At 42.1% G+C, this 72,089-nt stretch overlaps 1 protein-coding gene, 1 non-coding gene and 2 pseudogenes across 3 annotated transcripts; 1 reads left to right on the forward strand and 3 right to left on the reverse strand.

Moving 5' to 3' along the window:
- Window positions 1–5,264: 5,264 nt before the first annotated feature.
- On the reverse strand, window positions 5,265–12,846 carry LOC144380620 (melanoma-associated antigen D4-like). 2 transcript variants are annotated; one of them, XM_078065415.1, is made up of 13 exons: window positions 12,704–12,846; window positions 11,517–11,727; window positions 10,400–11,233; window positions 9,851–10,054; window positions 9,682–9,745; window positions 9,376–9,455; window positions 8,895–8,986; window positions 8,173–8,252; window positions 8,046–8,088; window positions 7,548–7,610; window positions 6,462–6,576; window positions 5,691–6,121; window positions 5,265–5,483 (listed from the first exon to the last, which is right to left on the reverse strand). In XM_078065415.1, the coding sequence occupies exons 2-13, from the start codon at window positions 11,724–11,726 to the stop codon at window positions 5,474–5,476; spliced, it is 2,226 nt and encodes a 741-aa protein (XP_077921541.1). In that variant the 5' UTR covers window position 11,727; window positions 12,704–12,846; the 3' UTR covers window positions 5,265–5,473. The 2 variants fall into 2 exon arrangements, with proteins under 2 accessions (XP_077921541.1, XP_077921542.1); XM_078065416.1 differs by having other exon boundaries at window positions 11,517–11,757.
- Window positions 6,836–6,966, reverse strand: LOC118521721 (small nucleolar RNA SNORA11). Its single transcript, XR_004910263.1, has one exon. It is a non-coding gene; the product is annotated as a small nucleolar RNA SNORA11 (small nucleolar RNA).
- Window positions 12,847–20,133: 7,287 nt separating the features above from the next.
- LOC118521720 (DNA repair protein RAD51 homolog 3 pseudogene) lies at window positions 20,134–32,083 on the forward strand (annotated as a pseudogene).
- Window positions 32,084–36,658: 4,575 nt separating this feature from the next.
- On the reverse strand, window positions 36,659–38,053 carry LOC118521718 (elongation factor 1-alpha 1 pseudogene; annotated as a pseudogene).
- Between the last annotated feature and the right edge of the window lie 34,036 nt (window positions 38,054–72,089).

The raw sequence follows: 72,089 nt of genomic DNA on the forward strand, positions 1-72,089 counted from the left end.
ATATTCTAATCTATGACCATGGTATGTTCCTCCATTTATTTAGGTCTTCTTTTGTTTGGTTTTCCAGCGTTTCGCTGTCTTTAGTATATAAATACCCGGCATCACTTGTTAGATTCACATCCAAGAATTGACTTTCTTTTTTGAGTGGTAAATTTCTTTGTCCAACACTTCTTTGCTAGTGTATAGAAATGTGGTTGACTTTTTTGTGTTTTAGTCTTGTATCCTGCACTCTAGATGAATGGCTTTATTAGTTCTAGGACGTTTTTGTATATCTGTACGATTTTAACAGAGACAATCAGGTTGTGAATAGGGGCCATTTTGATTTATTTTATTTATTTATTTTTTTAAAGATCTTATTTACTGACTTGAGATAGCGAGAGCTAGGGAGAGGAGGAGCGGGGTGGGGGTGGGGTGGGCGGAGAGGGGCAGAGGGAGAGGGAAAAAGAGACTCCCTGCTGAGCACAGAGCCCTGACCTGGGGTCTATCCCAGGACCCTGAGATCATGGGCTGAGCCGAAGGCACGTGCTTAGCCAACTGAGCCTCCCAGGTGCCCGCCGTTTTGATTTAATCTCCTGATGCGTGCCACCCCGTGGATGAATATCCAAAGCATTGAAGCAGAGAAATAGAAGGCAGGCCGACACGGAAGATTACATACTGCATGTTTATGTGTGTAACGGACTCTAGGGGAGAGAATTCTAATCCACGGTGGTAATAGAGAGAAGGTCAGTGGTGGCCTAAGGCTGGATGTGGATGGTAGGAATTCACTGGGAAGGGGTGCAAGGGAACACCACTAGATGGTGAACCTGTTCTTTGTCTTGATTAGGGTGGGAGTGACATGGATGGTAGCATTTGTCAAAGTCCATGGAACTGTCCACCTAAACGGGCATTATTTTGCTTGTAAATTAAACCTCAGTAAAGCGGATAAAGAGAACCCTGTTGTTAGGTTGGTTTGGAGGAGCTCAGGTGGCTAAACGGCCAAACAGACACCTGTGATAATGGAAGCGTTCAGGGCCTTTCACCCCTGTTCAGAGGTTGTACTTGTGGGCACCAAGCAGAAGGCTCTAGCCAGGCTCTCCTCCCCACCCACCCCCGCCACCGCACAGATGAACAAGGCGCGCTTCAGAACCAGAATTTGAAACTACACTGGTTGGACTCCATCTCCTGGGAAACGTCCTTCTGCATTGATTTTTGCCCTTACCTTTGACCCCACTGCATTCCAACCTTGTGCCTTGTGCCCCTTTTTCAGGTGGAGGGGGAAAAAAGCAAGAGGAGGAGATTTGAGAGGGTGGCCTGATCGTAGGGGTCCTCCACGGTGTCCCCGTTCCAGTGGCTAGGACCCCAAAGTTTCCTAGACAGCTTCAGAGACAGGCTAAAGCCTAGTGGGCAACTGCAGCTCTTCCGCAAGGCACATGTTTATCCAGCTCTCAGGCATCTCAGATTCCTGGCTAAAGGCAATGGGCTAGTGGTAGTAGAGCTCCACCTTTCCGTTTCCTCCCTCTCTGCTTTCAGAAGGCTCACTTTCACCTAGAACCTGTCTCTGACAGCCCCTCCCTCGAGGCAGCGTGAGGTAGCAACATGCTTGTAATTCTCTAATGTTTCTCCAAGGCCATGTACAAATTCAGACTTCCACGGACACTGTAGGGGAGTTGCTTTGTTCCGTATCCTCCTCAACTCTAGCCCCACTGTCTTTGTAATTTTCTTCTTTCCTGTGGTCATTGGGTATGCACGCTGCTTTTCCTTTCTGCAGTTCTGCAACCCGTAGACATGTCAACTACCACAAAATAAAATTGCATGTATTGGCTGAACCACAGACCAAGGCAGGAAGCCTGGCAAGGGACTGTTGTGTCACCTTCAGGTGTGACAGCCCATTTCTGACGTGGGTGCTGAAGTGCTGGCATCTTGGGAAACTGTGAGGCTGTGAGGGGAGCGTTCAAAGTCATATTTGAAGCGTACGATGTCCTGCAGGTTTGTATCATTTCTACGACGTTGGTTTCCAAATAAAGGGCACTTGTAATATGGAGTCATCCCAAGTTGAAACGCGGGGAACTTGAGAACTCGACATTGGTCAAGTCATTTCCTCTGCCTGGTCCTCAGTCTCCTCACTGGAAAAGGGGATGGGGTTTGGGGTGCTACTAGATTTCCGATAACTTCCAATCTCTACTGCTCGGTACTGTCTTTGGGACCGTGAGGCAAGCAGTGTAAGTAACCCTAACTGCACAGATGAGGGGATGGAGGCTCTGAGAGGTGAAGTGACCTGCCCGAGGTCACGGGGCTCAGAGGGTCAGGGAGGGGTGTCAACCTCAGGTGCTTTCCAGAGGACCCCCACCTCAGACACGCATAGAGTGGGGGAGGGGCACATGCACCTGTCATTCTCCCACTGCTTTACCCACTTCCTACCTTCTTTCATGCGCAGGCCACGCCAGCTGCGCCCAGCCGCCCTGGGGGCTGGGCCAGGCAGTGCTGGGTACATGCTCTTACCCCTGTTACTCAGCGAGGAACCTTGAGGCCCAGAGAGATGCTGTGACTGGGAAAGCAGACTCACAGGGACCTCAGAGCTGGGGCACCTTCAGAGTATATCTATCTAGCCCAATCCTGTGCTGTGACAGGTGGGCACTCTGAGGGCCAGAGGGAGAAAAGGCTGGGCCAAGGTCACTTGCCCAGGTGGTGGCAGAGCTAGGACAGAGACCTCAGGCAAGTCACTTCCCTTCTCCGGGTCTATTTTGTCACGTGTGCCATGGGGAACAGTAGCCCCCGCAGAGTATCAGCGAGGATGGAATGAGGTCTTGCACCCAGAGAACCGGGCCCCAGGGCCTGACAAAGAGGAGGAGGAGGAGGAGCGGGATGGATGCCCAGGACACCGCCAAACCTGATGTCTCAGGAGGCTGGGAGGGTGGTGGGAGTCTTGAAAGCCCAGGATGAGCCTTGGGGGCAGGGAAGCCATGAGGGGTTTGGATCTGGCCCAGTGAAGGGAGATGGGAAGTGGTAAGGGCAGCCTGGCTGGGGGAGGGTGGCTATTGTTGGAGAGTGGTGAGAGATGGGGGTGTCGCTCTCACGACACTGTGAGCCCCTCCGAGGCAGTGGGAGCCGGCTGCAGTGGGCAGAGCATGCATTTAGCCTTGAAGGGTCTTGGGTTGGGGTCCCAGGAAGGACACCTGCCTTGGTGTCACGTTTGCCCTGTGAGGGAGCAGGCGGGCAGCCTCCCAGGTGACCTGCCTGCCAGTCAGTCTGTCAGCATTCCCCTGGGCGCTCCTTCCTCCCTGTCCCAGAGGCCACCCCACTGCTTTCTTCCTCCCCGCCCACCCTGCTCTCAACTACCCGTTGAGTAGTGCAGAGTGCGGTTCCGACTCTGGGGAAGCCCGCCACCCCCACCCCCCCATCCCCCATCCCCCCATCCCCCCACCCCCCACCTGGATAGGCCAGCCAGGGGAAAGGAGGATGGAAGAGGGGAGTGTTGCAAGCCCACAGGCCTGGGGAGGTAGCACCCTCACCAGCACCCTGTCTGTCTCGGAGAGCTGCTTTCTCCTCCTTTCCAGATGAGAGGCCGTGTCTCAGGTGTCCTCTGCACCCAGTGCTCAAACTCCTGCCCGTGGCCTTGGGTGAGTGGCTGCACCCTCATCCATGGAAAGGCCTGTGCCTGCTGTGTGCACCAGCAGGGGCCTGGGAGGTTCCCAGGCTGAGAGGACCAGAAAAGTCTCGAATCATTCGTCACCCCAGGACTGGGCTCCCAGGCATCCTTCATCCCTCTCACATCCCAGACCATGCGTCAGTAAAGCCAAAGTGAAGGGGACTCAAATTCTGTCGGAATCACAGTGTCCTCGTGGCCAAGCAGGGACCCAGCCGCCGGGCAGGCAGAAACCACAGCAGTGGCCAGCAAGGCAGAAACCCACCTGAAGCCCGACTTTAGGCGGAGGAAACCTTACACGGTTAGCTTCCTGGGGGTGTGACCTATGCAGCCCCACAGGACCCTGTGCGCGGAGGGGCTGCACACCTAGTTCAAGCCCAAGCCGTGGCTCTCTCGGAATTCTTCATCATTTTTGAGTAAGGGGGCCCACGTTTTTCATTCTTCACTGGGCCTGTGAAATCATGGGCCTGGATCTGGGTCAGGAGCCCAGTCTGGGGGAGAGAAGGGAACCTCTTCTCGGGGAAAAGAGGCAATGGGGTGCAGGGGCCCTTACCCGATTCACTCCTACTTCTTTTTTATTTTATTTTATTTTATTTTATTTATTTATTTATTTATTTAAAGATTTTATTTATTTATTTGACAGAGAGAGAGATAGCTAGAGCAGGAACACAAGCAGGGGGAGTGGGAGAGGGAGAGGCAGGCTTCCCGCCGAGCAGGGAGCCCGATGTGGGACTCGATCCCAGGACCCCGGGATCATGACCTGAGCCGAAGGCAGACGCTTAACGACTGAGCCACCCAGGCGCCCCTTCACTCCTACTTCTTAACCTGGGGCCTCGTCCTCCCAAGCGTGGACATCACTGAGGGAGCCGACAGAGCTCCGGACACTGTCCCAGCCTGCCACTGAGCCCTTCCCAGGCGTCTCTGCTCTCACTGCCGTCCGCTGGAGGAATTGCAGTCCCAGCCCCACTCCTGCAGGGACCACCCAGCCCTTGAAGACACCAGGACATAGGCCCGGGCCTTGGCTTCACGGGGAGGGCCCTGTTCCCAGTGAAGAAGAGCTCCGGAGCCCACCAACAGGCCTCGGGTCAGGGTCACAGGCTGTCGAGGTCTGTTTTCATTGAACCTACTCTGTGGGCAATAATGGCTCCTCCTTCAACCTGCTGGAGGGGTGAGAATGTCGCCGAGGCCTATCTCATTGTCCTTGAGGCTCCATCTGAGGGAGGGATGAGGTGCTGAAGTTGTGTGGAGGAGGAGGGAAGGGTTCCAAGATGGCACCTCCAAAGATGGGTGGAGGAGGTGGGTCTTGGTGGATGTCTGTGGACCCTGTTCCTTGGTGGGAGGGACAGTGGCACCAACCCACAGCCTTCCACGCCATCCCTTTTCCTGCCACCGCCCCCACCACTGGCGTCTTAACTGGGGTCGTACCGTGGAGGAAATCATGTCACTATGTGGACAGGAGCCTCTCGCAACTCATGGCCTGGACACTCAGCTGACACCTCTCCACATCTGCTCGGCACCCTCCCCCCACCTGCTGCCTTCCAGGCAGAGGCGGGCAGTGTCTATGTCGGAGCCCCCAGCCACGTGCCGCTCAGAGCACCACGTGCACAGGTACGTGCGCAAATAAAGGAGGAAACGTCCCAAGTAATTTTGCAACTTTACTGTAACACTGATACCAAAAACATGAAAACACGACAAAAGCGCACAACAAAAGCACACAACAAAAGCAGGAAGGGCAAAGAGAGCTTCATCTTGCATGCCATCTTGGATGGGCAGGTAGAAGCTGCCTAGAGTGCTGTGTGAAGGAGGGATCCGAGGAGGCACTCCGGCTTGGTGAGGGACGGCCGCGGTTCATCAGCGTTGTCTGTAACACAAGACACAAAAGCAGAACTATCAGTAGACATGAGACGGGGGGGGGGGGGGGGGGGGAGGGGACACGAAGAAACAAACAAGTGTCTCTCACAACTCCTTGTTCCCCCACTGCACCACCCAGGCCTGCCCCCGACTTGACTTCTCACAGCCCCTTCCCACCCCCTCCCTCGGAGTTTCAGGTGTCCACTGCAAATCTCACTGGATCCAGGAGAAGAAGTTGGCACTCGTTCTGGCGGCATTTCGGGTCCGGATGGTGGAGCTGGTGCTGGGCCCATCTAGAATGCTGGTGCTGGCCCCACCGTTGGTGCCACTGCTGACGCCAGCTCTCCACGTGGCCCTCCGGTTGGCACGGTTGCTATTCAGAATGTACTGATGGTATCTGGCCCAGAAAGCGAAGGGGATCCTGGCCCAGGCGTCGCCAAAATCTCCATCCTCATCCCAGGTCAGGAGCTCCACCTGTATGTCATCCCAGCTCCAGCGTCCAATCAGAGCTTCATCCCCGATGTTCATCTGGGCTCTCATCTGGACCCTGGCATGTTCCTCAGCCATATCCACATCCATCGTCTTGAAAGCATCATCCACAGCCTCCAAGAAATGAGCCTTCCACTCCCGGGGGTCTCGGTTCTGATTCTGCAGTGGGGTAACAGACACCATGCGCACAGCTACCCCACGTTCGCTGAGCACCTGCTTCCTGCCGTACACCCTCCCGCGGGCTGGGCGTGGTCACGAGGCAAGTCGAGGCCACTGGAATCCGACTCTCCTATGACTCCGTGCCAGCCCCGGGGCCTCACCCCATCCCTCACACTTACTGCACCTGTGAACTGGGGTAAGTGACCTACTTAGGAACCTGTCCGGATCCTCACTGGACCAACAGCCTGAGGGGGAGGCCGTAGCCAAGAAACAGAGAGGGTATGGCAAGCACCAAACTCACACCCCACCGCCTGGCCCCAAACAGAGGCTCCCCTGTTACCTGGGCGATGAATCTCAGCACCCTCATCTTGCTGGTCTCGTGGCGGGCTCGCAGGCCCCAGAGGAATTCATACTCGGGTGGGCTGCTATTGGGGATCTTCTTGTATTCCAGGTACCTCAGTGCAAGAGGAAGAGAAACGTTTGCTTCCAGCCAGGCAGACCCGTCGTCGCACCAAGGGCTCCCGGGTAGGCCCTTCCCAGCCCCGATACTGCAGCCCAGCTCCTGCGGGAGGACTGTCCCGGCCCTCCGGCCCTCCGGCCCATGCCTCACTCCCACGCTCACTCCCAGGGTTTCTGCCTCCAGGACTGAGGCCTACAAAGCCTCAGGCCGCTGGTCCTGCCCAGAAGAAGCCACGTGGAGGTGCGGGGTGGGACACGTGTCGGGTATCTGTTCGTAGGAAGGCCACAAGTTTCACGCCCCTTGTCACAATGAACCCAGATCCCCCTTGGATTGTGGTGTAAACCCAGGAGCCATTGCTTCAGGCCCCCTGCTATGAGCACACTCCATCGCAGGCTCCCGTCCACCGCCTGGCGGAACCCTGGGACAGTCCGCCAAGAAGCGGATCGGAAAGGGGAGAACAGCGGCACACTCCGTGCGTACTCCCCACTTTGCGTGTGCGCGCATGCGCGTGTCTGGGCCAGTCTGTTGTGCCTGTGTGAGCGCACGCGTGTGTTCTCCGAGGACCGAGGACAGGCTGGGCCTGACCGGAAAGTTAGGAGGGCTGAGCTCCGGGACCAAATGGGCCCCTTACCAGCCGGGGCCGTACTCAAGACTTCTACTCTCTGAGCCCCAGGTTCCCGGGATGTAAAGCGGGAGACATTCTCCAGCCGCCTACAGGGCAGGTACCAAATGGCACGGTGGTTCCAATACACCCTGCGCCGTGTCCTCTGCCGACTTCGACTCCCTTTCCCCAAGGCTGCGCTGGAATTCTACTCCCCGCCAACACTCACGTACCCCGCCCACCCCCACACCAGAGACACCTATCCCTCTGGCTCTAAGATCTGGCATCGGGAATGGCTTGCTCAGCCACATCAGCCCACGAGGAGTGCACGAGTGTGAGACGAAGTTAACTTGGCCACTACTTACTTCTGCTTCACGAAGTCCTCCGTAATGAGCTTCCTCAGATCTCCAAGGAATGGGTGCCTCACCCTGAGGGCCAGGAAAGGAATCCATGACTACACACAGGGGCGGTGCCCGGAGGTGGGCAGGAGCACTCCCTAGCAGGATGGACAGCTTCCCAGACTGTGTGTGTGTGTGTGTGGGAGGGGGCATCCCCATGGAGGCCTGGGGTGGCAGCAGGGGCCACAGGGCCACATGTCAGGGATGCCCTAGGCAAGGGTGTGATCGGAACCCCTAATTCTGATGGGTTCTCTTGGGTCCCATCTGGGGACAGAGAGGGGACATGGAGCAGAGAGGGGCTGAGAGTTCAGGATCATTTCCCCATGCACCCCGGTGGGACCCTCTGCGCTCTACCCAGGCCAGGAGCTCCACTCCCCTGCACTAGGCCCCCAGGCTAATCCCACCCCGGGGCCACCGGTGCCCAAGGACAACACCGAGGGGCGGGAGCCGAGAGCCCAATCATACCCAGGGCGCAGTCCCATCTTGCGTAGTGCCTCCCAGAGGACAGCTGTGAGGGGAGAAGAGCCACAAGAATTTAGCACACGAAGCTGGGACTGTGGGCAACCCCCCAGCTGCGGGTCCAGCCACTCACCCTCGCTGGCACGGTTGCCATTCATGAAAATGACTCCCAGAATCACCAAGAGGAGGCTCAGCCTGGGAGTGTCCTTGGTCCTGAAGGTGTAGGAAGAGGGATCCTGTCCAGCAGCCATTTGCCCGAGGGACTAGGGCTGGCTCACCCAACTAGCTCTTCCCGGATGGCTGGGCTACCGGGCGGTTCTTCCCACTCTACATCTGGCTTGCTCTCTCATCCAGACCATTCATTCCTCTGTCTGAGACTGAATCGCTTCACGCCTCAAATGTGGATGCGAACACTCCCTCCCAGAGTTCCAGCCAGGATGGGGTCAGACGGGGAGCCACCACTTGGCAACAGTGTGTCCGGAGGCACATCCAGACCTTCCCTGCCCTTTGAGCGTCGGGAGTTACACTGGATGGGAAGCTTCCTTCCCCCAGGATCACTCTGCCAAGCCCAGGCCAGGCGCGTAGCAGGAGGAGGCAGGCAACAAGGAGCCTGCTTTCCTAGGAAGATGGGGCGGGGAGGTGGCAGTGGGGGAAGGGGGGGTGGACGTGGGGGTCCTGAGAGCAGCAAGGCTTCACCCCAGGCCACTTCCCCTTTCATCCCCTAATCACTGGGCACCACTACCTGTGGGTGGGAGCCGTTGCCAGGCACCAAAGCCCTGTTTTCCCGTATCTCTGAGGGGACGGGGAGGGGGAGGCACCAGTGAGGAAGGCCACAACCCTCCTGCCCTTTCTTACTTTCCCAGGAGGCGAGCTGAGGAATCCCGTGTGCACACGAGAATGTACAGGTGTTCTTCCTTGTCAATTTCCTTCAGATGGATCCCAAACTTCTACGTGGGGGAGGAGACAACATGAGAGCAGGAACCCACACTGCCTGTCCTGCAGGCAGTCCCTCAGTTCCCCGTTAGAACTTTCCCTCAGCAGGGACGCCGAAGTTATGGGGAAGGCTCGAGAAGAGAGGCTGCAGAGGGACTGCCCTGTGGGAGCTCTGGCACTGGCCAAAGCAGTAGGACCCACTTCAGGAGACCAGGGACACTGAAGGAATCTGAGGGAGAGGAACCCTCCGGGGAAGCAAGTACGCAGTGGACGCTCCCAGGAGGAGAAGCTAGGGAAGCCTTCCCAGAGCAGGTAGTACCGAAAGGGGGCCTCAAGGGGCTGCAGGGCTCAAGGCTTCCCTGCAGCTCTTGTACCACAGTGAGCTGCCCGGGCACTTGCCCACCTTCTCCAGAGTGTATGTTGCTCGTTCAATGATCTCAGGGAAATGTTCGTCGTATTCCCGGATGACGTCCTTCATCATGTCTGCAAGAGGCGAGAGGTGGAGAGAGCACCTGGGCTGAGCAGGGGCCAAAGAGCTGCAGCAGCCCCTCGGTCAGCCCTGCTGAGGGGAGCACCGTCGGGACCCCCCCCACCCCCCCACCCATACTGTGCAAATGGAGCGATCAGCTGGGCGTGCTCGGTGGAGACATCTGATGCCGGACGGGACAGTGGAAGGGCAGAGCTCGGGGAGGGGGCCCAGGTTGCCCACCTGAGCGCTTGATGGGGATCTTCTTGTAGTCCTTAATCATCAGATATTTCACCAACTTATTCGCCTGGAGAAGGAGGAGCACACAGGGAGATCAAGGCATGGGTGACCTCCAAGAACTGGCCCACAGGAGAGGAGAGGAGGGAGATGGGGGGAAAGGCAGGTTTCTTACCCTCTCTTGCAGAAGGGTCACGTTGCGCGGTGGCAAGCACAGTACGTGTCTTGAGGGCACCTGGGACCTCAGGGCCATTGGGGGCCGGGGAGCCACCTGAGCCCGCACCATCAATGGGGGCTGCGATGCTCTCCAGGTCGGTGGGACCGCAGGAGGCTCTCTCTCCTCCTCGCTGCTCTCATATTCGTCATCCAGGTGCTTGGACTATAGCGTGAGAGAGAGGAGAGACCCAGGGCTACCAGGCTGGCCGAGCAAAAGTGCCCTGCACACATCTTAACCAGAGCAGGTACTTGGAAATCAAGTAGTACAAACAGCAGATGACGTGTGCTGAGTGCTTACTACGTGCCCGGCACTGAGCCAACCTCTTCTCCCTCCAGGCTTGAGGACAGAGGCTTCGTGCAGTCAGAGCACGCTACCGCACTGTGTTGGACAAACACGCACAAGCTGAGACAAGGGGGGAGAGGGGAAGGGAGGGGAGGGGGCAGAGGAGAGGACTGAGCAGAGAACGGAGGGGAGCAAGGGGGGCTGGAGATAGCAGGGAGGTCTCACCTTCTTGGTCCTCTTGCCTCCCATCCTGACCCAGGGCTCAGCACTGTGCTGAGCGGTGGCAGCTGCACCCTCGGGCTCAGGGATGCTCGGGGCCATCTTGGCCTTGGTGGCAGGGGCTGCCACAACATTCTGAGGCTCCACCCACCGAGTCTTGGCCAGAGCCTTTCCGGACTTGGTGGTCTTGGGCCGGGTGGCTGCCCCCTCCCTGGCAGGTGCTGCCGGGGGCACCCCCGAGGAGGCGGCACTGGGGCCCTCTGGGGCAGCCTCCTGGGCTGGGGCGGGTCTCTTGGGGCGTGGGAAGGCCATGCCACTGACACCTGCCGGCTGGGTGAAATCAAAGACATCGTTCTGACCCAGGAAGGCTGTCTTGGGCCGGGTGGCATCCATCTCACTAGCACAGGGAGCCTGAGCGAAAGCACAGGCGGTACTGGGGCCCTCGGTAGCGGCCTCCTGCGCCTGGGAGGCCGTCTGGGGCTGTGTGGACGTTGCCGGAGCCCCCGGGGCGGCCACCTCACTGTTGACTAGCATCTGGGAGACGTGCGGAGCAGCTCGGGTTGTCTCGGGGGCGGCTGCCTGAGCCTGGGCCGCACAGGTCACGGGCTGGGTATCTTCTCCTGCAGCCGGGTCTGTGGCCACCGGGCGCTGAGCGACCACCTGATTATAGGTGGCACGGGCGGCGGCGGCGGCGGCCCTAGCAGCACGGTTGGAGGCGGCCGCGCGGGCTACGTTGGCGGCACGGGCGGCAGCCTCATTGGCAAGTGTTTCTGGATCCAGCTGAAATGCCTCCATCAGGGTCCTAGCCAGCATAGGGTTTTCCAGTTCCCAAGGCTCATTCTGTAAGGCCAGAGAGAAGGGTAGGGGAAGGCAGACAGCTCTCCGTGCTCCCAGCATGCTTCCCTGTGCTGGCCAGCCTCCTCCCTGCAGCCAGCTCCCACCACCCCCCAGACCTTCCCAAGCCCCCTTTCTCGGAGCAGGAGAGGGAAGGCTGGGGAAGCTGGGCAGTCCTTCCCCACTCAACCCTCCCTTTCATCCACCGCCCCACCCCCCTCCCCAGCAGCTTGGGCGGGGGGAGGGGGAGAAGGCCCAGGGCCAGCAGGTGGCCCACCAGGGTCCTCACCGATAAGATGCGAAGGCCTGGACCCAAGCTCCCAAAGGCTCTGAGGATACGGATGTCAAAGCTGGTGAGGGTGCCGTAGCCTCCAAAAGCACCGAATTCTTCATAGTCGTTTCCTTCAACCATCTCCTCCTCCCCGACTTCATCACTACCCTCGTCCATGTCTTCAACGTTGTAGGTTTCCGATTCCATGCGGTAGCTTCCCTCAGCCATGCTGGGGGTCCCAAGGAGAAGAGAGCTCAGCCTGGGAGGGAGGGTGAGGCCTCTTCAGGGGGAGGGGGCGGGAGCCAGTGGGATCTCTCTGGAGGTGGGGGGGGGCGGCAATCATCAGGTTACTAGGCAGTACGAGGCGGTGGAGGGGGCGGGGGGAACACGGCGGGGAGGGGGTATCAGTTGGGTTAGATTCTGTCAGAGAATCTAACAGAGCTCTAGGAGAGGGAGACAGGTGGTCGGAGGAGACCCCGCACTTAAGGGGGAGTTTAGGATGGGCAGGCTCCCCATCTCAGCGGCTAGATTTGAATAGGGGGTGGACTGGCGGGCTTGGGTCTGAGGAGTCCCACAGGGGATGTGCACTGAGACAGGGAGAAACAAAGGGCTTTGATTTAACGATGAAAGGGGAGCAGATGACATGAGAGGGCTTAGACAACAGGAGCCCCGGAAAGCTTATGCGAAACTGAATCCAGAGACCCTCTGGCTAGGTCCGGGCGGGGGAGTTCAGCTGATTCAGGTCTGGGTTGGGCTCATACAGGAGGAGCTCCAGGGGTGGGGCGGTGGGGGCTCGGACTAGGTGAGGCATGGATTGGAGCGCTAGAGGTCTCAACCCCCAGGATGGCAACTCCAAGAAGGGGGCAACGGGGTCAGCTGGTTGGGACTGATCTAGGAGTGGTTGGGGTGGGGGTAGGGCCTCCGCTCTAAGGAAGCTCAGCAGGGAGCACACGGGTCTGCTACAGGGGTTCGGATCGCGGGCTCCGGTATCAGTAGGGCTCGGATCAGAGAGCCCTGCGTCTCCTGGCGGGAGAGGGCGGCGGGGGGGTGGGGGTGGGGGAGGGTCCTACCTAGACCGTGGGTCTAATAGGGCTCGGGTTCTGAGTGCCTGGGCTTTGTTCAGATCCGGGTGTGGGGGTGGGGAGGGCGCAGCGTGCCGGGTTCCACTCGCCCTCTCCCGGTCCGGTCTGAGGCTGGGTCCTTACCTTCCCTGGGGCTCCAATGGCGTCCGTCCTCAGCACCAGGAACCCCGCAGCCGCGCCCTCGCCTACTGCTGCCAGCACAGCAGCTCCGACCACCCCGCCCCTTTTCTCCGCGCACCCCCCGCGGCTGGGCAGCCTGCGCATGCGCGGACCCCTCCAGCCCGCCCGCTTTCCCAACAAAAGCCCTCTCCACCAGGTCCCCAGTGCGCATGCGATTCCGCGAGTGGGTGGGCGGGGTGGGGGGCTTTTTCTCCTTCCCGCCAGATACCCCTCACCCCTCCTCTAACCCGAGGCGCGCGCACTCACAGCCTGTGGTGCACTTGGACCACCCAATCATCTACCCTCGATCCCCGCACTTTTGCACAAATGCTTCTCTTCCCTGCCCTCCCCGTTCCCGCTAAGCTCCTCCAGTGTGGTCTGGAATACACTATGCCTGGCTTCCCCAGCATGACCCCTAGGTCACAAACACAGAGGTCTCTAGCTGGGTGTCTAACTGTATGTAACAAGGGGAATGGAAATGGCCAGAGGATGCCACTTGCCTTTGTGTTCCCCAGCACCATCCATCTCTAAGGCCCCCAGACACAATGGGAACATCTGCTTCCCCAGCTACTCTTTATGCAGCTTGGGCATCACAGCACTATCTGCGCTGGGGCTGGTCTTCCTCTCACGGCAGCCCTGGGAGGTGGATGTCAGCATGCCCATTTTACAGATCAGAAAACTGAAGCACAGACACACCGCATGAATAGACAAGGCCACAGAACCAGTCAACAGAAAATGCAATATGTGGTCCTGAATCTTCCTGACTCCAAACCCCATGTCCCAGTAGTGCTGGCCTGGGGACTGAGGCAGGCTCCCCTCTCCAGTTTGAGCGACAGATCCACTCCCCCCCCGCACCGCCCCCCCCCCACACACACCTCTCCTGCCCTGCCAACACCTGTCCCAAACAAGCAAAGTTTGTGCTGTCTGAGACCTAAGCTCAAGCTCTGCATCCAGGACACAGGTAGAGACACCCCCCCCCCCCCGTCTCCACCCCTTGCCTACTCTAGGTGGGTCCATCCAGCTGGGGGAATTGCTCCTTAGGGTCCACTCCCTGCCCCAACTGTCAGGCCTCTTCGCTGTGAGTGGCACGAACACGCTGCCCCTGAGGCCTTCCTGGTGCCCGCTGGAGCAGCCAGGACAATCAGGCACTTGTGTGTCTGAGCCATGGCAAGCCCCGATTCAGAGTAAATGTTTGCCCGGGTTCCTTCCAGGGCAGGGGCCTGGGGCAGCTGTGGTCTTGTGGAAAGAAGCTGGGCTGGTCTTCAGAATTCCAGGGATGGAGTTATGGGCCAGTCTGTTGCTAGCTGTGTGAGCCTGCTCAGGTCACTGGACATCTCTGAGCCTGGTTTCTCAATATGCAAAATGGGAAGCGCAGGAAGCACTTACCCAACCCAACACATGCTGCTATGCTTCCAGAATGACTGGAGGAACTGCTTTGGAGGGAGAAGATGCTATGTTTCCAACTCAAATCGAACCTGTGCTTTTTACAAAATCCATGGTGGACTTTTATATTTGTTTTTAATGTCAGCCTCTCCGGGACGCCTGTGCATGAATGGAAGCTATTGCTAGGACCACAGCTTTTACTCTCCAGTGACCAATGTCAATTCTGGCTGGTTGGATGGCTTTCCTCAGCTGTTGCATAGCAACCTCCGCTGTCAGCAGCCTGTGTCTCTTCAGCCCTTTCTGTGTAACACGTTTCTGTGGGAGGTGACCAGACCCTAGAAATGAAAGCCTTGACAAACTGCTCAGTGCTAATAGAAAATACTAGGTTCCCATCTCAAACTGAACCTGTGCTTTTTACAAAAACCATAGTGGACTCTTATATTCGTTTCGTTTGTTTGCTTTATTATTTAAAATTTTTTTTCCTTTCTTCCGCCTTTTTAAAATTGAGATATAATTGACATATAACCTTATGTTAGTTTCAGGTGTACAACATAATGATTCAAATTTTTTATATATTGCGAGGTGACCACCACAGTAAGTCTAGTTAACATCCATCACCATACATAGCTATGTCTTTTTTCTTATGATGTGGGCTTTAGTTACGTTTGTTTTTATATCAGCCTCTCTCTCTCTCAATGCTATATAACTATTTATGCTAATAACTCCAAAATCTACAGCCCCAGTTTGAACTTCAACTTTGAGATCCAAATCCATATATTCATTCTCCTACATGACATCTCCGCTTGGATGTCTCGAGGGCTCTTCATAGTGAGTCTGTCTAGAACCAGTCCCTTGGTAAACCTACTCCTCCCACACACTCACACTCCCTGTCTCTCTTGTCTTTAAAATTCCCATCTTCACCATCTCAATAAGTGGCACCATTATCCTCACAACTACTCACTGCAGAAAATGGAAGTCCGCTACCACCACTCCCCCTTGCTCATACACTGCACCCTGATGGGAAACCTGCGCAGCTCTCCGGAACTACCTCTCCGTGTGACTCTCCTCTCCCTTACTTCCAGCAAATTCTAGTCACGTTGGCCTCTCGGAATTCTCAACTCTGTCTCCTTCGCTCAGGTTCTCCACTGGGCTCTGTTTGTGTTCAATCTCTCCCGTGCTGTAGCCTGCAAACTCTATCCAGGCAAGAAGTTGGGGGAGTTGGGCAATCTGAGGGCTCACCATGTTAGTTTCCCTTCTCTCAGGGATCACTGTCCTGTGTTGTTGCCTGTGGTGCCATGAGGTAAAGCTTTATAATTGTTTTGGTTTACCAGATATTTCGGTGGGAGAGTAAATCGGGTTCCTGTAAATCCATCATGGCTAGAGGCATGATGGTATAAAATTTTTTTTAAATCTGAGTTTTTTTCACTGAGCCATATGGTTTTAAGATGTGTTTGCTTTGCTATGCATGCACTGAAGATCTACCAAAGTGACTATGCACAGACATTGCATGGTGTGTATTCATGACATTCTTCCAATCTGCTCCCCCTCACTCCTAAGAAAGTGGGAAACCAGAAAAAATACAGAACCATTCAGGACCAGAGGTAAGAATTACAGAGAACTTCTCATCAGAAACAATGCAAGTTATAAGAAAGTGGCATACCATCTTTATAATAGTGAAATAATTAATAACTATCAACTCAGAATTTTGTACTCAATGCATATCTTTCTAAAGTGAAGTTGGGGGGCGCCTGGGTGGCTCAGTCGGTTGAGCTTCTGCCTTCAGCTCAGGTCGCCATCCCAAGGGTCCTGGGATCGAGCCCTGCCCCGCGTTGGGCTCCCTGCTCAGCGGGGAGTCTGCTTCTCCCTCTGCCCCTCCCCCTGCTCATGCTCTTGTGCTCTCGCTCTCTCTCTCTCTCAAATAAATAAATAAAATCTTTTAAAGAAAAGTGAAGTTGAATTAAAAGTTTTTTCATACTTACCAGAGTTGAAATAATTCATCATCACTGGGTACGCACTACAAGAAATATTAAAGGATGCCTTTCAGGTACAAGAAAAATGGCAGTACATGTAAATATGTTCTTTAGAAATGAATAATCAATACTAGAGATGCTAAATATGATGATATTAATAGAATATTTACTTTTTATTTTTAAAAAAATTCCTTATGAATTAATTAAGAGTGTAGCCAGAAATTCATAACAATGCATTGTGGAGTATAAATTATGTGGAATTATTAATTTCTTGAACAATAATAGCACAGGGACTGGGGGGAATAGAAGTATATTGTTGTAAGATTCTAATTCTACATGTGAAGTAGTACAATATTACTTGACGGTAGACTGTGGCAAGTTAAAGAAGCGTCAAATATAAACCCAAATATACCTATCCAAAAAATTATGGCTAATAAGCCTACGCGGGAGATAAATGGTATCATGAAATGCTCACTTTATTATTCATTCATTCACTCATTCATTCATTCATTCATTCATCCTGAGAGAGAGAGCATATGTGGGAAGGGGGAGGGGCAGAGAGAGAGGGAGAGAGAGAATCTTAAGCAGGCTCCACACTCAGCATGGAGCCTCACACAGGGCTGGATCTCATGACCCTGAGATCATGACCCGAGCCGAAATCAAGAGTTGGATGCTTAACGGACTGAACCACCCAAGCATCCCCTCACTTAATTTAAAATAAGTCCTAAAATGGGGAAAAAATAAGACAATAGATGAGCAAGTAGAAAACAGGTAGCACGATAGCTTTAAATCCAACCATATCGATAACAGTATTAAATACAAATGGTCTAATTCACCAATTAAAATGTAGAGATTGACAATTTGGAGTCCTTTTTCTTAAATAGACTTTATTTTTTAGAGCACTTTTAAGTTCATAGCAAAATTGAGCAGAAAGTACAGAGCCATCCCATAAACCTCTTGCCCAAAACGGACACAGCCTCCCCCACTACCAACCTCCTGCACCAGACTGGCATACTTCTTACAATCAATGAATCTATATCGACACATCATTATCACCCAAAGTCCACAATTTGCATCAGTGTTTACTGTTGGTTTTGTGCATTCTATAGGTTTGGACAAATATATAATGACACGTATCCACCATTAAAGTATCACACAGAATTGTTTCACTGCCCACCCCCCCCCAATCCTCTGTGCCCAACATACAAACTCCTCTCTCTCTCTCCTGACCACAGGTGACTGCTGATTTTTTTTCTTGGTACTGTTTCCATAGTTTTGCCTTTTCCGGAACGTCATATAGTTGGAATCATGCAGTATGTAGCCGTTTCAGACAGGCTTCTTTCGGCGAGTCGTATGCATTTAAGTAAGGTTCCTACATGTCTTTTCACGGCTTGATAGCTCATTTCTTTTTCATGCTGAATACTATTCCATTGCCTGGATGTGTCACAGTTTATTTATTCATTCACCTACTGAAGGACATCTTGGTTGTTTCCAAGTTTTAGCAATTATGAATGAAGCTGCTATAAACATACATGTGAGATTTTTGTGTGGACGTACATTTTCAGCTCATTTGGGTAAATACCAAAGAACGATCCACATAGCTGGATTGTATGGTCAGGGTAGTTTTAGTTTTGTAAGAAACTGTCAAACTGTCTTCCAAAGTGGTTGTACAATTTTGCATTCCCACCAGCAGTGAAGGAGAATTCCTGTTGCTCCACATCCCCGCCAGCATTTGGTATTGCCACCGTTCTGGATTGGGGCCATTTTCATAGGCGTGCAGGGGCATCTCACTGTCTTAGTTTTCATTTTCCCAATGACATATGGCATGGATTTTATTTTATTTTTTTAAAGATTTTATTTATTTGAGAGAGAGAGCGGGAGGGTGCGCACAAGCAGGCAGAGGGGCAGAGGGAGAGGAAGAAACGGACTCACTGCTGAACAGGGAGCCTGATGCGGGACCTGATCCCAGGACCCTGGGATCACCACCCGAGCCGAAGGCAGACGCTTAACCGACTGAGCCACCCAGGAGCCCCTATGACATGGATTTTAAAAATAAGATCCAGCTATATGCTGTGTACACGAATCCCACTTTAAATATAAAGGTACATAGAGGTTAAAAGTAAAAGGATGGGAAAAGATAGATCATGCTAGCAGTAAAAAAACAAGTTGTGATGGATATATTAATATCAGACAAAGCAGATTCCAGAACAAAATATATTACCAGGGATAGAGAGGATCTTATGTAAGAGGATCTTTTATATTGATAATCGGCTAAAACGGCCAATTCATCAAGTGGGCGTAAAAATTCTAAATGTTTATACACCTATAAACAGAGTTTGGAAATACATGAAAGAGAGAAAAATTCACAATTAGGGTCAGAGATTTTAAGTCTTTCCTCCCAACAATTGAACAATTGACAAAAAAAAAAAAATCAGTAAGTGTATAGACTGAAAAACACTATCACCCAAATTAATCTAATTAACATCTTAGAACTCTCCCCCCAACAACAAAAAACACACACTATTTTCATATGTACCTGAAAATTGACCAAGATAGACAATATATTCCGGGCCACAAATAAGTCTTACCAAATTTGACAGGATTAGCATCACCCAAAGGATTTTCCTAGAGGACACTGGGATTAAATTAGAAGTAGATAACACAAATGTATCTGTAATATTTCAAAAATACTTGGAAAGTATGTAATACATTCTTCAGTAACAGATGGGTGAAAGAGGAAATCAAAAAGAAATTTAGAAAGTAATTTGAACTGAATGAAAATTAAAGTACAACTTGCTAAAATTAGTAGGCTGCATCTGAAGCAGTCATTAGAAACAAATTTATAGAACAAAAATGCCTATATATAAAAACAGGAATTCAAACCAATGGCCTTAACTTCAGTACTTAGAAACAAAAATGCAGAAACAATGAAGACCAAAATAGCAGAAGAAAGGAAATAAGGGAAAGTGAAGAAGTCACTGAACTAGACAATAGAGAAAATAAAAGACTTTAAATCTGATCTTTAAGAATATCAATACACTTGGGGTGCCTGGGTAGCTCAGTCAGTTAAGCATCTGCCTTTGGCCCAGGTCATGATCCTGGGAGTCCCGGGATAGAGCCCCAGCCCGGTGGGGGGGCTCCCTGCTCAGCAGGGAATCTGTTTCTCCCTCTCCCTCTGCTCCTTCTGCTCCTGTTTCTCCCTCTCCCTCTGCTCCCCCTGCTCCTTCTCTCTCTCTCTCTCAAATAAATAAATAAAATCTTAAAAAAAGGTATCAATACAATTGATAAGCCATTATCTAGAATGATCAGGGGAATAAAAGAGAGAAGACACGAGTTACCAATGTCAGGGATGAGAGAATTGTCATCAAGGATCTTTCATTAAAAGTTTATAAGTGCATATTATCCATAACTTTATTGTAATCAATGGAATTTTATATAACAAAAATAAGTAATCAAGACAACGAAATTTAAAATACCATTTGCAATAGCAAAAATACCATTTACAATAGCCTAAAATTATGAATTGTTTAGGTATAGATCTGACAAAACACGTGCAACATTTTACCTGAAAACATTAAAATATTGCTGAAAACAATTAAAGAAGACCTAAATAAATGCAGAGATATACTATGTTCATGACATCACGAACCAGATATTGTTAAAGAGTTAATTCTCTGTAAATTCATCAATAGACTCAGCACAATCTCCGTTAAGAATCCCATCAGGGTTTTGGTAGGAATTGACAAACGGATTCTAAAATTTATAAGGAAATGAGGAACACCTAGAATAGCTAAAACAATTTTGGAAAAGAAAAATCAATTTGAAAGATTTATACTGTCAGATTTCAACATTTTTTTTTTTTAAGGTGATCTGGATTAAGGAGTGCACTTGTTGTGATGAGCACCGGGAGTTGTATGGAAGTGTTGAAACCCTATATTGTACACCTGCAACAAATACTGCCCTGTATTTTACCTAACTGGAATTTAAATAAAAACTTAAAAAAGAAAAATACCAACACTTACTATGAAGTTTGCTGTCGACATGAAGATCGACAATAGAACAATGGAGCATGATAGTGATTCCAGATACAAATACACACAAGTATATAGTCATTGCTTTTTCAAAAAGGTGCCAAGGATATTCAATGGGGAAAAAATAATCTTTTCAAATCATGGTGGTGGAAAAAATGAAATAGCCATATGGGAAAAAAAAGAAAAAAGAAAAAAGAAAAGAAAAGAAAGAAAGAGAGAGAGAGAGAGAAAGAAAGAAGAAAAGAAAAAGAAAGAAAGAAAGAAAGAAAGAAAGAAAGAAAGAAAGAAAGAAAGAAAGAAAAAGAAAGAAACCTCTACTGCAACTTGACACCATAAGCAAAAACAAACTTGAAATGGAGGGAAAAGCTAAATGTGAGTTAAAATTCTAAAATTTCTCCAAGGAAAAATAGGAAATTATGACCTTCATAGTGTGCTTGATTTGGGTAAAGTTTTTCAAATTAGGATGTCTAAAGCACAAACTATACAAGAAAAAATTTAGTAAATTTGACCTCACCAAATTAAAAAAAAAATTTGCTCTTCAAGTGTCACTATTTTGAAAATGAAAGGGAAAGTCAGGCAAACAATGAATCATGGAACACTACATCAAAAACTAATGATGTACTGTATGGTGACTAATAACATAATAAAATTTAAAGAAAGAAAAGAAAGAAGAAAGAAAGAAAGAGAAAGAAAGAAAGAAAGAAAGAAAGAAAGAAAGAAAGAAAGAAAGAAAGAAAGAGAAAGAAAGAAAGAAAGGAAGAAAGAAAGAAAGAAAGAAAGAAAGAAAGAAAGAAAGAAAGAAAAAGAAAGAAAGAAAGAAAGAAAGAAAGAAAGAAAGAAAGGAAGAAAGAAAGAAAGAAAAAGAAAGTCACAGGCTGGAATGAAGTACTTAGAAAAAATATATATCCAACTCAGGACACTTTTCAACTATATAAAGAACTCTTACAATTCAATCATAAGAAAATAAATACCCAACTAAAAAACTAAAAACATGGACAAAATATTTCAACAGACTACTTCAATAAAGAAGTAATACAAATGGCAAGTAGACACATGAAAACATGCTCACCATCATTTATTATTAGGGAAATGCAGATTAAAATCACAATTAAAAACTGTGTGGACACCTTAGCATGACTAAAATAAAATAGCTGACCATAACAAATGGTATGGAGCAACTAGAATACTCATACACTGGTGGTGGAAATGTAAAATAATGCAAACACTTTGGAAAATAGTTTGGTAGTTATCTAGTTAAATATACATGGCCCATACAACCCAGTCATTCCACACCAAGGTATACACAGAGAAAAGGAAAACCTATTTCTACAAAAAGTGTATTTATGAATGTTCCTTGCAATTTTATTTGTAATAGACAAAACCCCGGAGACAAACCAAATGTCCATCAACAGGGGCATGATCTAATTGTGGTATATCCATACAATGTCATAAACCATTAAAAAGGAATGAATTATTGATACATACAGCAACATGAATAAATCTGAAAATATAATACTTGAAAGAAGCCAGAACATCCCCCGGCCCAAAAAAAGAACACAGGTGGTATAATTACACTTATTAAGGCTAGACAATGAACATTAATCTATAGTGACAGAAATCAGTTCAATGGTTGCCTGGTGATGAGGGCATGAGGAGGGCCGGATGGATTTCAAAAGCACACAAGGGTATTTTTGGTTGTTATATATATATTATATATATATATATATATATTCATTATCTTGACTATGATGATTGGTTCACAAGTACATATATCAAAATTCATCAGACTGTACACTTTACCTTTTTTATTTTTTTAATTTAATTTAATTTTATTATGTTATGTTAGTCACCATACAATACATCATCAGTTTTTGATGTGGTGATCCACGATCCATTGTTTTCGTATAACACCCAGTGCTCCATGCAGTACGTGCCCTCCTTAATACCCATCACCAGGCTAACTCATCCCTCCAACCCCCTCCCCTCTAAAACCCTGTTTGTTTCTCAGAGTCCATAGTCTCTCATGGTTCGTCTCCCCCTCCGATTTCCCCCCCTTCATTTTTCCCTTCCTTCTCCTAATGTCCTCAATGCTATTCCTTATGTTCCACAAATAAGTGAAACCATATGATAATTGACTTTCTCTGCTTGACTTATTTCACTTAGCATAATCTCCTCCAGTCCCATCCATGTTGATGTAAAAGTTGGGTATTCATCCTTTCTGATGGCTGAGTAATATTCCATCCATTGTACACTTTACTTTTTGAAAGATTTATATTTATTTATTTTAGAGAGAGGGGGAGGGAGGGGGTGTGTGCCCCAGAGTAGGGGGAGGGGCAGAGAGAGAGAATCTTCAAGCAGACTCCCTGCTGAGTGTGGAGCCCAACGCGGGGCTCAATCCCCTAATCCATGAGATCACCACCTGAGCCAAAACCAAGAGTCGGGTGCTCAACTGACTGAGCCACCCAGGTGTTCCCAGACTGTGCACTTTAATTAAGTCTGTTGGGTCTCCCGTGTGTCAGTTTTAACTCAACACAGCCACACACACACAAAAGACAGAGGATGAGGATATATATTACAAATTTTACAAATTTATAAAATGTAAATACCAAGTACTATGTACACCAAGAACACATGTCTCACTGTATGCATTTTTCAGTTGCATAAAGAAAATGATATATATTAAACACACTAGAATTTCTTGTCTCTGTGAGAGGCATAGAGTGGGAGTGGAAAAAGCAAACAAAGAGTATCAAATAAATGAATGACAAGTGAGGGGCCTGGCCTGAAAGAATCACGAGAATAGTGATATGAGCTGGAAATAAGATTTTGTCAACCTCTGACCCTAAAGTATCCCCACTGTCCCTTTGCTTGAACTATTCTGACCTTCTCTTAGGCCTGTGAGAATCATACTTGTGACTGCCTTAGGGACTTTAGAGTGCTGCCCCTGGGGACCCTGAAGTGGTAACCCATTTTCCTCTCCTGTTCATCTGCCTACCTCATGCTTATTTTTGAGGTCTCAACTTAAATAACACTTTCTCATGAAGGCCTTTTCTGGCCACCCAATTATTTATCCCCAATTTAAATTACTCATCCTCTTTTCCTTTCTCTTAGTACCCTGAAAACTTCCTCCATTTCGGTATTTGTCATAAAAGTATATATTCGTTAGAGAGATCCTTTCTGAAACATCTGTCTCCCCATTCCAGCCCAAGCCCCATGGTGAAAGTTGCCATTGTCTGGTTTGTTCTCCACTGCATGTCCCGAGGGCCTCTTCCAATGCCTGCTACATAATAGACTCTCAAATATGTCTGTGGAAGGAATAAATGAATAAATGAATGAATTGGAAAACTGAATGGAAAGGATGGAAGAATCAGTAGAGGGATTGGTATATGAGTGTATATATTCAGTCTCCCTGCAGATGTGGCTCCATGTGGCCCTGACAGTGGGGAAACAGACAGGGATATGGGAGGGAGAGCAAAGGGATGAAAGGTACCCAGATATGGAATATAGGGGGAAAGGATGGAATGGAGAAGGAGAGACTAAGCAGAAAAAACAGTTGGAGGACTGAAAAGACTTAGGAAGGAGGGAGAGAGAAGTAGCAGCAAAGAGAGAGGGAGAGGGAGAGGTGGGGGGGGGAGAGGGACAGGAAGTAGGACTGCAGGGTGACAAGCAGAAAGCCAGGGGCAGGAGGAAAGTGAAGGAGCACCTCTCCCCAGTGACACACCTTACTGGGTGGTGATCAAAATAATGAATTCCAGGGCGCCTGGGTGGCTCAGTTGGTTAAGCGACTGCCTTCGGCTCAGGTCATGATCCTGGAGTCCCGGGATCGAGTCCCACATCAGGCTCCCTGCTCAGCAGGGAGTCTGCTTCTCCCTCTGACCCTCCTCCCTCTCATGCTCTCTGTCTCTCATTCTCTCTCTCGCAAATAAATAAAATCTTAAAAAAAAAAAATGATTTCCAGAAGTTCCCCCTTTTCTTTCTATCACTATTATCTCTCAACATTGGCCACGAAAAAATTAGAGCTGTCTGTAAACACCAAGACAGCAAAGGTCCCGCCTCACTCACTGCTTTTGGTGAAAAGCTGGTAGCTGAGATCTCACCAGGGATAAGGCTACAAGGAAAAAACACGAACAAGAACACACTCCTCATTCTCAAGCCAGCTGCATTCAGGTGGTTACGTGGGAAGCTCATACTGTGGAGGTAATAGACTGATGTATGCACTGTATTTGTAGAAAGAAAAAAAAGGAAATATTTTATCAAGTCTTTCATGTAATATGCCATGGAGAATTTCCCCATCGTGGGGCACTGGGAAGGAACTGAATCTTCTCAGGGACAACACAAGGAATTCCAGATAGAAGTTGCCCTGCTGCTGGTATTGGGAATTCATTATGTCAAACCTCTAAACTGGAATAGAGAATTTAATATCCCAAAGCCATGAAAAGGTTTGTAAACATGATCATTTGATCCCAAGCACATTTTTGCAGGTGGTGTTAGACTAAGGACACTCAATGAGAAGAAACGGCCACATTTTAGCATTTAGCATTTACATGCCCATATGAAACCCTAACATCCTGATCTTAGTTTTGCCATTAGATCTTCCCCTCCCATCTCCTGAGACATGAGGGAGGTAAAAATTTACAATGATCCTATTTTGGGTACCTTTGAGTAATGGTGTGTGCAGTGTGTGTGTGTGTGTGTGTGTGTGTGTGTGTGTGTGTGTGTGCCTGCCCTCACAGTGGATTTTATTTGGGGAGGACAAGGAAAGCAAACATGACGAGGGCTTATGAGAGTGAAACATTGGCTTTCCGATGGTAAACGATGGTAAACGGCAGCCCTGGCGTGGTTAACACAGGCCTAACCGAGAGGCTGATTAACTAACATACTTGTGAGGCTTATTCAGAGAGTGGTCATCAAGGAAAAGTTATTCTCAGATCCCTTTTATCATCAGATCCTTCTTTTGGGGGGGAGGGGGTGGTGAGGAGGGCCATTATTGGCTAGGTACAGTAAGAAATGTGCTAAGTATTATCAATATACAACTTAATGGTAGCCAAAAGGTATTTCTCAAAAAGGCAGTAAGGATATGTGTTGTCCATTTGCAGATAACTGTAAAATGTGAGGTACATAAAATAACATCGTGTGTAGAGTAAATGGATAATTATTTACATATGTGGGAGTAGTTACTAAATATGACCTGAAGTGGCCAATTCTATCTGAAAAACATCAGAAGCCAGTAACTCAACCATGGGACGTGTTGCCAGTTTGGACAGTCTAAATGTCAAGGACGAAGTGCTGAGAGATAAAATGAGACCTAAATGAGGACAACCTGCTTACGTGGGACCAGTTTAAGATTAAGAACACTGATTTCATGGTACCAGATGCTAGTGCATGAGTCCCTGATGGAAAAGCAGGTGTGAGGGAATGACTGAAAATTCAGGGGGCCTTAACCAGACATTTACCTTATCTTCTCATGGGTTGAGTCCGCCAACCATGCCTGCAAACACCAAGTGCTGGTCTCTGGATGAGATTATGGCAACACCTGAGGCCATGTCTATTCGAATGGGTACATGTGACATTTCTTTTTTTTTTTATTTGAAAGGTTTTTTAATTTTATTTTTATTATGTTATGTTAGTCACCATACAGTACATCATTAGTTTTTGATGTAGTGTTCCATGATTCATTGTTTGCATATAACACCCAGTTCTCCATGCGATATGTGCCCTCCTTAATACCCATCACTGGGCTAACCCATCCCCCCCCCCCCCACCGCCCTCCCCTCTAAAACCCTCAGTTTGTTTCTCAGAGTCCATAGTCTCTCATGGTTCGTCTCCCCCTGACATTTCAAAGTGGGTCATGGCATTTGGGTATGTGTGTTTCCCCATCTGCAGTAGGGTGAGAGGCAGGTGAAAGTGTGGAGTTATAGGTAAGAATCGGACAGTATGGGACTAGTATTTGTCCAGAGGACAAGACAACATCTTCCTCCTTTCCGACACTGCCACTCTTCCCTCTCGCGAGGCTTCTCTAAATGAGGCACAGGCACAAGGGCTTGGAATATTGTTCACTGGGATAGTTCCCCATCCCTCTCCATTTAGAGCCTTCTGGTCAAGTTGGGTTGAAGCACAGGCGTGGGCTCAAGAATGAAGCAGAATTCCTTTGACTCATTCTGCATCTTACCACCACTGACCCCTAAAGTGCCAGGATGAGGACTCAGCCCCAAATCTCCAGTGAGAAGAAAGGAAGAGAGAGTGATGTGGCAGCACCCAGCCTTCACAGGTGGGCACTGGCTCAGCTTACCGCTTAGTATTGTAAGAGAGAACATGGGTGTGTCCTACATGCATACGTGTCACCTCTCAGTGTGCAGTGGTACTGCGCTCAGTACTCCAGAATCTGGCCCATCACACGAGTCTTCCCTCTGAGGGAGGGGTGAGGAAGGGGCTTGGGATCAGGGCCTTTCCCTGGACTGAGAGTGGAAAGAGAAGCCTGACCCTATTCCCTGTGAGCTAGAGCCACGGATAGAAACTGATCTGGTCATAGAACAAGGAGGTCATGTGTAAAAACTGGTTTTGCTGTTACAACCTCAAATGTACCAGTTCTGGAAACTGTTAAAATGTGGGCCTGTTGATAAAAACAAATGGGAATTCACAAAAGTGAATTTTCACTAGAAAATGAAGAAGCAATAAAATCTAGCATGTAATTGCTGATGATTTTAAAACTTTTAATCATGGTGGAAATCAGTCACATGCTTTAGTTGACAACATACAACTCTATAAATGGAGCACTGGGTGTTATACGCAAACAATGAATCATGGGACACTACATCAAAAACTAATGATGTAATGTATGGTGATTAACATAATAAAATAAATAAAATAAAATATAACAGGGTGAGGATTATATAAATTATAAAGCAAAGGATATTTATTATAACATGTTAATTATCTTTAAAAAATCAAGCACTATAAGAAAATATGAAGGTGGATACAATAAAATATATGAAATTGCAAAGTTCAGAATTACTGGTTCAAAATCATTGCATACAAACATCTATGTTTTCACTTGTGACAGAAACTGATAGGCTAGCAGGTGGAGAGCAAGAAAGGTAGATAAATTTACAGAAATGATTATTACACCTATCAGCTTCTTTTTAAAAAATTTTATTATGTTATGTTAGTCACCATACAATACATCATTAGTTTTTAATGTAGTGATCCACAATTTATTTTTTTTTTGTAAAAGACCCAGGGCTCCATGCAGTATGTGCCCTCCTTAACACCCATCACCAGGCTAACCCATCCCCACACCCCCTCCCCTCTAAAACCCTCAGTTTGTTTTTCAGAGTCCATAGTCTCTCATGCTTCATCTCCTCCTCCTTCATTTTTCTCTTCCTTCTCCTAATGTCCTCCCTGCTATTCCTCATGTTCCACAAATAAGTGAAACCATATGATAATTGACTTTCTCTGCTTGACTTATTTCACTTGGCATAATTTCCTCCGGTCTCATCCATGTTGATGTAAAAGTTGGGTATTCATCCTTTCTGATGGCTGAGTAATATTCCATTGTATATATGGACCACATCTTCTTTATCCATTCATCTGTTGAAGGGCATCTCGGCTCTTGCCACAGTTTGGCTTTTGCGGACATTGCTGCTATGAACATTGGGGAGCATATGGCCCTCCTTTTCACTACATCTGTGTCTTTAGGATAAATACCCAGTAGTGCAGTTGCTGGGCAGGGTAGCTCTATTTTTAATTTTTTGAGGCACCTCCACACTGTTTTCCAAAGTGGCCGTACCAACTTGCATTCCCACCAACAGTGTAAGAGGGTTCCCCTTTCTCCACAACCTCTCCAACATTTGTTGTTTCTTGCCTTGTCAATTTTTGCCATTCTAACTGGTGTAAGGTGGTATCTCAGTGTGGTTTTGATTTGAATTTCCCTGATGGCTAATGATGATGAACATTTTTTCATGTGTCTGGTAGCCATTTGTATGTCTTCTTTGGAGAAGTGTCTGTTCATGTTTTCTGCCCATTTTTTGACTTGATTATTTGTTTTTTGGGTGTTGAGTTTGAGAAGTTCTTTATAGATCTTGGAAATCAGTGCTTTGTTTGTAGTGTCATTTGCAAATTCTTCTCCCATTCTGTGGGTTGCCTCTTTGTTTTGTGGACTGTTTCCTTTGCTGTGCAGAAGCTTTTTATCTTGATGAAGTCCCAAGAGTTCATTTTTGCTTTTGTTTCACTAACCTTTGGAGATGTATCTTGAGAGAAGTTGCTGTGGCCGATGTCAAAGAGGTTACTGCCTATGTTCTCCTCTAGGGTTTTGATGGATTCCTGTCTCACACTGAGGTCTTTAATCCGTTTTGAGTTTATCTTTGTGTATGGTGCTAGAGAATGGTTGAGTTTCATTCTTCTGCATGTGGCTGTCCAATTTTCCCAGCACCATCAATTGAAGAGACTGTCTTTTCTCCACTGCATATTTTTTCCTGCTTTGTCGAAGATTATTTGACCATAGAATTGAGGGTCCATATCTGGGCTCTCTATTCTGTTCCATTGGTCTGTATGTCTGTTTTTGTGCCAGTACCCTGCTGTCTTGGTGATCACTGCTTTGTAATATAGCTTGAAATCCGGCAACGTGATGCCCCCAGCTTTGTTTTGTTTTTCAACATTTCCTTGGCGATTCAGGGTCTTTTCTGATTCCATACAAATTTTAGGATTGTTTGTTCCAGCACTTTGAAAAATGTCATTGGAATTTTGATCGGAATGGCGTTGAAGGTATAGATTGCTCTGGGTAGCACAGACATTTTAACAATATTTATTCTTCTGATCCATGAGCATGGAATGTTTTTCCATCTTTCTGTGTCTTCTTCAATCTCTTTCATGAGTGTTCTGTAGTTCCTAGAGTATAGATCCTTTACCTCTTTGGTTAGGTTTATTCCGAGGTATCTTATGGGTTTTGGTGCTATTGTAAATGGAATCATTTCTCTAATTTCTCTTTCTACAGTTGCATTGTTAGTGTATAAGAAAGCAACTGATTTCTGTGCATTGATTTTGTATCCTGCCACATTACTGAATTGCTGGATGAGTTCTAGTAGTTTGGGGGTGGAGTCTTTTAGATTTTCCACAAAAAGTACCATGTCATCTGTGAAGAGAGAGAGTTTGACTTTTTCTTTGCCAATTTGAATACCTTTTATTTCTTTTTGTTGTCTGACTGCTGTTGCTAGGACTTCTAGTACTATGTTGAACAATAATGGCAAGAGTGGGCATCCTTGTCATGTTCCTGATCTTAAGGGAAAGGCTCTCAGCTTTTCCCCATTGAGGATGATATTCGCTGTGGGGTTTTCATAGATGGATTTTATGAACTTGAGGAATGTTTCCTCTATCCCTATACTCTAAAGAGTTTTAATCAGGAAAGGATGCTGTATTTTGTCAAATGCTTTTTCTGCATCAATTGAGAGGACTATATGCTTCTTCTCTCTCCTCTTTATCAATGTGTTCTATCACATTGATTGATTTGCGAATGTCGAACCCCCCTTGCATCCCGGGGATAAATCCCACTTGGTCGTGGTGGATGATCCTTATAATGTATTGTACAACGATCAGCTTTTAACACATGTGCTATCCAAATAACAAGTATTAGATTTTATTTTATTATTCTATGATAAAATAAAGGGCAGGAAACAAGAAAGAGGTAAATCTTTGGTAATGATTTCTTTACCCCAAGAGGTATTAGTTTCTGGAAGATTACTCCAAGGTTACGGAAGAATAATTCTGGAAACCAATAAAATGTGGATCTATTGAGAAAAATTAATGTGAATTCACACACAGAAAATTACCCTTGAAACTAATATTACACTGTATCTTAACTAACTAGAATTTAAATAAAAACTCAGAAAAAAGGCAACAAAATCTAACATATAGATGCTGAGGATTTTAAGGTTTTCAATGGTGGGTATAAATTGAACACATGGTTTAATTAACAACATGTAGCTACATTTACAAAATGTAGCAGGGTGAGGTATATATCTATTTAAAAATATAGGAGTGTGATTTCTTCAATATATTATAATATATTGCTTGTTAATAAAAGAAATCAAAGACTATGAGGAAAAATAAGTGCAAAACAATAAATTATCCCAATTTTAACATCCAGAATTATCTAGTTCTAACACTGGCTCAAAATCACTTCAGATACCTTATCATTCACCTATGAAATAAAAGAATAGGTTGGTAGGTGGAAAGCAAGAAAGACGGATAACTTGAAAGAAATGAATATCACAGAAATTGGCTTATACCACACATGCCATTCAAGATAAAAATATACTAAGTTTTGTTTTATTGGTATGCTAAAATAAAGAGAAAGGGAACAAGAAAGAGATGAATCTTGGTTTGGGATATATGTTTCTGGAAGATTCCTCCAAAATTAAGAAAATAGATTCTCAGTAACATTATATATTTGGGAACTTTATTATTTTCATGGCTCATTTAAATTTTGTTGGGCTCAGGAAAGTCCCTGCCTTGGAAGATAACATACGAAGAGGATAGTTCCTTTGCACTTTGTACCACGACAACCCCCCCATCTCCCATTTTTTTCGAGTACACTTATTTATTAAAGTATAAATTACAAAAATTATACAAATCATAATTGTGTTGCTCCAGGAAACTTCACAAAGTGAACACACCACACCTATGCAATCCCCCACTCAATTCGAAATGTAGAATATCACGTAGCTCCCTACAAGGCCCTCTTGGGCCCCTTGCCACTTACCCCCATCCTTCATCTGCAAAGTAACCACAATCCTCACCTCTGGCAGCATGGTCTAGTTTTGTCTGATTTTAAATTTATGTAAATGGAACACGGCGCGCGCGCGGGCATGTGGAGTTGAGACTGGGGTTTAGCTACTCTGTGTAGGCGTCGGGCTTTGAAATGCAGTGGGACTTAGTGAGTTTCCCACTGTCCCCAGCGTGCGGGTGAAGCTGGTGTCTGCAGGTTTCCAGACGGCTGAGGAACTCCTAGAGATGAAACCATCCGAGCTCAGCAAAGAAGTTGGGATATCTAAAGAGGAAGCTTTGGAAACTGCAAATTATAAGAAGAGAATGTCTCACAAGTAAACCAAGATATGCTGCTACAGCTGAGTCAGGCAAGAAGTGTACAGCACTGGAACTTCTTGAGCAGGAGCATACCCAGAGCTTCATAACTACCTTCTGTTCAGCACTAGATAATATTTTGGGGGTGGAATACCCTTAACCAAAACAACAGAAATTTGTGGTGTACCAGGTATTGGAAAAACACAATTATGTATGCAGTTGGCAGTAGATGTGCAGATACCAGAATGTTTTGGAGGAGTGGAAGGTGAAGCAATTTTTATTGGTATTGAAGGAAGTTTTATGGTTGATAGAGTGGTAGACCTTGCTACTGCGTGCATTCAGCACCTTCACCTTATAGCAGGAACACATATGGGAGAGGAGTACCCAAAAGCTTTGGAGGATTTCACTCTTGAAAATATTCTTTCCCATATTTACTATTTTCGTTGTTGTGACTACACAGAGCTATTGGCACAAGTTTATCTCCTTCCAGACTTCCTTTCAGAACACTCAAAGGTACTTTTAACTAATCAGATGACAACAAAGATTGATAGAAATTGGGCCTTGCTGGTTCCTGTGTTGGGTGGGGGAGAGTTGGGGACATGCTGCTACAATACGGCTAATCTTTCATTGGGACCAAAAGCAAAGGTTGGCAACATTGTACAAATCACCAAGCCAGAAGGAATCTACAGTACTGTTTCAAATCACACCTCAGGGATTTAGAGATGCTGTTGTTGCTACTGCATCTTCTTTGCAAACAGAAGGTTCGTTGAATTCCTGGAAACGGTCACGAGAATCAGAGGAAGAACAGGAATCCAAAGACTAGTCTTAAAGTATACATATATGTGGATGCTGTGAGATGTAATACATACAAGCAGTAGACTCTTTACTTTAAAATATAAACACACACTATGGCATATATGAATCAAGAGCATATGAAGTGAATGTGAAAAACACTAAATGAGTATGATTCTCTGAATTTTTCTAAAGCAGTTCTACAATTATATTTTGCCTGTTTTCATTTTTAGTAACAGTCAACAGAGATGATACAGATATTGTATTTTTGCAAATGTGGAAAGCTGATCTCGTGTGGCCAATCTGAATTTACCATTCAGGCTGTTTTTTCCTCTTTTCTTTGTTAATTGCCTAGAAAATCCTAGGAAGAAAAGAGTTTGGTTTTTTTTTTTTCACATTCCTATTGGGTTCTCCTCTTTATTTATTTATTTTTTTTTTTAAAGATTTTATTTATTTATTTGACAGAGAGAGACACAGCGAGAGAGGGAACACAAGCAGGGGGAGTGGGAGAAGGAGAAGCAGGCTTCCCGCGGAGCAGAGAGCCCGATGTGGGGCTTGATCCCAGGACGCTGGGATCATGACCTGAGCCGAAGGCAGACGCTTAACGACTGAGCCACCCAGGCGCCCCTGGGTTCTCCTCTTTAAATGTAGTTTTGATAATTCTTAAGAATGACTTGTTTTTGAGCCATCTCTTGCTTGGCATCATGGCTGCCCTCAGACCTCTGTTGAAGCCCAGTACCATTAAAAAGAGAATCAAGAAGTTCATCCAGCACCAGTCAGACCCATATGTCAAAATTAAGCACAACTGGTGGAAACCCAGACTCATGGACAATAGGGTGCACAGAAGATTCAAGGGCTAGATCTTGATGCCCAAAACTGTTACAGGAGCAACAAGAAAACAAAACACATGCTGCCCTGTGGCTTCTGAAGTTCCTAGTCCACAATGTCAAGGAGCTTGAAGTGCTCCTGATGTGCAACAAATCTTACTGTGCAGAGATTGCTCACAATGTCTCCTCCAAGAACCACAAAGCCACTGGAAAGACCAACCCAGCTGGCCATCTGAGTTACCAGTCCCAATGCTATGCTGCGCAGCCAAGAAAATGAATAGACTGCTCATGTGCACGTCGTATTTGTGTTAATAAAACTGTAAAACTACAAAAAGATAAATTTATGTAAATGGAATCATACGGTATAGAGTCTTTTGTGTTTAGCTTCTTTTCACTCAACATCATTTTCCTGTATTTTATCCATGCTCTTGGTTCTGGTAGTTACTCAATATCTTATTGTTACATTATATTCTGTCATGTGAATGTGTATAATTTATTCATTAATTTTACTTGTTATGAATATTTGGGTAGTTTTTTGTCTGGGATAGTACATATTTTGCTATATGAACAATATTGTACAGACTTTAGTGATAATTGTACTTATATATGTGAATTTGTGTAGTTATCTAGGAGCTGAACAGCTAGGTGATAGGACATTGCCTACACTCAGCTTTATTAAATAGTACCAAAGAAATCTCCAAAATGATCATACCATTTAAAAAAATGTGTGGTAAAATGTAAACAACATAATATTTATCATTTTAACCATCCATAAGTATAAAATTCGTGGTATTAAATACATTTACAATGTACTCATTACCATCACCACTAACTATACCTAAAAAGTTTGTCATCATCCCTAACATAAACCTATTAAAGAATAACTCCCCATTTCTTCCTCCCACCAGCCCCTAGCAATCTCTATTCTATTTTTTGCCTGTATGAGTGAATTTGCCTATCCTAGGTAACCCATGTAAGTGGAATACATTATATGGTATAAACACAAATATAGTATTTGTTTTACTGTGTCTGGCTTATTTTAGTTAGCATAATGTTTTCAAGGTCCGTCCATGTTGAGACATATATCAAAATTTCATTTTTTATATCTGATCAATATTCCATTGAATGAGTATACCACATTTTGTTTATCCATTCATCAGTTGATGGACACATGGCTGTTTACACCTTTTGGCTACTGTCAATAATGCTGCTATGAACATGGGTATACAAATTTCTGTTTGAGTTCTTGCTCTCAAATTTTCTAGATATATACCTACAAGTAAAATTGCTAGGTCATGTGATAGTTCTGTGTTTAACTTTCTGAGAAGATGCCAGCACCTCAGCCATGAAAAGCTGTGATCAACAATCAGAACCTAGAACCTCAATATTTAGAGAACAAAGTCCTTATTGCCCACGCGGGCTCCAGCAAGCCACCCCAGCTGCCTGCCTGCATTTTCTTCTGAGAGCTTTATTATTTTACATTTCTTACTTAGGTGTGAAATACAGCTCAAATGGATTATTTCACATTTTGTGAAGATGGGGGAATATTCCTTTTTTCCCCCTGTAGAGATATATAATTGATACTGCACAAGTTATTAAAAAGACCATCTTTTCCCCACCTCATTGCAATGGCATTTACATCATCAGTGACCATATATGCACATGTGTGTTTCTGGACTCTTTAGTCTATTCCATCTGTCTGTTTATCCTTGCACCAGTAATACAATGTCTTCATTATAACTTTCTATTAACTCTTTTTACAGAGCCCTTCAGCTATGCTTCTTCAAGATTAATTGGCTCTTTCTCTCCATTTACATTTCCATATACATTTTAGAATGAACTTGTCAATTTCCAAAAATCCTGCTGTTTTTTAAAATGTAATTATATTTTAATTTTAATTCCAGTATAGTTAATATATAGTGTTATATTAGTTTCAAGAATACAATATAGTAGGTTCAATAGACAATAGATTCAACAACTCCATACATCACCCAGTGCTCATCACAGCAAGTGCACTCCTTAATCCGCATCACCTATTTCACCCATCCCATCCCCCACCTCCCATTTGATAACCATCAGTTTGTTCTCTATAGTTAGAATCTCTTTCTTGGCTTCTCTCTCTTTCCCTCTTTCTTTCTTTTACTCTTTTGTTGCTGTTGTATCTTAAATTCCACATATAAGTGAAATCATATGGTATTTGTCTTTCTCTGAATGACTTATTTCACTTAGTATTATACTCTCCAGCCCCATCTATGCCATTGCAAATGGCAAGATTTCTTTCTTTTTATGGCTGCATAATATTCCATTGTGTATATATACCACATCCTCTTTATCCATTAATCTATTGATGGATGCTTGAGCTGCTTCCATAATTTGGCTATTGTAAATAATGCTGCTATAAACATAGGGGTGCATATATCCCTTTGAATTAGTGTTTTTGTATTATTTGAGTAAATAACCAGTAGTGTGATTACTGGATCATAGGGTAGTTCTATTTTCTAACGTTCTAAGGAAACTCCATACTGTCTTCCACAGTGGCTGTGCAAGTTTACATTCCCACCAACAATGCAATAGGGTTCCTCCTTCTCCACAACCTCACCAACACCTATTGTTTTTTGTGTTGTTGATTTCAGTGATTCTGACAGGTGTGAGGTGATATCTCATTGTAGTTTTGATTTGCATTTCCCTGATGATTAGTGATGTTGAGCATCTTTTCATGTGTCTGTTGGCCATCTGGATGTCTTCTTTGGAGAAATGTCTGTTCATATCTTCTGCACATTTCTTAACTGCATTATTTATTTTGGGGGGTTGAGCTTAATAAGTTCTTTATAGATTTTAGATATTAACCCTTTATCAGATATATCATTTGGAAATACCTTCTCCTATTCAGTAGGTTGCCTTTTAGGTTTTTTTAAAAAAAGATTTAGGGAGAGTGGGGCGAGGGGCAGAGGGCAGAGGGAGAGAGAATCTTGAGCAGACTCCCCACTGACCATGGAGCCTGATGTGGGCTCAATCTCAAGATCCTGAGATCATGACCTGAGCTGAAATCAAGAGTCAGATGCTTAACCACCTGAGCCACCCAGGCACCCAGGTTGCCTTTTAGCTTTGTTGATTGTTTCCTTCGATGTGCAAAAGCTTTTTATTTTGATGAAGTCCCAATAGCTTATTACAGGTTTTGTTTCCCTTGCCTCAGTAGACATATCTAGTAAGAAGCTGCTACAGCTGATGTCAAAGAGGGTATTGCCTATGTTCTCCTCTAGGATTTTGATAGTTTCCTGTCTCACATTTAGGTCTTTCATCCATTTTGAAGTTATTTTTGCATATGGAGTAATAAAGGGGTCCCTTTCATTCTTCTGCATGTTGCTGTCCGGTTTTCCCAACACCATTTGTGGAAGAGACTGTCTTTGTTTTCACAGGATGTGCTTTCCTGCTTTGCCGAATATTAGTTGACCATATAGTTGTGGGTCCATTTGTGGGCGTTCTATTCCATTCCACTGATCTATGTGTCTGTTTTTGTGCCAGTACCACACGGTCTTGATGACTACAGCTTTTTTTTTCCTCATTAAATTTATGTTTTAATGGGTCTCAAAATTCTGTGACAGATTTTTGGTCAAGTTGTTTCCATTAAAAAGTACTGATTTTAAAAACCAATAACTTAAAACTACCACACACAGGAAAAAACAAATGGTCCACAAAACATTTTCCTTTCCTTCTGATGGTTTTACGGTGCATTGTTATCATTAACCAGTCTTTTACTATTAAACTTAAATGGCCAATTAACACAAACAGTTCTGACACCATTCTTCCACCACTGATTAAGCCTGGGGTGGCAGTGGATATTGGGGATAATATTCATTTAGCCTTCTGAGCTTTCTGGGCAGACTTGGTGACCTTGCCAGCTCCAGCTGCCTTCTTGTCCATTGCTTTGATGATACCCACGGCAATCATCGGTCTCATGTCACGAACAGCAAAACAGCCCAGAGAAGGATAGTCAGAGAAGCTCTCAACACACATAGGCTTGCCAGGAACCATATCAACAATGGCAGCATTGCCAGATTTCAAGAACTTGGGACCATCTTCCAGCTTTTTTCCAGAACAACAATCTATCGTCTCTTCAGCTCAGCAAACTTGCAAGCAATGTGAGCTGTGTGACAATCCAGCACAGGTGCATATCCAGCACGGATTTGGCCTGGATGGTTCAGGATAATCACCTGAGCCGTGAAGCCAGCTGCTTCCATTGGTGGATCATTTTTGCTGTCACCAGCCACATTGCCACAACAAACATCTTTGACAGATATGTTCTTCACATTGAAGCCCACATTGTCCCCAGCAAGAGCCTTGCTCAAAGCTTCATGGTGCATTTCAACAGACTTTACTTCAGTTATAAGATTGACTAGAGCAAAGGTGACCACCATGCCAAATTTAAGAACACCAGTCTCCACTCTGCCCACAGGGACAGCACTGATACCACCAATTTTGTAGACATCTTGGAAGGGTAGATGCAAGGGCTTGACAGTTGGATGAGTTGGTGGCAGACGGTAATCCAGAGCTTCAAGCAGTGTGGTTCCACTGGCATTCCCATCTTTATGGGTGACTTTCCATCCCTTGAACCAAGACATGTTAGCACTTGGTTCCAGCATGTTTTCACTATTCCAACCAGAAATTGGCACAAATGTTACTGTGTAGGGGTTGTAGCCGATCTTCTTAATGTAGGTGCTGCCCACCTTAATGATTTCCTCATATCTCTTCTGGCTATAGGGTGGCTCAGTGGAATCCATTTTGTTAACACCAAAAATTAGTTGTTTTACACCCAGTGTGTAGGCCAGAAGGGCATGCTCATGGGTCTGCCCATTCTTGGAGACACCTACTTCAAATTCACCAACACCAGCAGCAACAATCAGGACAACACAGTCAGCCTGAGATGTGCCTGTAATCATGTTTTTGATAAAGTCTCTGTGTCCTGGGGCATCAATGATGGTCACATACTTGCTGGTCTCAAATTTCCACAGGGAGATATCAATGGTGATACCACGTTCACGTTCAGCTTTCAGTTTATCCAAGACCCAGGCATACTTGAAGGAGCCCTTTCCCATCCCAGCAGCCTCCTTCTCAAATTTTTCGATAGTTCTTTTGTCGATCCCATCACATTTGTAGGTCAAATGACCAGGAGTTGGTAGACTTGCCCAAATCTACGTGTCCCATGATGATGAGATTGATGTGAGTTTTTTCCTTCCCCATTTTGGTTTAGGTCTAGTGGTGGTTTTCATGACACCTGTGTTCTGGCAGCAAACCCATTGCAAAAAAGCTACAGCTTTTTAATATAGCTTGAAGTCAGGCATTGTGATGCCTCCCACTTTGCTTCTCTTTTTCAAGATTGCTTTGCCTCTTAGGGGTCTTTAGTGGTTCCATACAAATTTTTGGATTGTTTGTTCTAGCTTTGTGGAAAATGCTGGTGGTATTTTGATAAGGATTTCATTGAATGTGTAGATTGCTTTGGATAGCATAGACATTTTAACAATGTTCTTCCAATCCATGAGCATGGAATGTTTTTCCATTTCTTTGTGTCCTTTCAATTTCTTTCATAAGTGTTCTACAGTTTTCATAGTACAGATCTTTTACCTCTTTGCTTAGGTTTATTCCTAGGTATCTTATGTTTTTTGCTGCAATTGTAAATGGGATCAATTCCTTGATTTCTTTTTCTGCTGTTTCATTATTTGTGTATAGAAATGCAACAAATTTCTGTACATTGATTTTATATCCCTGACTTTGTGAATTCATATATCAGTTCTAGTAATTTTCTGGTGGGGTCTTTTGGGTCTTCTACATAGGGTATCATGTTGTCTGCAAATAGTGAAAGTTTGACTTCTTCCTTGCTTATTTGGATGCCTTGTATTTCTTTTTGTGGTCTGATTGCTAGGACCTCCAGTACTATGTTAAATAACAATGTTGAGAATGAACATCCTTGTCTTGTTCCTGACCTTAGGGGAAAAGCTTTCAGATTTTTCCCATTGAGGGCCATTTTAGCTGTGGGTCTTATGTATATGGCCTTTATTATCTTGAGGTATTTTCCATCTACTCTACTTTGTTGAGGGTTTTTATCAAGAATAGATGCTGTATTTTGTCAAATGCTTTTTCTGCATCTATTGAAAGGATCATATAGTCTTATACTTTCTTTTATTAATGCGGTGTATCACATTGATTGATTTGCAAATATTGATCCACCCCTGCAGCCCAGGAGTAAATCCCACTTCATCATGGTGAATAAGTTTTTTTAAAGATTTTATTTATTCATCAGAGAGAGAGAGAGAGCGCAAGCAGGGGGAACGATAGGCAAAGGGAGAAGCAGGCTCCCCGCTAAGCAAGGAGCCCAATGCAGGACTCGATCCCAGGACCCCAGGATCATGATCTGAGCCAAAGACAGACGCTTAACCAACTGAGCCACCCAGGCGTCCCAGTGAATAAGTTTTTAAATGTATTTTTGGATTCGGTTTGCTAGTAGCTTGTTGAGAATTTTTGCTTCCATGTTCATCAGAGATAGTGGCTTGAAATTCTCCTTTTAGTGGAGTCTTTGTCTGGCTTTGGAATCAAGGTAATTCTGGACTTGTTGAATGAGTTTTGAAGTTTTCCTTCCATTTCTATTTTTTGAAACAGTTTGAGAAGAATAGATATTAACTCTTCTTTAAATGTTTGGTAGAATTCCCCTGGGAAGCTATTTGGCCCTGAACTTTTGTTTGTTGGGAGATTTTTGATTACTGATTCAATTTTTTGTTGCTTATGGGTCTGTTCAAATTTTCTATTTCTTCTTCTTTCAGTTTTGGTAGTTTGTATATTTTTAGGAATTTATCCAATTCTTCCAGTTCTGTGGCATATAATCTTTCATTATATTCTCTTAGTGTTGTTTGTATTTCTGTCGTGTGGGTTGTGATCTCTCCTCTTTCATTTGTGATTTTATCTATTTGGGTCCTTTCTTTTCTTTTTGATATGTCTGAGTAAGTGTTTATCAATTTTATTATTTCTTTCAAAGAACCAACTCCCAGTTTCATTGATCTGTTCTGAGTTTTTGTTTGTTTGTTTGTTTCTATATAATTTATTTCTGCTCTAATCTTTATTATTCCTCTTCTTCTGATGTCTTTAGGCTTTATTTGCTATTCCTTTCTAGCTCCGTTAGGTGTATGTTAGGTTGTGTATTTGAGTCTTTTCTTACTTCTTGAGGTAGGCTTGTATTGCTATATACTTCCCTCTTATGACTGCCTTTGCTGCATCCCAAGATACACAAATTTCTGATTGAGAAACAGAGAGTGATCTGATCATATTTCTGTCATGTTTGAGGGTAGTTTTAAAATATGCTATGTATATATTATAATTAAATCAATATAGTAATATCTGAAATATATTATGCATGATGTGTTAGTGAAGCTATTGATGGCCTTCCAAATTTCAAGCTTGTTGCTAGCCATCGAGGAACCAAAGGCAACTAAAACAGAATCACTGGTTAGTAGTCCTGTCTTGTCCATAAGAGGAGAGACACCTTTACACACAGAAGAAGAGATATTCAGAAATCAGGTCAAGAAGGCCTTTAAAGGCCTAACTAAATAAAATGTGGACTTTATCCTAAGGAAGCCATTAATAATTGGTATTTAGTCAGAGTAGTGATGTGGCCACATTTGTGTGCATCATAAAGACCATTTTTTTGTAGGACAGATGATATATTGGAAGGGTGTCAGTGAGAATGCTGTTCTAGTGGTCCAGGGGGACACTGAAATAAGACAGTGGCCATTGGGTTGCTAAAGAGGGAATGGACTACAGAAAAACAGTTGAGGTTGGCCAGAAAAGTCTTGGTGAGGGAATATGTGGGGAATCCAAGGTTGACTCCAGATTGCCTTGTGGTTTGGGTGACTGGGAGGTGCTGATGCCTTTCAGTAAGCTGGAAAATAGGAGAGCAGGGGCTTTGAGAGAGAGGAGTTTGTGTTGGACCATGAATGTATGAAACAAGGGAAGGGTTGGTTAATGGGGGTTTTATATCTGACTGTGTGCATGTGTGTACATGTGACTATATGAATAGTCACCAGTGATGTGTGAGTGAATGTGTGACAATGGATGGGCAATGGTGACACCAGAATGGGTATGCATCATATAAAACTATAACAAACGTTCATTATCAGATTTCATATTTTCTCATTCTATTGTCTCAAAATCTCATTTAGACACTAGCCAAACACAAATGTCTCACGTATTTATTCAAATGTCAAAATAACAATTTATACCCAAATTTTGATATAAAATTGACTTATTCATTGATTTCTGCTTTCATTTCAAAATGTAGAAAGCAAGAGAATATTTTTACCATCATTATGGCAAGAAAAAAGCTGGATGGACTGCAAATTAATTTTCTTAAACTCCTCAGAAAACAGAGCAAAAAGCCAAACTCAAAATTTTGACACAGAATGGAACCCTCAGCTATAAGCACTATTTTGGTGTCTGTTTACTTGAGACATATGCCACCAGATACCATATAAGGTGGCAGGAAGATTAAATTAGAAATAATTTAATAAATTGCTAAAGGCCTAGCATGGACAAGCCTAAGAATGTGAAACACTGTGGGCCACAGGCATAAAAGTTTCCCACACTCTTGGCAGGTTTTTCCTTAGGAGACCCCACCAAGCTTTCACAGGGAGAATTAGCAAGTAATCAGAGAAAACTTTCTCTTTGATGCTGTCTGAGGGGAAGGCAACAACAACCACTACCAAATCCACCCTGCCCATAGACTCTGTCTATATTATAGAAAAAATTAATCTTTAAGGGAAAATTCATCAAAACCTGCATCCTGAGGGCACTGATGGAATTCCATTACAACTGGGACAGGGCACAACGCTCACCACCAAAACTCTGCCCAGACCCATCTCCCCTATCTTTCCCAAGTAAGAAAAGCCTCAATACAAAAGAGGAGGGGGCATCACAACATTAATTTGAGGACACTGCTGGAAAGCCACTGTACATAGGGTAAGGGAACAGGGGGGAAAACAAGGCTCTTCCTCTGGAGGAGGGAAAGGAATTCTTGTTAAGCCCATCATTGTATCTGGAGGAGAGGCAGGAAGACTTGGGTAATCCACGTGCTTAAGACTCGGGTATACAGTGCCTGCCTAACACTGAGACTAAATCAAAAGATCAAATACATTCATCAGGCTTATTCCTCACACAAACCTAACAAGTATACAACAAATATAACAGTGAAATACAACTGGTAGAACCACAAGAGACAGAGTCACTCTGGGGAGAAGCACAAGTGGTGAGAGAGAAAATAAATTACTGGAAGAATATTAAGGTTCAAGTGGTGAGAGAGAAAATAAATTACTGGAAGAATATTAAGGTTCTCGTACCCATAGCAACAATAACAAAAAAAAAAATTCCCCTTTAATCTGGTAACCAAAGCAACAGTAATCTTCAATTCTGGTAACCATAGCAACAACAAATTTCAGCTGCAGTGCATGTTCCAGACCACATTAAAACACACCTCCGCAGTAAAGGCCTAGAAGAGGGAAAAACTGGCTCATATCCAAGCATTAAAAATATTTATCTCAGTGTCTGCTATCCTATACATGTCCAGCTTGCAACAAAAAACTACAAGGCATAAAGAGAGGCAAGAAAAACACAGTCTGAAAAGACAAAGTAATCATTAAAATTAGACTCAGATATGACACAGGTGTTGGAAATATCAGGCAGAGAATTTAAAATAATTATAACTAATGTTAAAGGCTCTACTGGAAGAGGTAGAGAACATGCAAGATTAGATAAGTAATTTAAGAAAAGAGATAAAAGCTGTAAGAAAGATTCAAAATGCTAGAAATAAAAGAAACACCGACAGAAATGAATAATGCCTTCAACAGGCTCATCAATATTCTTTTTTAAAATTTTATTTTGTTATGTTGTCACCAATGTTCTCAAAACAGCTATGAAAAATCTGAATTTGAAGATAGGTCAATAGAAATTATCCAAATTCAAATACAAAGAGAAAAATACAGTAAAAAAAAAAAAAGAACATCCAAGAGCTGTGGGACAATATCAAACAGTGTAACATATGTGTAATTGAAATTCCATAATGAAAAGAAAGAAAGAGCAGGCCAGACTTAATACTTGAAAAAATAATGGTCATGAATTAACCAAAATTAATGACAGACAACAAGCCATAGAACCATGAAGTTTAAAGAATACCAAGCAAGATAAATACCAGCACACACACACACACACACACACACACACACACACACGGACACACAGGCATATGACATTTAAACTGCTGAAAACCAAAGAAAATCTTGAAAGCAGCTATAGAAAAAAGATACATTGCCCAAAAGAATAAGATAAATTTTATAGCAGAATTCTCAAACAGGAAGATAACTGAGTGACATCTTTAATGCATTAAATGAAAAAAATCAAAAACATAAAACCAATATTCTGTACTCACTGTGAGTCATGAGTACCCTTCAAAAATGAAGGTTAGACTTCCAGTTTAAGCTCAAAGATGGAAAGATATAGAAAAACAGATGGATAAACAATATATTAATGACTGGTTCCAACATATAACTAAATTTACAGAACTAACAGCCGTGCTGAATTTGGAGAGAGACAGGTACTTTCAGTGAGATACAATGACCTGAGCAAGGGAGTTTCCCACCCTTTTGCAAGCTTTTGGAGGAAATCCACCAAGCTCTGAAAATGAAGATTAAGAAGAACCTACAGAAATTACCTCCCACCTTTATGATGTTGGTTAGGACAAGGGAAGAGCAAGTCACTGGGAAATCTGCCAAGACTCTTTCACTTCATAGAACAAAATTTTTTAAAAATCTTATTTATTTATTTATTTATTTATTTAAGAGGGAGAGAGAGAGCAAGAGCAGGGGGAGGGAGAAGCAGACTCCCCGCTGAGCAGGGAGCCTGACATGGGGCTCGATCCCAGGATGCTGGGATCATGACCTGAGCTGAAGGCAGACACTTAACCGACTGAGCTACCCAGGAGCCCCATGGAACAAAATTTTTAATTAAAAGATGAGTATATCACCTGGAGATACTAGTGATATACTAATGCAGCTGGAAAAATGGAACTCTGCCCAGATCCAGGTCCACAATTTCACTAGGTGAAAAATGAAAGAAAAGCCTTAATCTGTAGGGAGAAAATCCTCAACCTATAGACAGCGAATTTTGGTAAATAGCTGCTTTAGCTGGGGGGAGGAAATGAGGATGATGAAAGCTCTAGCCTTCCATGAGTGACAGAAAAGCCTATAAAGGTAACATCACTGAAAGACAGACTCACTGTGTTCCCCAAAGACTGAGGCATAATAAGGACATCACATAATGCCCACCCCCCCACACTGATTCCCCATACTCTATCACCACAGTAAAAAGCATTTAGTAACAATAGCAAGTACAGCTGGGAGAGCTACAAGAGACAGATTCTTTCTTGAAAGCCAGATAAAGAGAACAACAAAAGCTAATATGGGAGAAAAATAATACCACCAGAGGAATTTCAAGCCTCTACTATCCAGAGCAAGATGTAAATTTCAACACTGGTAACCAAGAAATGAAAAAAAACACACTTCAAATATAGTACAATTCCTGGCTAGCTTAACACAAATCTGCACACTAGAGGCCTAGTTCCCTCATATCTAGTACCTTAAATAACATGCCAGGCTTTCAAAAAATTTTACAAAGGATGCCATAAGTTAAAATAAAACATGGGTGAAAGGGGTCAGAAGTTTTTTAAAAATCACAATCTGGAGAGACCAATCAATTATCAAAACCAGACTCAGATATGACACAGATGATGAAACTATCAGATAAAGAACTTAAAATAACTATGATTAATATATTAAAGGTTCTAACAGAAAAAGTTGATCACATGCAAGAGCATATAGGTTATATTAGCAAAGAGATGGAAACTATAAGAACCCAAGGAAATCATAGAAATAAAAAATATAGTAACAAATATGAAGAATGCCTTTGAAAGGCTTCCCAGTAGATTTTCATAGTCAAGGAATGAATCAATAAACTAAAAAATGAGGTATAGGAATTGCCCAAATTTTTATGCAAAAATGAGTGAAAATAAAAAGACAATAGGGCATCTAAGAGATGCAGGACATCAAATGGTGTAACACATGTAACTGGAGAAAAAGAAGAGAGAATGGGGCAGAAGAAATATTTAAAGAAATAATAGGGGACCCTGAGTGGCTCTGTCAGTTAAGCATCTGCCTTTGGCTCAGGTCATGATCCCAGGGTCCTGGGATTGAGCCCTGTGTCAGGCTCCCTGCTCAGCAGGGAGTCTGCTTCTTCCTCTACCCTCTGTCCCTCCCCCCTGCTCATGCATGCTCTCTCTCTCTTTCTCTCTCTCTCAAATAAATAAATAAAAGAAATAACTGATGATATTTCTCCAAAATTATTAATAGTCACCAAACCACATATCCAAGAAGTTCAGAGAACACCAAATAGGATAAATACCACACACACACACACACGCACACACACCCCACACACATACACACAGAGTTAGGCATATAATATTGAAGCTCCTGAAAAAGAAAGACAAAGAGAAAACCTTGAAGGCAACAAGAGAAAATACATGTATTTCCTACAAAGGAAGAATAAGAGTTAGAGTAAATCTTCATCACAAACTCTGTTGTGGGTTTAGTTGTGTCCTCCCCACAAATATGATGAAGTCCTAAACCCTAGTAGCTGCGAATAAGTGTAACCTTATTCAGAAACAGAGTCTTTGCAGATGTAATCAAGTTAACATGAGGTCATACTCAATTAGGGTGAGCCCTAATCCAACATGACTAGTATCTTTTATAAAAAGAAAAAAAAGGACTCACTGGGAGAATATCATGTGACAAGAAATCCAGAGATTGCTGTGATGCAGCTGCAAGCCAAGGAACACCAAAGACTATTAACCACCACCAGAATCCATGAAGAAGCAAGAGAGGATTCTATCCAAAGTCTCAGAGTAAGTATGGCTTTACTGACACCTTGATTTTGGACTTCTAACTTTCAGAACTGTGAGAGAATAAATTTCTGTTGTTTAAAGCCACCCAGTTTGTGGTAATTTGTTGCAGTAGCCCTAGGAAACTAATACACCATGCAAGCAAGGACACATTGGAGTGACATCTATAAATATTGAAAAAAATTTCAACCAAGAATTATAAATCTCACCAAATATTTTTCAAAATTGAAAAAGAAATAACATTCTCATCTTGATGGAGTCCCAAAAGTTCATTTTTGCTTTTGTTTCCCTTGCCTTTGGAGACGTGTCTTGAAAGAAGTTGCTGTGGTCATTGTCGAAGAGGTTACTGCCTATGTTCTCCTCTAGGATTTTGATGGATTCCTGTCTCACATTGAGGTTTTCCATCCATTTTGAGTTTATCTTTGTGTATGGTGTAGGAGAATGGTCCAATTTCATTCTTCTATATATAGCTGTCCAATTTTCCCAGCACCATTCATTGAAGAGAATGTAATTTTTCCATTGGATATTTTTACCTGATTTGTTGAAGACTAATTGACCATAGAGTTGAGGGTCCATTTCTGTTCCATTGATCTATGTGTCTGTTTTTGTGCCAGTACCATGCTGTCTTGGTGATCACAGATTTGCAATATAGCTTGAAATCAGGCAATGTGATGCCTCCAGCTTTGTTTTTCTTTTTCAACATTTCCTTGGTGATTCAGGGTCTTCATCAAGATAAAAAGCTTCTGCACAGCAAAGGAAACAGACAACAAAACTAAGAGGCAACCCACGGAATGGGAGAAGATTTTTGCAAATGACATTACAGATAAAGGGCTGGTATCTAAGATCTATAAAGAACTTCTCTCTCTTTTTTTTAACATATAATGTATTATTTGTTTCAGAGGTACAGGTCTGTGATTCAACAGTCTTACACAATTCACAGTACTCACCATAGCACATACTCTCCCCAATGTCTATCACCCAGCCACCCCATCCCTCCCACTCCCCACCACTCCAGCAAGATGTAATGTATGGTGATTAACATAACATAATAATAATAATAACAAAAAAGAACTTCTTGAACTCAACACCCAAAAAACAGATAATCAAGTCAAAAAATGGGCAGAAGACATGAACAGACACTTCTCCAAAGAAGACATACGAATGGCTAACAGACACATGAAAAAATATTCAACGTCATTAGCCATCAGGGAAATTCAAATCAAAACCACACTGAGATACGAACTTACACCAGTTAGAATGGCAAAAATTGACAAGGCAAGAAACAACAAATGTTGGAGAGGTTGTGGAGAAAGGGGAACCCTCTTATGCTGTTGGTGGGAATGCAAGTTGGTACAGCCACTTTGGAAAACAGTATGGAGGTTCCTCAAAAAGTTAAAAATAAAACTACCCTATGACCCAGCAGTTGCACTACTAGGTATTTACCCCAAAGATATAGATGTAGTGAAAAGAAGGGGCACCTGCACCCCAATGTCCATAGCAGCAATGTCTACAATAACCAAACTGTGGAAAGACCCGAGATGCCCTTCAACAGATGAATGGATAAAGAAGATGTGGTTCATATATAGAATGGAATATTATTCAGCCATCAGAAAGGATGAATACCCACCATTTGCATCAACATGGATGGAACTGGAGGGGATTATGCTAAATGAAGTAAGTCAAGCAGAGAAAGACAATTATATGGTTTCACTCATATGTGGAACATAAGGAATAGCAGGGAGGACATTAGGAAGAAGGAAAGGAAAACTGAAGGGGGGGAATCAGATGGGGAGATGAACCATGAGAGACTATGGAGCACGGGAAACAAACTGAGGGTTTCAAAAGGGAGGGGCTTGGGGGATGGGTTAGCCCAGTGATGGGTATTAAGGAGGGCACATATTGCATGGAGCACTGGGTGTGATACGCAAACAATGAATCATGGAATACTACATCAAAAACTAATGTATGGTGACTAACGTAATATAATAATAATAATAATAATAATAAAAGAAATAACATTCTCAGACAAAAAAAAAAAGCTGAAATCCATTGTCCACAGATTTACCCTACAAGAAATATTAAGAAAGTTATTAGGATAGAAGGAAAATGATACAGGTCTGTAAATTTGATCTACACAAAGAAATGAAGAGCATCAAAAATGGAATAAATGAATATAATGTATAATATTTTCTTTGTATGAAATGCAGCATAAAATAATTGTTTAAAGCAAAAACAGTAGCAATGTACTAGGTGTTTATAACATATATAAAAGTGAAATGTATGACAGCAATGTTGGAAGGATGAAAAGGAAGAATTTTATAAAATCCTTTCACTATTTGAAAGTGGTATATTATTTAAGCATGGGCTCAGTTTATTTAACAATGTGTATCATAAATCCTAGCGTATCCTCTAAAACAGTTTTTAAAAGAGGAATAAATAATTCAATTTACGACATGAAATGGAACAGTATAAAAGGCATGATTAAAACCAAAGGCAGAAAAAAAGGAAAAAACACAATAAGCAAGAAAAAGCTAGAAAGTTGGTATATTTAAATAAAACTATTACTAATAACTGATGTTATTAGACTAAACCCACAAGAATTCAAGAAAAAAACCAAGAACCAATATTATGCTATCTAAAAGAAACACACATTAAATATAAAGTGTATTCTCTTCTATGTATTCTCTTATGGTTTCAGATCTCATATTTAGGTGTTTAATCCATTTTGAGTTTGCTTTTCTGTATGATATTAAAAAATGGTCCAGTTTCATTATTTTGCATGTAGCTGTCCAGTATTCCAATCACCATTTATCGAAGAGACCATCCTTTCCTCACTGTATATTCTTGCCTTTTTTTGCTTATTTCTGAGTTCTCTACTCTGTTTTATTGATTTTTGTGTCTAATTTTGTGCCAGGACCATACTATTTTGATTACCACAGCTTTGTAGTATATCTTTTTTTCCTATTTGCCTACCAAATTATTTTTTTTATTTCAAGTTTTTATTTAAATTCCAGTTACTTAACATACAATGTAATATTAGTTTTCTGGTGTACAATATAGTGATTCAACAATTCCATACAAGACCTGGTGCTCATCACAAGTCCACTCTTTAATCCCCATCACTGATTTCACCCATCCCACCACCCACCTTCCCTCTGGCAAACACCAGTTGTTTCTCTATGGTTAGAAGTCTGGGAAAAAGGAAAAAAAAAAAAAAAAGAAGAAGAAGTCTGGGCGCACCTGGGTGGCTCAGTCTGTTAAGGATCCAACTCTTGATTTTGGCTCAGGTCATGATCTCAGGGTGGTGAGATGGAGCCCGATGATGGGCTCCACAGTGGGAAGTCTGCTTGTGATTCTCTCCCCTCCCTCTGCCCCTTCGCCCCCTAAATAAATAAATACATCTTTTTTAAAAAGTCCGTCTCTTGGTTTGCCTCTCTCTCTCCTTTTTTCACCTTTGTTCATTTGTTATGTTTCTTTTTTTTTTCCAGTTTATTTTTTTATTATGTTATGTCACCATAGAGTACATCATTAGTTTTTGATGTAGTGTTCCATGATTCATTGTTTGCGTATAACACCCAGTGCTCCGTGCAATATGTGCCCTCCTTATACACCCATCACCAGGCAAACCCTTCCCCCCATGACCCTCCCCTCTAAAACCCTCAGTTTGTTTCTTGGAGTCCATAGTCTCTCATGGTTCATCTTCCCCTCTGATCTCCCCCCTTTCAGTTTTCCCTTCCTTCTCCTAATGTCCTCCCTGCTTTTTCTTATGTTCCACATATGAGTGAAACGATATGATATATTTTCTTAAACCCCACATGTGAATGAAATCATGTGGTATTTGTCTTTCTCTGACTGACTTATTTCACTCAGTATAATACTCCCTAGCTCCATCCACATCGTTGCAAATGGCAAGATTTCAGTCGTTTTTATGGCTGAGTCATATTCCATTGTATATATATACCACATCTTCTTTATCCATTCATCAGTAGATGGATATTTGGACTGTTTCCAAAACATGACTATTATAGATAATGCTGCTGTAATCTTCTGGGTGTAAGTATCCATTTGAATTAGTATTTTTGCATTCTTTGGGTAAATATATAGCGTGCAATTGCGGGATCATAGAGTAGTTCTATTTTTACTTTTTTGAGGAACCTCCAAACTGTCTTCCACAGTGGCCACACAAGTTTACATTCCCACCAACAGTGCAAGAGGGTTTCCCTTTCTCCACATCCTCACCAACACCTGTTGTTTCTTGTGATGTTGATTTTAGCCATTCTGACAGGTTTGAGGTGATATCTCATTGTAGTTTTGATTTGTATTTTCCTGATGATGAGTGATGTTGAGCCTCTTTTTCTATGTCTGTTGGCCATCTGTTATGTCTTCTTTGGAAAAATGTCTTTTCTTGTCTTCTGTCCATTTTCAAACTGGATTATTGTTTATTGGGTGTTGAGTATTATAAGTTCTTTATATATTTTGGATACTCACCATTTATCAGATATGTCATTTGCAAATATCTCCTATTCCATAGTTTGCCTTTTAGTTCTGTTGATTGTTTCCTTTGCTGTGCAGAAGTTTTTATTTTGATGAAGTCCCAATAGTTTATTTTTGCTTTTGTTTCCCTTGCCTCAAGAGACATATCTAGAAAGAAGTCCCTATGGCCAATGTCAAACAGTTTACTGCCTGTGTCTTCCTCTAGGATTTTTATGGCTTCAGGTCACACATTTAGTTCTTTGATACATTTTGAATTTACTTTTGTGTATGGTGTAAGAAAGTGAAATTGAGTAAGACACAAAGAGATGGGAAAATATTCCATACTCATGGATTGGAAGAATAAACATTGTTAAAATATCTATGCTACCCAGAGCAATCTACACATTCAAAGCAATCCCTATCAAAATACCATTCATATTTTTCACAGACCTGTAACAAACAATCTAGAAATTTGTATGGAACCAGAAAAGACCCTGAATAGCCAGGGGAATGTTGAAAAAGAAAAACAAGGCTGGGGTCATCATAATGCCTGACTTCAAGCTGTATTACAAAGCTGTAATCATCAAGACAGCATGGTACCGGCACAAAAACAGACACATAGATCAGTGGAACTGAATAGAGAGCCCAGAAATGGGCCCTCAATTCTATGGTCAACTAATCTTTGACAGAGCAGGAAAAAATATCCAATGGAAAAAAAGGCTCTTCAATAAATGGTGCTGGGAAATTTGGACAGCCACATGCAGAAGAATGAAACTGGACCATTCTCTTACACCATACACAAAAGTAAACTCAAAATAGATAAAAGACGTCAATGTGAGACAGGAATCTATCAAAATCCTAGAGGAGAACACAGGTAATAACCTCTTTGACCTCAGCTGCAGCAACTTCTTCCAAGACACATCTCTGAAGAAAAGGAAAACAAAAGTGAAAATGAACTTTTGGGACTTCATCAAGATAAAAAGCTTCTGCACAGCAAAGGAAACAGTCACAAAAACCAAAAGACAACCGACAGAATGGGAGAAGATATTAGCAAATGACATTACAGATAAAGGGCTGGTATCCAAGATCTATAAAGAACTTACTGAACTCAACACCCAAAAAACAAATAATCCAGTCAAGAAATGGGCAGAAGACATGAACAGACACTTCTCCAAAGAAGACATACAAAAAGCTAACAGACACCTGAAAAAAATGCTCCACATCACTTGCCATCAGGGAAGTGCATTTCAAAACCACAATGAGATATCACCTTACACCAGTTAGAATGGCTAAAATTAACAAGACAGGGAAGAACAAATGTTGGCGAGGATGTGGAGAAAGGGGAACTCTTACACTGTTGGTGGGAATGCAAGTTGGTACAGCCACTTTGGAAAACAATATGGGGGTTCCTCAAGAAGTTAAAAATAGAACTACCCTATGACCCAGCAATTGCACTACTGGGTATTTACCCCAAAGATACAGACATAGTGAAAAGAAGGGGCACATACACCCCAATGTTCATAGCAGCAATGTCCACAATAGCCAAACTGTGGAAGGAACTGAGATGCCCTTCAACAGATGAATGGATAAAGAAGATGTGGTTCATATATACAATGGAATATTACTCAGCCATCAGAAAGGATGAATACCTACCACTTACATCAACATGGATGGAACTGGAGGGGATTATACTAAGTGAAGTAAGTCAATCAGAGAAAGACAATTATCATATGGTTTCACTCATATGTGGAATATAAGGAATAGTGCAGAGGCTCATAGGGACAGGGAGGGAAAAGTGAATGGGAAGAAATCAGAGAGGGAACCAAACCATGAGAGACTCTTGACTCCAGGAAACAAACTGAGGGTTGCAGAAAAGGAGGTGGGTAGGGGGATGGGATAACTGGGTGATTGGCATTAAGGAGGGCACATGCTGTGATGAGTACTGAGTGTTGTACACAACTGATGAATCATGAAAATTATAACAAAAAGTAGTGATGTATTATATTTTGACTAATTGAATTTAAATTTAAAAAGTGAAAAAAAAGAAAGTGGTCCAGTTTCATGCTTTTGCCATGTTGCTGTCTAATTTTCCCAACACCAGCTGTTGAAGAGGCTGTCCTTTTCCCGTTGGATACTTTTTCCTGCTTTGCCAAAGATTAATTGACCATACAATTGTAGGTTTATTTCTGGGTTTTCTATTCTGTTCTATTAATTTGTCTATTTTTGTACCAGTACCATCCTGTTTTGATTATTATGGCTTTGTAGTATAACTTGAAGTCTGGAATTGTGATGCCTCCAGCTTTGCTTTTCTTTTTCAAGGTTGTTTTTGGCTAATTCTGGGTCTTTTGTGTTTCCATATATATTTTAGAATTGATTGTTCTACTTCTGTGAAAAATCGTGTTGTTATTTGGTGGGATTGCATTAAATGTGTAGATTGCTTTGGGTAGCATTGACATTTTAACAATATTTGTTCTTCCAATCCATGAGCATGGAATGTCTTTCCATTCCTTTGTGTCTTTCTCAATTTCTTTCATAAGTGTTCTATAGTTTCAGAGTGCAGGTCTTTAACCTCTTTGGTTAGGGTATTCCTAGGTATCTTATCATAGTTGGTGCAATTGTAAATAAGATTGGTTCCTTAATTCCTCTTTCTGCTACTTCATTATTGGTATATAGAAATGCAACAGATTTCTGTATATTAATTTTTTATTCTGTGGCTTTACTGAATTCATTTAGCAGTTCTAGCAATTTGTTGGTAGAGTCCTTCAGGTTTTTTTATATAGAGTATCATGTCATCTGCAAATAGTGAAAATTTTCCTTCTTCCTTACTGAATTGGATGCTTTTTTATTTCTTTCTGTTGTCTAGTTGCTGTGGCTAGGACTTCCACTTCTATGATAAATAAAAGTGGTGAGAGTGGACATCCCTGTCTTCTTCCTGACTGTAGAGGAAAAACTCTCAGTTTTTCCCTATTGAGGATGAAATTAGCCATGGGTTTTCCATAAATGGCCTTTATTAAGTGGAGGTATGTCCCCTCTGAACCTACTTTGTTGAGGGTTTTTATCAAGAATGGATGCTGTAGGGCGCCTGGGTGGCTCAGTTGGTTAAGTGTCTGCCTTCAGCTCAGGTCATGATCCTAGGGTTCTGGAATCAAGTCCCGCATTGTCTCCCTGCTCAGCAGGGAGTCTGCTTCTCCCTCTCCCTTACCCTTCCCCCCTTCTTGTGCTCTCTCTCTCAAATAAATAAAATCTTTTAAAAAAAGAATGGATGCTGTATTTTGTCAAATGTTTTTTTCTGCATCTATGGAAATGATTTATAGTTCTTATCCTTTTTTTTTAATTAATGTGATGTATTGTGTTGATTGATTTGCAAATATTATACTACTCTTGTAATCCAGGAATAAATCTCACTTGATTGGGATGAGTGATTTTCTTAAATATGTAGTTGGATTCAGTTTTTTTGGTATTTTATTGAGAATTTTCGCATCCATGTTCATCAGGGATATTGGCCTGTAGTTCTCCTTTTTAGTGGAGTCTTTGTCTGGTTTTGGTATCAGGGTAACGCTGGCCTTGTAGAATGAATTTGGAAGTTTTCCTTGCATTTCTATTTTTTGGAATAGTTTGAGAAGAATAGGTAACTCTTCATTAAATGTTTGGTAGCATTTGCCTGTGAACCATATGGCCCTGGACTTTTGTTTGTCAGGAGTTTTTGATTACCTATTCAATTTCTTTGCTGGTTGTCTGTCTGTTCAAGTTTTCTATTTCTTCCTGTTTCCATTTTGGGAATTTATATGTGTCTAGGAATTTGTCCATTTCTTCTAGGTTTTCCAATTTGTTGGCATATAGTTTTTAATAATATTCTCTTGTATTTGTATTTCTGGGGTGTTGGTTGTTATTTATCCTCTCATATTTGTGGTTTTATTTATTTTGGGTCCTTTCTCTTTTCTTTTTGGTACATCTGGCTAGAGGTTTATCAATTTTATTAAGTTTTTCAAAGAACCAGCTCCTGGTTTCATTTAGCTGTTCTATTGTTTTCTTTAGTTTCTATATCCTGTATTTCTGCTTGAATCTATATTTTCTTCCTTCTGGTAGCTTTAGGCTTCATTTGTTGTTTTTTTCTAGCTCTTTTAGGTGTAAAGTTAGGTTGTTCATTTGAGATTTTACTTGCTTCTTCAGGTAGTCCTGTATTGCTATATACTTCCCTCTTAGGGTGGCTTTTGCTGCATCCCAAAGGTTTTCATTTTCACTTGTTTCCATGTTTTTTTTAATTTCTTCTTTGATTTCCTGGTTGACCCATTCATTGTTTAGTAGTATGTTGTTTAACCTCTATGCATGTGTGGTCTTTCAGATTTTTTCTTGTGTCTGACTTCTAGTTTCACAGAGTTGTGGTCAGAAAAGGTGCACCATATGACATCATTTTTTCTGTACTTGTTGAGGCCTGTTTTGTGACCTAATATGGGATCTATTCTGGAGAGTGTCCCCTGTGCACTTGGAAAGAATGTATATTCTGCTGTTTTAGGATGGAGTGTTTTGCATATATCTGTTAAGTTCATCGAGTCCAGTGTGTCATTCAAAGCCATTGTTTCCTTGTTGATTTTCTGTTTAGATTACCTGTCCATTGATGTAAGTGGGTGTTAACGTCCCTTACTATTACTGTATTATTATCAATGAGTTCTTTTATGTTTTTTATTAATTGCTTCATACATTTGGGTGCTCCCATCTTAGGTGTATAAATATTTACAATTGTTATATCATCTTGTTGGATTGTCCCTTTATGATTATACAGTGCCCTTCTTTGTCTCTTATTACAGTCTTTTTTTTTTTAAGATTTTATTTATTTATTTGACAGAGAGAGTGAGAGAGTACAAGCAGGGAGGAGTAGTAGAGGGAGAGAGAGAAGCAGGCCTCCCGCTGAGCAGGGAGCCCGATGCAGGGCTCGATCCCAGGACCCTGAGATCATGACCCGAGCCGAAGGCAGACGCTTAACCATCTGAGCCACCCAGGCGCCCCTACAGTCTTTGTTTTAATGTCTAGTTTGTCCAATATAAATATTGCTACTCTGGCTTTCTTTTGATATTCATTTGCATGATAGATGTTTCCCCATCCCCTCACTTTCAATCTGTAGGTGTCTTTAGGTCTGAAATAAGTCTCTTGTAGGCAGCTTATAGATGGGTCTTTTTTTTTTAATCCATTCTGACACCCCATGTCATTTGATTGGAGTGTTTAGTCCATTTACATTCATAGTAATTATTGATAGCTATGTGTTTCATGCTGTTTTATTACTTGTTTTGTCTTTGTTTCTGGAGATTTTCTCTGATCCCTTCTTGTCTTTGTCACTTTTGGTCTCTCCTTTGCCTCAAAGAGTCCCCTTTAATATTTCTTGCAGGGCTGATTTAGTGGTCACAAACTCCTTTAGTTTTTGTTTCTCTGGGAAACTGTCTCTCTTGTCATTCTGAATGACAGCCTTGCTGGATACAGTATTCTCTACTACAGATTTTTTCCATTCAGCATTTTGAATATATCATGCCACTCTCTTCCTGCTTGCCATGTTTCTGTAGCAAAATCTCCAGCTAGCCTTATGGTTTTTTTCTTTGTAAGTTAAGGACTTCTTTTGTCTTGCAGCTTTTAAGATTTTTTCTATGTATCACTCTATCTTGCAAATGTAATTACAATGTGTCTTGGTGTTGCCTGCTTCTGTTGATTTTGATGTGAATTATCTGTGCCTCCTGGATCTGGATGCCTGTTTCCTTCCCAAGACTAGGGAATTTTTCAACTATGATTTCCTCAAATAAATTTTCTGCCCCCTTTTTTCTCTTTTCTTCTTCTGGGACTCCTATAATATGAATGTTAATTATATTTGATGGAGTCATTGAGTTCCCAAGTCTATTCTCATGTTGCATAATTCTTTCTCTCTTTTGTTCAGCTTCACTGCTTTCCATTATGTTGTCTTCTAGGTTGTTAATTCATTCCTCTGCTACTTCCAGCATGCTATTCACTACATCAAACTTGTTTCCAATCTATTATTGCACTCTTCATCGCTGATCAATTCTTTTCTAACTTTTACCCCTGTGGTAAGGGTCTCACTGATGTCTTATATTCTTTTCTCATGCCCAGTGAGTATCCTTATGATTGTTGCTTTAAATTCGCCATCAGACATGTTACTTGTATCTGTTTCTCTTAGGTCTCTAACCATGGCATTATCTTGTTCTTTCATTTGGGATAAATTCTTCTGCTTTTGCATTTTGTCTAAGTCTCTGCCTTCTTCTCTGTGTTAGAAAAGCCAGTTATGCCTCCTGCTCCTGAAAGTAATGGCCTTAAGAAGAAGAGGTCATGCAGTGCCTAGGGTCTAGAGCTTCAAGGAGTGTCTCAAATGTGTTCTGCGTGTGTTCTGCTATTGTGTTTGGCTTCTCTATCCTTCAGGACAGTTGTCTGCAGAGGTTCCCCTTGCCTGCTATGGGCAGTGTTTGGTCCCTGGCCTGAATGTGGTGAGTTTTAACTAGGTGTGCTCTGTTCTGTTTGTGAAATGAGACCTGTCACCACCTCCATCAGAACTGAGGCCCTGAACAACTCTCTGGTTGGGAGACATGTTGTGGGCAGTGATTTGTGCCAGTCTTCTGGGAGAGGGGCCCACCGTGCTGGAACTGAGGCTAGTGTGACTAAGAAGGGCAGTCCCACCAGATCACAGGGGGCTGGAACTTGGTGTATGCAAGTTAGGCAGCCAGTGTCAGCACTGTACTCCTACAAATCATCAAATTCTAAATAACATTGGTTCAAAGCAGAGACCCCAAGGGAACTTAGAAAATACTTCAATGAAAGTGAAAATGAAACATAATGAAACTTACAGAATGAAGTTAAAGCAATGCTCAGTGGAAAATTTATAGTTCTAAATTACTGTATCAAAAAGAAGAAAGATCTGGGGCACCTGTGTGGCTCAGTCATTGTCTGCCTTCAGCTCAGGTCATGATCCCAGAGTCTTGGAATCGAGCCCTGCGTTGGGCTCCCTGCTCAGCGGGAAGCCTGCTTCTCCCCCTCCCACTTCCCCTGCTTGAGTTCCTGCTCTCGCTATCTCTCTCTCTGTCAAATAAATAAATAAAATCTTTAAAAAAAAAAAGGAAGGAAAGAAGAAAGATCTCAAATTAATAACCTAACTATTGACCTTGAAGCACTGGAAAAAGAAGGTCATATTAAACCTAAAGTAAGCAGAAAGAGGAAAATAAGAAATATTAGAGAGAAAAAAATGAAATAAGGAATAGAAAAACATAAATAAAATCAACAAAACCAAAAGTTGGTTCTTTAAAAAGATCAACAATATTGACAAACCTCTAGCTATAATGACAAATTTTTAAAAGGAATACTCAAATTGCTAAAACAAAAAATGAAAGTGGGGATATCAGTAATAACTTTATAGATATTAAAATAATTGTAAGGGAATACTATGAACAATTTCATGCCTTCATTTAGATAACTTAGATAAAATGGATAAATTCCTAAAAACACAAACTACCAAAATGGACTCAAGAGCAAAAACAGGTTTTTTGGAAAAAGATGGTGGAGGAGTAGGGGACCCTATTCCAAATGGTCCCCAGAATTGAGCTGGATATCTATCAGGCCACTCTGAACACCCACGAAATCAGCCTGAGATGTAAGAAGATATATCTGGATCTCTACAAACAATATCACAGGCAGTTGTTTTGAGGTATGAAGAGGGGAGCTGAGATTCTGTGGGCAGAAATATACAAAGATAAACGGAAGGGGGAAGGAGCCGTGGTGATCCTACACTTCCAGTGAGCAATAGCTTCCCGCACTGGGGGTAGGGCACCAACTCACTGACCAATAGCGGTATGGAAAGGACTTTAGGGCAGCCCCCCAGACTGAAAACTGGAGTGGCCGGGCAGTGTGTGTGAATTGGGGATGGCCGGTGGTTTTAGAAGCAGAAAGGGCAAAGAGTGCCCCCGTGCCCCAACCTAGAAGTGAGGGCTGGGAGCCCTGCTGAGGGGTGCACAACCCAGGATGCTGCAGTTTATAGCAGCACAGACAGAAACGGAGATAGTGTGGCCTGGAGAGCTCACTGAAGAACAGACTGCAATCTCTCTGCTCTGAGGCAGAGGGTGGGAAACTAAGTCTTCTTTTTTTTTTTTTTTTTTAAGATTTTACTTATTTATTTGACAGAGAGACACAGCCAGAGAGGGAACACAAGCAGGGGGAGTGGGAGCGGGAGAAGCAGGCTTCCTGCAGAGCAGGGAGCCTGATGCGGGGCTCGATCCCAGTACCCTGGGATCATGACCTGAGCCGAAAGCAGACGCTTAACGACTGAGCCACCCAGGCGCCCCGAAACTAAGTCTTCTGCTCTGACTCTCAGAAGAGACATGGCAAGCTGCCAGGGAAAGCCGCCAGAGAACAAAAGCCCCCCAAAAAACCGGTTTTCACTGAACCCATCCCCCCCACAGGGGGCAGAGCAACTCTGCCCAAACAGGGTTGCCTGAGTAACAGCGTGGAAGGCATGTCCCCCAGAAGACAGGCTGGGAGAGCAAGAGGCTGACAACCCTAAGGTCCCTATAAAACAGGTTTATCTTGCTTGGGTTGTGGTCAATAATTTGGATTCTGTACATTCTCTCAACCACTCCTCAACAGAATGACTAGGAGGAGGAATACCCAAAATAAGAAAGACTCAGAGACTGTGACTTCTGCCACAGATTTACAAATGGATACAGATATAACCAAGATGTCGCAAATGGAATTCAGGGTAGCAGTTGTGAAGACAATAGCTAGAATGGAGAAATCGATTAATGGCAACATAGAGTCTCTAAGGGCAGAAATGAAAGCTGAACTGGTAGAATTTAAAAATGCTATCAATGAGATCCAATCTAATCTAGATAATCTAACAGTGAGGGTAAACGGGAGGCAGAAGAACGGATTAGTGATCTAGAAGACCAATTGATAGAAAAGAAGGAAAAAGAGGAGGCCAGGGAGAAACAACTCAAAATCATGAAAACAGAATCAGAGAAATAAGTGACACCATGAAAGGTTCCAACGTCATAATTATTGGGATCCCTGAGAGGGTGGAGAGAGAGGACTAGAAGATTTATTTGAGCAAATCATAGCTGAGAGCTTCCCTAATCTGGGGAATGAAACAAACATTTGTGTCCTAGAGGCAGAGAGGACCCCTCCCAAAGGCAAGGAAAACAGGCCACGCCCTGGTATGTAATAGTAAAACTCAAAAATCTTAGAACCAAAGAAACCATCTTAAAGGGAATTAGGGGGAAGAGATTCCTTATGTACAGAGGGAGGGAGGAACATCAAAATAAAGTCAGACCTATCCACAGAGACCTGGCAAGCCAGAAAGGGTTGGCAAGACATATTCGGGGTACTAAACGAGAAGAACATGCAGCCAAGAATACTTTATCCAGCAAGGCTGTCATTTAGAATGGATGGAGAGATGCAGAGCTTCCAAGATTGGCAGAAACTGAAAGAATATGTGAACATTAAGCCGGCCTTGCAAGAAATATTAAGGGGGGGTTCTATAAAAGGAGAAAGAACCCAAGAGTGATCTACAACAGAAATTTACAGGGACAATCTATAGAAACAAGGACTTCACAGGCAACATGATGACAATAAATTCATATCTTTCAATAATCACTCTCAAAGTGAAGGGCCTAAATGTTCCCATAAAATGGCACAGGGTTGCAGATTGGATAAAAAGACAGGACCCATCCATATGCTGTCTACAACAGACTCATTTTGAACCTAAAGATACATCCAGACTGAAAGTGAAGTGATGGAGATCCATCTTCCATGCCAACGGACCTCAAAAGAAAGCTGGGGTAGCAATTCTTATATCAGACAAATTAGATTTTAAACTAAAGACTGTAGTTAGAGACACAGAAGGACACTATATCATTCTTAAAGGGTCTCTCCAACAAGAAGATCTAACAATTGTAAATATCTATGCCCCCAACATGGGAGCAGCCATCTACATAAGCCAACTGTTAACCAAAATAAAGAGTCATATTGATAACAATACGTTAATTGTAGGAGACCTCAATACTCCACTCTCAGCAATGCACAGATCATCTAAGCAGAAAATCAACAAGGAAACAAGAGCTTTGAATGATACATTGGACCAGATGGACCTCATAGATATTTACAGAACATTCCACCCTAAAACAACAGAATACTCATTCTTCTCCAGCACACACGGAACTTTCTCCAGAATAGACCACATACTGGGTCACAAATCAGGTCTCAACTGATACCAAAAAATTGTGGTTATTCCCTGTATATTCTCAGACCATAATGCTTTAAAACTGGAACTCAATCACAAGAAAAAATTTGGCAGAAATTCGAACACTTGGAAGCTAAAGACCACTCTGCTCAAGAATGTTTGGGTCAACCAAGAAATCAAAGAAGAACTTAAACATTTCATGGAAATCAATGAGAACAAAAACACATCGGTCCAAAACCTATGGAATACTGCAAAGGCTGTCCTAAGGGGGAAATACATAGCCATCCAGGCCTCACTCAAAAAAATAGAAAAATCCCGAATTCACCAACTAACTCTACACATAAAAGGACTAGAGAAAAAGCAACAAACAATGCCTAAACCACGCATTAGAAGAAAAATAATTAAGATTAGAGCAGAGATCAATGAATTAGAAACCAGAAACACAGTAGAACAGATCAATGAAACTAGAAGCTGGTTCTTTGAAAGAATTAATAAGATCGATAAACCACTAGCCAGATTTATCCAAAAGAAAAGAGAAAGGACCCAAATTAATAAAATTATGAGTGAAAGGGGAGAGATCACGACTAACACCAAGGCAATAGAAACAATTATTAGAAATTATTATCAACAACTATATGCCAATAAATTAAGCAAGCTGGATGAAATGGATGCCTTCCTGGAAACCTATAAACTGCCAAGACTGAAACAGGAAGAAATTGACAACCTGAATAGGCCAATAGCCATTATCGAAATTGAAGCAGTGATCAAAAACCTCCCAAAAAACAGGAGTCCAGGACCTGATGGATTCCCTGGGGAATTCTACCATACATTTAAAGAAGAAATAATACTTATTCTCCTGAAGCTGTTTCAAGAAATACAAATAAAAGCAAAGCTTCCAGACTCATTCTATGAGGCCAGCATTACCTTAATCCCCAAACCTGGCAAAGATCCCATGAAGAAGGAGAATTTCAGACTGATATCCCTGATGAATATAGATTCCAAAATCCTCAACAAAATCCTAGCTAATAGGATCCAACAATACATTAAAAGGATCATCCACCATAACCAAGTGGGATTTATCCCCCGGATGCAAGGGGGGTTCAACATTCACAAATCAATCAATGTGATAGAACACATTAATAAGAGGAGAGAGAACCATATGGTCCTCTCAATTGATGCAGAAAAAGCATTTGACAAAATACAGCATCCTTTCCTGATTAAAACTCTTCAGAGTATAGGGATAGAGGGAACATTCCTCAAGTTCATAAAATCCATCTATGAGAAGCCCACAGTGAATATCATTCTCAATGGGGAAAAGCTGAGAACCTTTCCCTCAAGATCAGGAACACGTCAAGGATGCCCACTCTTACCACTAGTGTTCAACATAGTACTAGAAGTCCTAGCAACAGCAATCAGCCAACAAAAAGAAATAAAATGTATTCAAATTGGCAAAGAAGAAGTCAAACTCTCTTTTCACAGATGACATGATACTTTATGTGGAAAACCCAAAAGACTCCATCCCCAAACTACTAGAACTCATCCAGCAATTCAGTAATGTGGCAGGATACAAAATCAATGCACAGAAATCAGTTGCTTTCTTATACACTAATAACGCAACTGTAGAAAGAGAAATTAGAGAAACGATTCCATTTATAATAGCACCAAAAATCATAAGATACCTCGGAATAAACCTAACCAAAGAGGTAAAGGATCTATACTCTCAGAACTACAGAACACTCATGAAAGAAACTGAAGAAGACACAGAAAGATGGAAAAACATTCCATGCTCATGGATCAGAAGAACAAACATTGTTAAAATGTCTATGCTACCCAGAGCAATCTATACCTTCAACGCCATTCCAATCAAAATTCCAATGACATTTTTCAAAGTGCTGGAACAAACAATCCTAAAATTTGTATGGAATCAGAAAAGACCCCGGATTGCCAAGGAAATGTTGAAAAACAAAACAAAACAAAGCTGGGGGCATCACGTTGCCGGATTTCAAGCTATATTACAAAGCAATGATCACCAAGACAGCATAGTACTGGCACAAAAACAGACATATAGACCAATGGAACAGAATAGAGAGCTCAGATATGGACCCTCAACTCTATGGTCAAATAATCTTCAAGAAAGCAGGAAAAAATATGCAATGGAAAAAAAGAGTCTCTTCAATTGATGGTGCTGGGAAAATTGGACAGGTGTATACAGAAGAATGAAACTCAACCATTCTCAAACACCATACACAAAGATAAACTCAAAATGGATGAAAGACCTCAATGTGCGACAGGAATCCATCAAAATCCTAGAGGAAAACATAGGCAGTAACCTCTTCGACATCGGTCACAGCTTCTTTCAAGATACATCTCCAAAGGCTAGTGAAACAAAAGCAAAAATGAACTTTTGGGACTTCATCAAGGCAAAAAACTTCTGCACAGCAAAGGAAACAGTCAACAAATCAAAGAGGCAACCCACAGAATGGGAGAAGATATTTGCAAATGACACTACAGACAAAGTGCTGATTTCCAAGATCTGTAAAGAACTTCTCAAACTCAACACCCAAAAAACAAATAATCAAGTCAAAAAATGGGCAGAAAACATGAACAGACACTTCTCCAAAGAAGACATACAAATGGTTAACAGACATGAAAAAATGTTCATCATCATTAGCCATCAGGGAAACTCAAATCAAAACCACATTGAGATACCACCTTACACCAGTTAGAATGACAAAAATTGACAAGGCAAGAAACAACAAACGTAGGAGAGGTTGTGGAGAAAGGGGAATCCTCTTACACTGTTGGTGGGAATGCAAGTTGGTACAACCACTTTGGAAATCAGTGTGGAGGTTCCTCAAAAAATTAAAAATAGAGCTACCCTATGACCCAGCAATTGCACTCCTGGGTATTTACCCCAAAGACACAAATGTATTGAAATGAAGGGCCATATGCATCCCAATGTTCATAGCAGCAATGTCTGCAATAACCAAACTGGGGAAAGAGCTGAGATGCCCTTCAACAGATGAATGGATAAAGATGTGGTCCATATATACAATGGAATATTGCTCAGCCATCAGAAAGGATGAATACCCAGCTTTTACATCAACATGGATGGGACTGGAGGAGATTATGCTAAGTGAAATAAGTCAAGCAGAGAAAGTCAATTATCATATGGTTTCACTTATTTGCGGAACATAAGGAATAGCATGGAGGACATTAGGAGAAGGAAGGGTAAAATGAAGGGGGGGGAATCAGAGGGGTAGATGAACCATGAGAGACTATGGACTCTAAGAAACAAAGTGAGTGTTTAAAGGGGAGGGGGGTGGGGGGATGGGTTAGCCTGGTGATGGTTATTAAGCAGGGCAAGTACTGCATGGAGCACTGGGTGTTATACGAAAACAATGAATCATGGAACACTACATCAAAAACTAATGATATATTGTATGGTGACTAACAACATAATAAAATAAAATAAAATTTAAAAAAAGAGGAAATATAATATCTGCCTAGATCTATAGCAAATAAAGTCTTTGAAATAATAACTTAAAAACCATACACAAAGAAAAGCCCTGGTACAGTTTTTGCTTGTACCAAAAATTTATTGGAGAATTATTACCAATATTTCATTAAATCTTCCAAGAAATGGGAGAGTATGGAACTCTTTCTAACTCATCTAAGAGGACAGTATTACTCTTATACCAAAACCAGACAAAGATAAGAAAAGTTCAAACAATAACTGTTTGAATAAAAACAGAAAAGTTCAGAGCAATAACCTTCAACAAAAATCTGAACAAATATCTTGAGCAGAATACTAGGAAATTGAATCCAGTTACATATAAAAAGTTTTATACAACATGTCCAAGTGAGATTTATCCCAGGAATGGAGAGAGGGCTTAACACCCCAAAAACAATTAATATAATATACCACATTAACAGGCTAATGGACAAACACCACATGATCATCTTACAGAAACAGAAAAAAAGTATGTAACAAAATATCACACCCTTTCATGATAAAATCACTCAAAAAGCTAGGAATAGATAAGGACTTCTTCAACCAGATAAAGGCCATCTGCAAAAACTCTCCACAGTTAACATCATACTTCAATGTGAAAAATTGAATACTTTCCCCTATTATTAACAAACAAGGTTATCCACTTTCACCTCTTCTTTTTTTCAAATTGTACTGGAGATTCTAGACAGTACCAAGGAAGAAAAAGAAATAAAATGTCCAGATTAGAAATCCAATTTAGATTATCTCCATTGCAGTGACATGATCTTGTATATAGAAAATTCCAAGGAATCACTAAAACCTATTAGAAATAATAAATTTTTCAAAGTTTTAGGATACAAAATCAATGCATATATCATTTGTATTCCTATAACCTAAGAATGAACAATCCATAAATTATTTACATTTACAGCAGTTTCAAAAATAACATAAGAATAATTTTAAATAATTCAAAGAGTGACAATTTTGAAAAAAAATTGACAAGGCGATCCTAAAAATTTTATGGTAATACAAGGGACGCAAAATAGCCAAACTGATCTCAAAAAAGAAGAACAAATTTGGAAGACTCATACTTCCCAACATCAAAACTTAATTACAAAGCTGTGGTAATCAGGACATTGTTATACTAGCATAAGAATAGACACAGATAAATAGAATAGTGCTGAGAGTCTAAAATTAATCTTCGTATTTATTGTCAATTGAATTTCTACATGGATGGCAAGACAATTAAATGGTGAAAGAATAACCTTTTCAAAAATTGTACTGAGACAACTGGATATCCACATGGAAAACGTGAAGTTGTACCTCTACACAAAACTCAAGTCAAAGTGGATCATCAACCTAAATGTAAGAGCTCAAACTATAAACTTTTGGAATAAAACACTGGAGTAAATTTTTATGACTTTGGGTTACACAATAGGTTTTTAAATATGCTACAAAAACAAAAGTGATAAAGAGTGAGCTACAACAGCATAAACTTGGCAGGAATTGTGTGGAATTGCACCACTGAAGGAAGGGAACTTCCCCGGGCAAGAGCCATGCTTGTACAGTTTATCCCAGAAAAATGCCACGTCTGCATAGCACGAGAGTGGCTAGAACTCAAGCAGAAATCTTCAATTGTTTTGATTTAAGGTATTAGAAATGAAGGTTAGGGATGTCAGAGCAGCTGAAAGGAGGAAGATCTTGGAAACGAGGGAGGCACAACAGAGGAGCCTCAAAATCTGCATGCACATTTCCCCTAAATGCTTGGCTGACGCCAGAAATGTGCTGGATAGTCAGTGTCTTCACCAGAGAGTATGCCCATTTAATTTTCCCCCCAAATATTTGGATTCTGACTTTTAAATTAGCTGTACTCTACCTTCATTATTTATTTTCACAGCTTGGTGCAAAATCAGAAAAGTTGCTGAAGAAAGGAAAGAACATTTCTGACATGTTGCTAGTCAGCATCATGGTAAATGCTATTAAGTATGTTTTTTTTATCTACTAATATAGTCTTTATCAGATAGAAGTATATAAAGAATAATATAGAAATGTTTTTTACTTTTAATATCTAATAAGTACTACTTATCTACATAAGAAAACACAGCAAAATAAAGATATGTTTTGTGATTTACATGCTTATATTTCACTTCCCCTACTTTACCACTCTTGACTTCACTCTCCCAGATGTGAATACAGGTCAGATTCTGTTCCCTGCGTGGAATTCAAGGAGAAGTTAGATACTTGCCTGCCTGCTGCTTTGCTTTTTTTTTTTTTTTTTTGCCTTCTGCTTTTGGCCTTCAAATAATTAGTTTTTCTATATTGCCCAGCATTTATAACATTATCTGTAGAAAGGCTAGTTCAATAAAGCTGCACTATCAACAGGAAATTCCCTAGTGCTTATTCTTAACTGAGCCACCAGTGAGTATTTTATAAGTCAAATGGTATTAGATCTCTACTCAAAACGCTGTAAATTTTCCTTGTTTACTTCAAATGTCCTAATCATTCCTGTAAGGCTGACCTAATTTTTCTCCCTTCTTGCTTATCTCTCTAACATTTTACCTTACTATTATCTCACCTTGCTGGCCAGGCACCTTCTTGCCTCATGGCTGCCATCCAGCAATTCTTACTGCCTGAAATGCTGCCCCAGATGCCCTTGGCACATTCTCTCAATCTTCTTTCAATCTGACCAAATCTCACTTTCTCAAGGACGCCTACTCCATTTAATACAGGTACCTTCCCTCTTTCCTCACCTCCTTGGCCTTGACCTGTGCTCCTGATCCCTTCCTCCACTCTACATTTTCTTTCCTCCTGGCTCATTACTATCTAATGGATCATATAATTCATTTACTCTGTGTTTATGGTTTGTTATCTGTCTCTCTCTATTAGAACGTAAACTCCTTAAGGTCCAGGAACCCTGTGTTTTCTGTTCACCAATATATCCCAAATAATTACAACAGTGCACAAAAAAGTATGCCCTTGAATTGAATTGAATATGGAATTTGGAGGATTTGTAATTCAATGAAGGTAAATATAAAAAATACACTTAGCCTTTTTGCTGACTTATATTTCAAATACACCGAGTAAAAATTATAAATTCCCCTTTATCACTTTCTCTAAGCCTATCTCCATCCCCAATGGCTGTCATATCTGTAGTTTCGTGTACATCTGTCCAAAAATTCTTCTATCTTTAAGTAGTTTTGAAATCTAAAATACTTGAAATCTAAAATTGTTTCCCAAGGTGAAATGCATAATAAAAGTAATTAAATGTAATAAAAATAAGGCAAATAAAATCTCAAAAAAAGTGAGCTACATCAAAATTTAAAAGTGTGTGCTGCAAATAGGAACATGAAAAGACTACCCACAAAATGGAAGAGAATATTTGAAAAATCATATGTCTCATAAGAGACTTGTATTCATAATATATAAACAACTTTTACAACTCAACAATAAAAAAATAAATAACCCAATTTAAAAAATAGACATTTTTCTAAATAAGAAATATAATTGTTGAATAAGCACATGTAAAGATTCTCCACATCATTAGCCATTAGGTAAATGCAAATTAAAACACAATAGGGATTGAGAGATAGAAACTTCCCATTATAAAATAAATAAGTCACAGAAATGGAAGAGGAGTAGGGGAACTCTACACTTGCCTTGTCCCTCAAACACAGCTAAATAAATATCAAATCATTCTGAACACCCAAGAAATTGATCTGAGGACTGAGAGAACAAACTGCACAATTAGAGGGAGAAAAGAGGCCATGTCATCTTGGAAGGTAGGAGATGCAGACTCCTGATTGGGGGAGAAAAGAATCAGGGATGCTGCAGAGGGGAGGGAGCCCTGATCATGGAGAGAGGAAAGAGAGAAGGAGAGAGAGAGCAGCACACAGGGAATTGCACAAGAAAAACACTTCCCCAAACTATTGACTGGGAAAATGAGAGAGACTAATCATCCTGAGTTTTTATAATCAGCAGAGACTGATTATAAAAGACTGAATTTTAGCAAGTCCAAGCAATGGCAGGTGTGGAGCCCAGCAGGCATAACAGGCTCCTGTGGAGAAGGAGAGTTTCAAACTCAACACCCAAAACACAAATAATCCAGTTAAAAAATGGGCAGAAGACATTGAATAGATGTTTTTCCAAAGAACACATCCAGATGGTTAACAGACACAGGAAAAGAAACTCAACATCACTGATCATCAGGGAAATACAAATCAAAACTGCAATGAGATATCACCTCGCACCAGTCAGAATGGCCAAAATCAACATCACAAGAAACAACAGGTGTTGGTGAGGATGTAGAGAAAGGGGAACCCTCCTCATTGTTGGTGGGAATGCAAACCAGTGCAGCCACTCTGGAAAACAGTATGGAGGTTCCTCTAAATGTGAAAAATAGAACTACATTAGACCTAGCAATTGCACTAGTAGGTATTTACCCAAAGGATACAAAAATACTGATTTGAAGGGATACATGCACCCTGATGTTTACAGTAACATTATCAACAATAACCAAATTATGGAAAGAGCCCAAATGTCCATCGACTGATGAATGGATAAAGAAGATGTGGTGTGTGTGTGTGTATATATATATATATAAAAAATATTTCTATATTATGTTAATAATAACTAATAATTATATATTAAAATAATTATATATTATTAATATATAATATATCATATATATAATGGAATATTACTTGGCCACCAAAAAGAATGAAATCTTGCCATTTGCAATGACATGGATGGTGCTAGAGTGAAATAAGTCAATCAGAGAAAGACAAATACCATATGATTTCACTCATTTAAGAAGAAATAAATGAACATAGTCGGGAAAAAAAGAGAGGCAAACCAAGAAACAGACTCTTAACTATAGAGAACAAACTGATGGCTACTGGAGGGGAGGTGGGTGGGGGGATGGTTTAAATAGACGATGGGATGATGTGTATTAAGGAGTTCACTCTTGTGATGAGCACCAAGTGTTATATGTAAGTGATGAATCACTAAATTCTACACCTGAAACTAATATTGCACTATATGTTAGCTGGCTGGAATTTAAATAAAAACTCGGAGGAAAAAAAGAGATACAATTGGAAAGAAATATATAAACTTATTTTTTTTTGCTGATGATACAATTGTCTATGTAGAAAGTCCAAAAGTTTTCAAAGATTTTATTTATTTACTTTAGAGAGAAAGCGGGGGGAACAGAGGGAGAAAGAGAGAATTGCAAGCAAACTCTGCCTCACACAAGGCTCAATCTCATTACCCTGAGATCATGACCCAAGTCAAAACCAAGAGTTAGATGCTTAACCAACTGAGCCACCCAGGCATCCCCCCAAAAAAATTTTTTTGAAGCATATTACTCAGCCATCAGAAAGGATGAATACCCACCATTTGCATGGGCATGAATGGAACTGGAGGGGATTATGCAAAGTGAAGTAAGTCAAACAGAGAAAGACAATTTTCATATGGTTTCGCCTATATGTGGAGCATAAGGAATAGCATGGAGGACATTAGGAGAAGGAAGGGAAAAATGAAGGGGAGGGAATCAGAGGGGGAGACGAACCATGAGAGATTCTGGACTCCAGGAAACAAAGGGTTTCAGAGGGGAGGGGGGTGGGGTGATGAGTTATCCTGGTAATGGGTATTAAGGAGGGCACATATTGCATGGAGCGCTGGGTGTTATACGCAAACAATGAATCATGGAACACTGCATCAAAAAGGAATGAAGGGCTGTATGGTAACTAATATAACATAATAAAATTAATTAATTAATTATTAATTAAAAAATAAAAGCATCTAGAAACTACAAGTTAGTTTAGCAAGAACATAGGATATATGGTCAATATAAAGGAATTCACTATATTCTACACCTGAAATTATATTACACTGTTTGTTGGCTTACTGAAATTTGGATAAAAACTTGGAAAAAATGCAATTAAATTCCTATATGTATTAGTAAAGGAAAATCTAAATTTGAAATAAAAAATATGGTTTGCACAAAAAAATACAACTGCACAAAAAAATGAAGTGCTTAGGTGTAAATTTAACAACACATGCAGGATTTGCTGGAAAACTACAAAATCTGTGAAAGAAATTAAAGAATATCTAAGCAAATAAAAAGTTGTTCTGTTTCATGGATTGAAATACCCAGTGTTGTTAAGATGTCAATTCTCCCCAATTTGATTTACAAATTCAATACAATCTCCCACTTAATATCCTAGTAAATGGTTGGGTTTTTTGTTTTTTTTGTTTTTTTGTTTTTTTTTTTAGATATCAACAAGCTGATTCTAACATTTATATTACAAGCCAAAGAACATCATGTAAGGAAAATTCCTACAAAAAAAGTAAAATTGCAGAACTCACACTACCCAGTTCAAGACTTACTCTAAAGCTACGGTAATTAATGAAGGTAAAAGGATACATGCATAATCCCAGGGTCCTAGGATCAAGCCCTGAGTGGGGCTCCCTGCTCCTCGGGGAGTCTGCTTCTCCCTCTCCCTCTGCTCCTCCTCCCTACTTGTGTTTTCTCTCCTGCTCCTTCTCTCTCAAATAAATAAATAGAATCTTTTAGAAAGTATACAGACATAGATTTGTGGAACAGAATAGAGAGCCCAGAAATTTTTCCAGATAGATGTTGTCAATTGATTTTAGGCAATGTGTTAAGGTCATCAATGGAGAAAGGGTAGTCTTTTAACAGGTGGTGTTAGAAAAATTGGACATCTGTATGGAAAAGGACCCAGCTTTGATCCATAACTAACACCATATACAGAAATATACTGAAAATTAATTACAGCATTATTTATAATAGCCAAATTATGGAAGCAACCCAAGTGTCCATTGATAGATGAGTGGATAAAGAAGATGTGGTATATACCTACAATGGAATATTATTCATCCATAAAAAGGAATGAAATTTGCAAAGACATATATGAAGCTAGAGAGTATAATGCTAAGTGAAATAAGCCAGAGAAAGACAAATACCATATGATTTCACCCATATGTGGAATTTAAGAAACAAAACAAATGAGTAAGTGTTTGGGGGAATAGAGAGAGAGAGAGAGACAAGCCAAGAAACAGACAATTAACTGTAGAGAACAAACTGATGGTTATCAGAGGGGAGGTGGGTGGGTGGATGGGTGAAGTCAGTGATGGGGACTAAGGACTGCACTTGTTGTGATGAGCACTGGGTGATGTACGGAATTGTTGAATCACTATACTGTACACCTGAAACTACTATAACACTGTATGTTAACTATATTGGAATTGAAGTTTAAAAAACAAATAAATAAATAAAAGGACAAAAAAAAAGAAAAATTAATTGCCTACCAAATGCATAGCCTAAAACTGTTAAACTTTTAGAGTAAAGCACAGAAGAAAATCTTTGTAACCATAGGTTAGGCAATGATTTTTTAGATACAACATAAACAATAGAAAAATATTAATAAATTGAACTTCATCAAAATTAAGAACCTTTGCCCTTCTAAAGAACCCTTTAAATATATGAAAAAGCAAGCCACAGATTTGCAAATCCTATGTCTAACAATGTACTTGTGTCTAGAAAATGCAAAAAACATTTAAAATTTACCAAGAAATCAAACATTTGTATGTCTTCTTTGGAGAAGTGTCTGTTATTGTCTTCTGCCCATTTTTGGACTTGATTATTTGTTTTTGGGGTGTTGAGTTTGAGAAGTTCTTTATAGATCTTGGAAATCAGTGCTTTGTCTCTAGTGTCATTTGTAAATATCTTCTCCCATTCTGTGGGATCCAACAATACATTAAAAGGATCATCCACGACGACCAAGTGGGATTTATCCCCAGGATGCAAGGGTGGTTCAACATTCCCTAATCAATCAATGTGATAGAACACATTAATAAGAGGAGAGAGAAGAACCTTATGGTCTTGTCAACTGATGCAGAAAAAGCATTTGACAAAATACAGCATCCTTTCCTGATTAAAACTCTTCAGAGTATAGGGATAGAGGGAACATTCCTCAAGTTCATAAAATCCATCTATGAAAAACCCACAGCGAATATCATCCTCAATGGGAAAAACCTGAGAGCCTTTCCCTTAAGATCAGGAACACATCAAGGATGCCCACTC

This window comes from Halichoerus grypus, chromosome X, assembly GCF_964656455.1.
Source record: "Halichoerus grypus chromosome X, mHalGry1.hap1.1, whole genome shotgun sequence".
Classification (NCBI taxonomy): domain Eukaryota; kingdom Metazoa; phylum Chordata; class Mammalia; order Carnivora; family Phocidae; genus Halichoerus; species Halichoerus grypus.

Coding starts and splice junctions, on each gene's coding strand:
- LOC144380620 (XM_078065415.1), bottom strand. CDS start 11,726: ATGGCTGAGGGAAGCTACCGCATGGAATCGGAAACCTACAACGTTGAA. Junction 8,089..8,172: donor TGGCAACCGTGCCAGCGAGG/GTGAGTGGCTGG, acceptor CTCCCCTCACAG/CTGTCCTCTGGGAGGCACTA. Junction 6,577..7,547: donor GAGGACTTCGTGAAGCAGAA/GTAAGTAGTGGC, acceptor TCTTGCACTGAG/GTACCTGGAATACAAGAAGA.